The sequence below is a fragment of the Grampus griseus genome (assembly GCF_964374135.1).
Source record: "Grampus griseus genome assembly, chromosome: 9".
In the NCBI taxonomy this organism is placed as follows: domain Eukaryota; kingdom Metazoa; phylum Chordata; class Mammalia; order Artiodactyla; family Delphinidae; genus Grampus; species Grampus griseus.
The window spans coordinates 17304233-17375730 of record NC_139003.1 but is presented as its reverse complement, the minus strand read 5'-3'; the positions used below and the strand labels follow the sequence as shown (position 1 = coordinate 17375730).

Genomic DNA, 71498 nt, shown 5'->3' with positions numbered 1-71498 from the left:
CTAACCACTCCTTTGAACTGTCAGTGGTATTTAAAAGTAGTCTTGGATTGGTTTTAATAATAGTTTACATGCCCTTAAATTCCTGGGCTTTCCTTTTTTTAAAAAAACAGGTCATTTGAGATTCATATAAGATGGCTATAAGTAGAACATTGTTTTTTATCAACTCTATTAGATACCCAAGCTCCAGTGGTTCCATACTGGCGCCTACCTGGTTTGGGCATTATTGTCTACCTGCTGAAACAGAGCGCTAATGATTTCTTCAGCTATTATGACAGTCATCGACGGAGTGTCAACAAGCTACAGAACGTGGAGCAACTTCCCCCAGATGAGATAAAAGAGGTATAAATCTTATAATGAGCGGTAGATACTTTTATTTTTTTAAGAGTTATTTTATTATTTATTTTATTTATTTTTGGCTGCGTCGGGTCTTAGTTGCGGCACTCGGGCTCTTTGTTGTGGTGTGCGGGCCTCTCTCATTGTGGCGTGCAGGCCTTCTCTCTCTAGTTGTGGCTCGTGGGCTCCAGAGCGCCTGGGCTCTGCAGTTTGCGGCATGCAGGCTCCCCAGTTGAGGCGCACGAGCTCAGCAGTTTTGGCGTGCGGGCTCAGCTGCCCCGCGGCGTGTGGGATCCTGGTTTCCTGACCAGGGATGGAACCTGCGCCCCCTGCATTGTAAGGCAGATTCTTTACCACTGGACCACCAGGGAGGTCCCAAGCGATGGAGACTTTTGAGAAGCCATTGTTTTTACTGATAAGGACCAGGGGTCTGATGTCAGACTTGTAGGTAAAGATGATGCGTGCAGTGAGATGAAAGGAATTACAATGACTCAGAGCTCTGTGTGGCTTGAAGAAGAGCTCCTCACCTAAGCAGCACACCTCATGAGCATAGAAACTCTTGACTGAGTGACAGGAAGTTGTACCTGTTCAAGAAAACCACCTGCTATTCAGTAGAAATTTCGGTAGCTGGCCTTTGCATAAAGAGTTTGGTAATTTATACTCTAAAAATCTGTGCTGAGAAACTTAGGTGCAGATGCTTTTTCAGTTAGAAGTGACTCCTTAGGCAAGATGTCTCTGTTCCTTCAGCATTTTCAGTATCTGTTAAGTGAATTTTTCAGACAAATGAGATGGCGTATCAGACTTGACTGCCTTTTCTCAATGATCCAGAATCATACCCTGGCACTTATTGTAACTAAAGATGCTGAGTTACTGGGCCTGCTCTTTCTTTCCATGTGGCACAGCTGAGCTATAAGGCTTCCCTTGGCCAGTGCTGAAGCTTCGTGTCTTTTGTGGCAGCCTGCATGTTGAGCCATTTTGCCATTCCTGGTTCACACCAGGTTTTCTGAAAAACACCATGTCACTCTTAAGAGTAGTCAGAGCCTACTCTCTTTTACCATTCTTATAATTCTAGGGGACATTTATTGAGAGTTTATGATGTGCCAAGCCATGAGCTACATATTCTACCTGAATACCTTAGGCAGATATTGTTGTGTCTCCCATTTCTCAGATGAGGAAGCTGAGGCACTGAAAGACAGACTAACTTATCCAAAGCCACACAGCTAGCAAGTACAGGTTGAGGCAGGTGTTATTGACTGGGTTCAGGTAACCCCTGAAATTGTGTGGTTTACACCCGGCAGTCCTTCCCCATCGTGCACAGCTTATGGGTGATGCTAGTACACACAGGAGGGGCTGCAGCATCACGGTAAAGCATGTGGCACTCCACCAGTCCCACTGTAGAACACCTGCTGCCAAACCCAGTGTCTGCACGTTAAATTGACCCACTGTGCTTGCAAGTATGCCAGATGGAGAAGGGATCAGGGGAGGTTCTGGTTGATGATCATATATTTATTATGCTCTGCAAGTCTAATTCACATTTTCTTCAGAAGATACCTGACAGCTGTTATAGAAATTCTCCACACGGCATTGTGACACTTACTGCTTGGAAATCCCACTGTTTTGTTTTGTTTTAATTTGACAAGAAATTCAGGATTGGTTGGCCCCTCAGCAGATTGGAAATGTCTGTTTCAGGGACTGGACTTTCAGAAAGCAGCAGATGAACGTTCATTTGTGAATTCAACTGCTTCTTTGGCTCTCGTTTTTTAAAATTACTAGCTTCCTAATTAGATAATTAACTCTTGTCTGCAAGGATGTTTAAATTTATTTGAATGTTTTTCACAGTACGTATCACAAGTGACTACTTATAGTGTATAGATTTTCATTAAATTTTTGTTACAATATATGTCATTCTTAATACTGTGTTTGTTTTTTTTCTTAGTTGTGTCAGTCTGTGATGCCTGCTGGTGTTGATAAAATCTCCACTACCCAGAAATATGTTCTAGCAAGACGCCGTTTGGTGAAGCTGATCAACAATCGAGCTAAACTGCTTTCCCTTTGTTCTTGTATCCTTAATGAGATCATAGTGGGGCTTGAAGGGTGACCTTTAAGAGAATTTTCAAATGTGGGAACTGTGTACTTATTTTCACATTACTTGGGTATCAAAATCACATGGAAAGGGACATAATTACTGTTAGTTTTTTTCTAGTTAAATGTGTGATATATTTCTAAATTGAAAATATTTTTCTTACCTTTTAGAGTAACTAGTAATCCTCATAATATACACAGACACTTTCTGTCCGGACAGGAGACAAGGACACTGAAGGCTACGCTGGCCCAGCATCCCACAGTTTCCACCTCCTTCCTCTCAGCACATCTTGCTGCTTTCTGGAGAGACCTTACGTCCAGTTTATTAGACTGAGGCTGTGGTACATCACTGAATGGTGCAGTCTCTTCTTTTCCCTCCTGCTCAGAAACTGTTTTGCAAAATCATGTGATGAGATTGTTTTCCTTTAATCTGAGCTCTCCTCTATAGTTATCACAGAGACCTGCCTGTTTATTCTCTGGCGCCATCTGGAGTACTACTTGTTACATTGCACACCCACGGATTCTCAAGACTCCTTATTTGCCTCCAGGACCTTATTTAAAAGCAGAAGGCTACAAGGTAAACTTTATTCTGAAAATTAGTGAACCATAAATGCCTATAGATTTTAGCACCTTAAAAAACTAGTTACATTTAATCTGCTTTTTACTGTGCAGGTTACTGAACAGTAACAGGGTGGACTAGGTAATCAAGAGCTACTTAGTTACTAGGCATAGCTAGCTATGTTTTGTATTTTCCCTTCTGTCCATGGGAAATTGGACAGAGCATTGTAGAGGCTGCCTTCAGCTGCTTCTCAGCTTCTTGCAGTTAATGGCTGACCCAGGTCCAGAGTCCTCTGGTCACAAATAATTTTCCAGAAGAATGGAAATGGGTCAGCCTAGGCCATGATTCTTGTTGCTCGAGGGCCCTTCTGTGACTGATGAGCGTGTATTGGATCCCTTAGGTGGCAAGAAACAGAAGGAAAGCTTGAGAACCCTGGCCTAGAACAGTGAAATGCTTCCTAGGGGCTTCCATTTACTGAAAGCTGAAATAGATTTCTCAGTCTAGACCCATGCTTTTCACGGTGCTGTGGTTCATTGTCATCGGGTTCTTCCATTGTGTAGTAGACACACACCTGCAGAGCTGGTTTGACTGTGTCTTTATCTCTAGATTCCTTCGCTTCGGAAAGCAATCTGGATTTTAGAAGTGGGCTGACTATAGTGAGCCAACATGATATAGACCAGGTAACGTTCTATTCTCATACTCTTTTTTTTTTTTGAAAGTAAAAAGGGAAAGCCTGGTATATTAGTAAGATAATAGTTTTCAAGTTTACATCCAAAGACCTGGTTTGAATTCTAGCATAGCCACCTATTAGGTACGTGACTCAGAACAATTTACTTAGCTTCTGAGCCTCCATTTCCTCAGCTCAGAAATGGGAATGATAATTCAACCTCTAAGCATTTTGTCAGAATTAAATGAGGTTTCATGTGTAAGACTCGTAGGGTAGTGCCTAGAACATAGTAAGAGTTCAGTAAGGGTAAGCATCATGATCTGGAAACTCCGTATATCAATAGTTATTGCTATTTAAAGCAAATTTTAAGTTTTACGCATTTATACAACAAGGGAAAGAAGGAAAAACATTAGTATCATACCAGTAAATTCTAGGGTGGAAAATGTGAATGTTGAGTTAATTTGGCACATGGGAAAGGACCACATGACAAAAATTCAAAGGTATTTAAAATAGGAAGACATAGAATAAAAGAAATATTTGAGACTACTTAATAATGAAATGTCACCTGCGTTACCTGTAGCTTCAGGCCGGTGCCATCAGTGCTTTTGGAGAATCACTACAAAAGAAACTTCTGGACATTGAAGGATTGTATTCAAAAGTTCGATCTCGCTATAGTTTCATACAAGCTCTTGTCAGACGTATCCGAGGCTTGCTGAGGATATCACGGAACTGAGAGCCCGTGCTTATGCTCTTCTGAGGAAGAGGGGAATTGGGGAAAACTGTCTCCTTTTTATAGTTTCTTTCTAAATTATGACCAAAAGATATTTTGCTATTTCTTTCTTTATATATGGACTTCTTTTCTGTAAACTTCTTTGCCTGGTTTCGTCCTCACTAGTAAAAAATAAATAAATAAATACTTTTTAAAAAAAACAAATATGTGGTCAGTCTCTTGAAATTTTATCTAGAATATGGTCAATATTATCAGGAATTCAACAAATAATCCTTCCACAGTGATGGTTTTCCCCCAGGGGTATTATTCGGAATGCTAAATTAAAGCCATGGTCTGAAAATTCTAATTTTTTCTCTCTTTGTAGCTACATTACACTTTTTTTTTTTGCGGTACGCGGGCCTCTCACTGTTGTGGCCTCTCCCGTCGCGGAGCACAGGCTCCGGACGCGCAGGCTCAGTGGCCATGGCTCACGGGACCAGCCGCTCCGCGGCATGTGGGATCCTCCCGGACCGGGGCACGAACCCGTGTCCCCTGCATCGGCAGACGGACTCTCAACCACTGCGTCACCAGGGAAGCCCTACATTACACTTTTTATGATAATGCTCTTTAAAGTCAAGCCATCTCTTTACTAAAATTATTTTTTCTTTTCTGCATGTAAATGATAAAATAATCACTTGCATTTGTTCCTTAAAATATTTGTGGAACTTTTCAAATAAATCATCTGCCTGTATTTCTCATATAGTTAATAGGATGGCTGCAGTTAGAGAAAAAGAATTTACCCAATAAAAAAGAATAAGAATAATAAATAAATAATAAATAAATAAATAAAAAATAATTTACCCAATTTGCCCGATAGTATTTATGTGCATGTGACTACCTCATCTGAAAGTCCGTTTTCCTGTTTCCAGCCAAAAATTATTTCAGCCTGATATATAGAAGAGACTGCTGAGAGGGGAAAGAGTCTTGACTCTAAGGTAGTGGCAGAAAATTAACACTTAGTTCTATGGTGTTATGGGGTTTTTACCCTTAATCTTATAATAAAATTTCCATGGCCTTTTAAGCATTTATAAAAGGCTTTGTCATTGTTATTGTATTTTGAAATTAATCTACTGCCTACCGCTTATAAATATCAAGCCTTAGCTGGAAAGCATCCTGTTAATAAATAGCATTCTTAGAGGGATGTGAATGAATAATTAACTGGTCCAAGATATAGTAATACTGGCTGTTGCTCCACTGGTGAGGCATATGGTAAACTTTATCATGTGGAACACAGGCATGAACGCAGAAATAATCAAAAAGAGCCTGGGGCACAGATTCAAAGCATCTTATAAACCTCTGAAGTGTGAAGCCTTCTGCAGGACAGAGATATTAGCTAATTTGGAATTAGTTAAGATTTGGGATTTACTAAGCTTCTTTATTTTGTTTTCCCATCATTTCTTCCAAAATTACAGCAGACTGGGGGTCAAAAGTTAGGGCAGTGGAGAAGTGTGTGGGAGGGAGAAGAAGGAACGATTGCAGCTGCACGTATGCTACTTTTAAAAGACTGACCAGAAATGCTGTTTGTGTAATAAATACAATGGGGAGAGGCTAGCACTCAAGGCACGCGCCGCCTGACTCGGCACTGTTTCCTGAGGCGTGGAGAGAGGCTGTTGGATGCAGCATGTGCTCTTCAGCAAAGCAAAGGAGATTGAAAGAGATTTTAGATGGCTTGTTTAAAAATGTTTTAGCATTTAAAGGTAGATTCATCTATTCCTCAACAATAATAAATATAGGATCTTAATATGTTGTTTTTACTGAGTTAATTAGTTTGGTGGAATCAGAAAATCAAAAAGAGGTGAGTACCTTCTTCCTAGTTATTAGTGTTTTAGTTTTGATAAATTAGTGATGTTTAAATATAGCTGTCTGAGCTTTAGCTGAGCTATTTATAAAAGCAGTCATACACAATCTAGTCTTTACTAAGTATTTGTCTCTTGTTTTCACAACTTATTTTGACAAACTTTGAATCTTCATAAAAGTTGAAAGAAAAGTAATGAACCCATATACCTTTCACCTAGCTTCATCAGTTATCAATATTTTGCACATTTGCTTTATCTCTTTTTTTAATATGTATATATACGGGTTTGCTTCCTTAACTATTTAAAAGTAGGTCATAGACATCATGACACTTTATCACTAAATATTTCAGCAGGTAAGAACAAGGATATTTCCTTCCTAACCACAATACAATTATCACACTTAAAGATGTTTACCTTTTTAAATTTTTTTGGCTGTATCTCACAGCTTGTGGGATCTTAGTTCCCTGACCGGGGATTGAACCTGGGCCTTTGGCAGTGAGAGCGAGGGGTCCTAACCACTGGACCACCAGGGAATTCCCAACAATATTTTCTAATGTTTAGTCCATATTCACATTGTCTCAGTTGCCCCGAAAATGTACTTTTAGAACTTTTTTTTAAACCCAGGATTTAATTATCACACGTTACATTTAATTATCTCTTTAGCTTCCTTCATTCTGAAACAGTTCCTCTGTCTTTTGGGGGAGGAGAGGGTCTTTTACAACATTGACTTTTTTTAGCTGTTTTGAAAAGGGTATTTGGTTTTTCTTTATTAGGTTCAGGTTAAACATTTTTGGCAAGAATACTGCAATTATTCAGGTGATATGCCTCGGCGTGTCATATCAGGAGGTACGTATCAGTTTGTCCCATTACATTGTTTGACCATTTGGTTATGGTAGTATTTGACAAACCATCTCTATTGTAAAGGTTCTCTGTTTCCCATTGCAATGAGTAATCTGTGGCTTGATACGCTGAGACCATGAATATCTTGTTTCTAAAAAATCTTTCAACCATAGCTTTTATCATTCATTCCAATTAAATATTTTTATTAAATTGCATACTGTTTCAATCATACAAATAATATAGTCAAGGTAATGAACGCCCATCTGGGTGTTCTGTTCACTCTATCATTTCATACAGCTAATTTTATCAAATCTTAAAATTAATTATATTTGCTGTAGATCTTTCTAAAGAAAGAAATATGGGAAATGTAAATTGGTGCAGCCACTATGGAAAACAGTGTGGAATTTCCTTAAAAAACTAAAAATAGAACTATCATATGATCCAGCAGTTCCACTCCTGGGTATATATCCAGAAAAACTGAAAACACTAATTCAAAAAGGTACGTGCACCCCAATGGTCATAGAAACACCATTTACAATAGCCAAGACATGGATGCAACCCAAGTGCCCATTAACAGACAATTGGATTAAGAAGATGTGGTATATATACAATGGAATATTAACCATAGAAAAGAATGAAATACTGCCACTTGCAGCCACATAGGTGGACCTAGAGAATATTATGCTTAGTGAAATGTCAGACAATGAAAGACAAATATTATATGCTATCATTTATACGTGGAATCTAAAAAATAATACAAATGAATGTATATGTGAGACAGACTCAGATACAGAAGACAAACCTGTGATTACCAAAGGGGAGAGAGAGGGGGAGGGACAAATTAGGGGTATGGGATTAACAGATATTGTACAAACTATATAAAATAGATAAGCAACAAGGATATATGGTTTAGCACAGAAAATCATACCCGTTATCTTATAATGACCTATAATGGAATGTAATCTGCAAAACAACTGAATCACATCACTATGCTGTACACCTGAAACTAAGACAGTATTGTAAGTTAGCTATACTTCAATTAAAAATATATATACAGTTGAGGTTCCTGTGAATTCTCTGATCCCATTCCCCTCCCTCCTTCTCGGAGATAAACATTATCAAGCATTTGTTGTTCTTTCCCATTTATGCTTTATACTTCCACTACATATGTGTATTCATAGGCATTACAAAGTATTGTTTTGCAGGTTGTTAATTTATATATGTGTATCATCAGGTTATTTTTTTTTCTTTTCTTTGGCTGCACTGCATGTGGTGCGGGATCTTAGTTCCCTGACCAGGGATGGAACCCGTGCCCCCTGCATTGGAAGGTGGAGTCTTGACAACTGGACCGTCTGTGTCATCGTAGTATGTCATCATATTATGAAGCAATTTGCATGTTGGTTTTTTTGTTTGTTTTGTTTAGCATTGTGTTTTTGATAATCCCTCATGCTCATTTATTATACTTATGGAATTATAGTATTGCATTTTACGAATACCCTAATTTATTCATTCTACTATTGGTGAGCTGGTAGACATTTAAGTTCCCAATATTTTGCTATTACCATCAGTGCTGCAATAATGATTATCATACATATAAGAGGGCTTCTCTGGATTATGCAACTAGAAATGGAAATCCTGAGTTGGAGATTAAATGCTTCAATTGCACTAGACATTGCAATATTTTTCTTAGGGATCGTACCAATTTTCTCCTACCCATAGGGAGAGCTCCTGTTCGTCCACACCATTGATAACACTTCCAGTTGTCATACTTTTTTTAAGAGCAATTTTTTTTTTTTTTTTTTTTTTTTTTTTTTTTTTTTTTTTTGGCGGTACGCGTGCCTCTCACTGTTGTGGCCTCTCCCGTTGCGGAGCGCAGGCTCAGCGGCCATGGCTCACGGGCCCAGCCGCTCTGTGGCATGTGGGATCTTCCCGGACCGGGGCACGATCCCGTGTCCCCTGCATCGGCAGGCGGACTCTCAACCACCGCGCCACCAGGGAAGCCCCAAGAGCAATTTTTGTTTTACAACAAAATTAAGAGGAAGATACAGAGATTTCCCAAATACTCCCTATAGCTACACCTGCATAGTCTCCCCTGTTACCAACATCACTCACCAGGTACATTTTTACCAAGGATGTTCCTACATCCTACACTGACACATCATAATCAGCTGAAGTCCATGGTTTTTATCTTAGGGTTCACTCTTGGTGTTGAACATTCTATGGGTTTGGACAAATGTATAATGACATATGTCCTTCATTGTAACATCGTACATCGTATTTTCACTGCTGTAAAAATCCTCCGCGATTTGCCTGTGCCTAATCATTTCTCCACCCGCCCTGGCAACCAACGACCTTTTTATTGTCTCCATAATGTCATATAGTTACCTTTTGCAGAATGTCATATAGTTGGAATCATATAGTAAGTAGCCTTTTCAGATTAGCTTTTTTCACTTAGTAATGTGCATTTAAGCTTCCTCCATGTCTTTTCGTGGCTTGATAGCTCTTTTTTTTTTCTTTTAAGCACTGAATAGTATTCCGTTATCTGGATATACCAGTTTACTTATGCATTCACCTACTGAAGGACATCCTGGTTGTTTCCAAGTTTTGGCAGTTATGATCCAAGCTGCTGTAAACATCCATGTGCAGGTTTTTGTGTGGACATAAGTTTTCAACTCCTTTGGGTAAATACCAAGGAGCACGATTGCTGGATCATATGGTAAGAGTATGTTTAGTTTTGTAAGAAACCACTAAATTGTTCCAAAGTGGCTGTACCATTTTGCATTCCCACCAACAGTGTATGAGAGTTCCTGTTGTTCCACATCCTCTCCAGCATTTGGTGCTGCTATCAGTGATCTGGATTTTGGCCATTCTAATTGATGTGTAGTGGTATCTCATTGTTGTTTTAATTTGCATTTCCCTGATGACATATGATGTGAAGCATCTTTTCATATGTTTATTTGCCATCTGTATATCTTCTTCAGTGAGGTGTCTGTAAAGGTCTTTGGTTCATTTTAAAATCAGATTGTTTGTTTTCTTATTGTTGAGTTTTAAAGTTCTTTGTGTATTTTGGATAACAGTCCTGTATCAGATTCATCTTTTGCAAATGTTTTCTCCCAGTTGATGGCTTGTCTTCTATCTCTGTTGATAATGTCTTTTGCAGAGCAGAAGTTTTAAATTTTATTAAAATCTAGCTTATCATTTATTTCGTTCATGGATTGTGTGTTTGGTGTTGTATTGAAAAAGGCACCACTATACCTAAGATTATCTAGGTTTTCTCCTATGTTATCTTCTAGGAGTTTTATAGTTTTGTGTTATATATTTAGGTCTATGATCCATTTTGATTAATTTTGGTGAAGGGTCTGTGTCTAGATTCATTTTTTGCATGTGGATGTCCATGATCTAATTTTACTTTACTTACTTTTTTCCCATGTGGATAATCAGTTTTCTTTTTATGATTCATTGAATAGCCCGTGCTTTCTCACCGATCGGTAATATTGCCTCTGTCATATGCCTCAGATATGTAGGAGTTCTTTATATAAAGGAACTAGTCCCTTGTCATAGGTGCAAATGATGTTTTTCTTTCTTTCTTTCTTCTTTTGCTATTTGCCATACTAACACTTTGCTTTTTTCCACTTATACTGAAGATCCTTCTATATCAACACATATAAAGCCTCTCCCTTTCTTTCTGTCTCTCTCACAAACACACATATACACACAGTATTTCAATGTATGTATATAGCATGATTTACTCACTTATTAACATTTCTTTTTTTTTTTTTTTTTTGCCACGATGAATGTTTTTGAATATACACAAGTTCATGCGATTGCTGAGATAAAGGATATGCTCATTTACACTTCTGATAGTTTTGGCCAAATTGTCCTCCACAGAAGTTTTTAACAATTTGTTTCCGGACTTCCCTGGTACTTCAGTGGTTAAGAATCCGCCTACAATGAAGGGGACACGGGTTTGAGCCCTGGTCCTGGAAGATCCCACATGCTGCGGGACAGCTAAGCCCGTGCACCACAACTGCTGAGCCTGTGCTCTGGAGCCTGCAAGCCACAACTACTGAAGCCCACGCACCTAGAACCCGTGCTGTGCAACAAGAGAAACCACCACAATGAGAAGCCCACACACCGCAACGAAGAGTAGCCCCCGCTTGCCGCAACTAGAGAAAGCTCACGCGCAGCAACAAAGACCCAACGCAGCCAAAAAAAAAACCCACCAACAACAAAAATTTGTATCCCTATTAGTACTGTATGGCTATGCCTGTTTCCCTACTTTTTCCAATACAGTGTATAATCAAGCTTTTTGATTTTTGCTAATCAGGAGGAAAATGACACCTCATTATGGTAGTAATTTACATTTCTCTTAGTGTGAATGTCACTGAGTATCTTTCCGTATGTTTGAGCCATTTGTATTTCCTTTTCTATGAGCTGTTCATATCCTTTGACCACATTTTATTGGATTGTTGGTCTCAATGAATTGTGGGAGCTCTTTACATAAAGAAAATTAGGCCTTGTCACTTATTTTACAAATAATGTTTTTCTTTCTTTCTCTTTCTCTCTTCCTTTCTGCCATACAGAAAATTTTTTATTTGTATGTAGTTGATTTTATCAGTCTTTTCTTTTATGGCTTCTGGGTTTTGTACCATGTGGGTCATGTGAAAAACCTTCAAATTTGGAAATTATAAAAGAATTTCTCCCTTTTTAGTGATATTAATATTTTTTTTGTTTTGCTTTGTTTTGTTTAGGTTGTTATTTATCTGTAACTTATGTGTAAAGTGTGAAGTAGGAACCCAACATTATTCTTTCCAGGTGGAAAAATAACAGTGAACCTCATTAGATCAATATCATTTGTTGAATGATCCACGTTATACGTTTGATGCTCAGAATGGAACTGAAAAAAGCAGACTGATCAAGAATTAAAATTTTGAAATGCAGGTATCACAGAATGGCAATGGATATGAAATTTGAGGCTAATGGTCCTTGACTGAAGTTCTGATCTCTTGGGGGTTTAGACCAGATAGAAAAGGGTGAAGCCAGGAGGAAGCTCATAGCTTGTGAGACTATGGAACAGCTGAGAGACTGGACATCTGGCTAAGGTCAAAGAGTTGATAGGATAGAAGGTAGGATTTTGGAATGTAATACTTCACAGGTGGAGCAGGTCCAGGAGGTGACAAAGTGTGGGTTATGAACATGATGGTGGATTGCTGAAGTGGTGTGAGGATCAAAGTCATTAGAGGTAAGGATTCTTTGAACATACAAATGTTCATGGCCTTTGAAGTCACCCATGATGATGATAGCTTGGGACTGAATGGAAGGCTGTTAGATGCCAAACCTTCAGTGAATGGGGGGACTGCCTAAGGAAGTCAATAAGTTAAGGCACTGTGAAGGGGTAGAGGGAAGACATGAATTTTAAAGGAGGTTTTTAAAATATGAGAACATTTAAGTAATAACCTGAAAGTAGTCAAAGAATCCTGCCTTTTCCATGCCTCGTGGTTATTTGGGGTTATGGAGAGAGAGCCTTTGAAAAGGCCTTAGGGGAAAAGCCAGACTTCATTTAAGGCTTTATCTGTAAGAAGGAGACAAGGTTTTATACAAGGAATTTCAATAAATATTGTGTTCACTTTCTGGGCACTAGGAATGGAGTTGTGAACCAAATAAAGTCCTCACCCTCATGTAGCTTATAGTCTGGTGTCTTGTAACTCAAAGCATGGTTCACAGACCACTAGTAGCAGCATCTCTTAGGAGCTTAGTAGAAATACCGACTCTCAGGACCCAACTCACATATGTTGAATTAGAATCTGCAGTTTAACAAGATCCCCAGGTTATCTGAATGCACATTAATTTTGAGAAGCCCTGGTCAAGACTTGACTGACTCAAGGTTTAACCTAGACATATTGGAAAGTAGAGTGTGTTACAGCCATCTACCAGCATCTCCTTCCTCTTGGCAGCCACTTCAGTTCAAAGAGACCCTGTCTGTTCTAGTTACAATTGATTGGAAAGCAACTGACACCAATCATCATTCCTTTCCCAGGTATTTGAAAATAGTAATGAAAGAGTGATCCAGTCTTTCTATTGGATGGACCATTTAATGAGTAAATTTAAGTAACAGTGGCCATATTCTGGAAAGCAGAAAAAAAACGTAAAGCAAAGAGAGAGAACAATGAGACAGATGTATGGAGAAGGGCAGAAATGGAGAGAAAATGCTGCTTAATTCCTAATAGCTTTCCTATTCCTCCTTGTCGTCTACTGTATAATACACTCTCATTTGGTTTAAGCTAATATGATTTTGTTTTTACTATTTGAAACCAGAGTTCTACTTAATATAGCAGATAAGGGTGAATTCAAAAGGCTGAGAGCAAAGAGAAGACGGTGGTCTTACTTTGTAAGTGTGTGTGTTGATGGAGGTTGTAGAGGGATTCGAAGACCAGGAGTAGGAGGTGGCATCTCTGTGTGCAGAGAGGCCAGGAAGAGGTCTTCCAGAGCTCACTGTCCACACCTGACACATGACAAGCATTTATGGATCCCTTACCTTGTCTCATTTGATCCCCCTACAATTCAGCAAGGGAGCTGGTGCTAGCCCCATTTACACTGAAGAAAAGAAAACTTCAGGGAGGTTAAGTAACTCGTTTCTGGCTGCCCCAGGAAGTGCACGGCAGTCATGAATCGAACCCAGCTGTGCCAGACTCCAAAGGCCTCCATCTTACTACTTAACCTCTATCACAGATCCTCAACGCAGGTTACACAGCTTTTGAAAAATACAACTCTGCGTGGGGCCCCAGTGGAGTATATCGCAAAAGCTCCACAGGTGATTCGCTTTGCACGTGGGGATGGGAACCACCGCCTCCTGTGATCCTTCTAGGTCAGGGAGTTCTAAGACTGGCTGTGCATCATAAGTGTGGCGATGCCGGTTAATAATATAGATTCCTGGGCCCCGACCCAGCTTTACAGAAACGGGATTTGAGGACTGGGCCCTGGAATCTGAATGTTCAAAGCTAATGCAAGCCCGGCTTGGGGCTTGGGACTTGCTCCTAGCCGGCCCCGCACGCTCGCGCCGGGCGGTCAGTTCAGGAGGTGATCCCGAGGAGCTCCGCCAGGGGACGCCAGAAGCCGCTTCCGGCTGATGCGAGGCGGAGGGTGCCAAAGGGGCGGGGCGGGGCGTGAACCGGAAGTCGGCCGCGGGCTCCGCCTGTCGCGCCGGAGGAGGCACTCTCGGACGGCCCACGGAGCTGTAGCTGACCTACGAGTCTTCCTTGCCGACATTATGCTCCAGTTCCTGGTGAGTGGAGCTGCCGAGGAGCGAGCTGGGAGCCCTGGGCGTGGGTCCGTCGGGTCCCACTGCCCCCCGCGCCTGCTAGTTGCCTGGCGGGGTGGGCTGCGGGGTTTTGTTTCTGCCTCACCCAAATCCTTTGGCCGGCATTTTTCTGCCTCCCTTCAAGTCCCTAAAACTTCTGAGGGGTCAGAGCGTGCGTTTTCAAAGCTCTTCTGTGACGTGCCCGCGTGCTTTGTGTATTCCTCGAGTTAAGGCTCCCGGGGTCCTTAATGACTTTTTCTGCACTGCCACCCCCTGACGTAGACACATATCCCGTCGACTTAGAGCCCTGCTGGTTGGCGTCTTTGAAAACGTAGGAGGGCCAGGAATAAACTCTAAAGGAGTAAACCGCCAGAATTAGAGGCCTGGGGAGCGCTCATCAGACCTTTTATAGCTTCCAGACGGAGGATGGCTGGTTGCTGGCCTGAGTCAGGCCCTGGTGTACAAATAATTTTTCCAAAATGCTCACTCTAGGGTAAAACGACTGTTACCATGAGTAAACAAATTATTTTTCATGGGTCTTTCAGTTAAAAGCGGGTTTTCTGGCAAAGCCCCATGTGTTTCAAAGATTGCCTGGTTGAAGGTTTCAGGAGGACTTGCCAGACTTCCAGGTGAAAGTCTTTCTTCCAGGTTTTCGTGCCTTCAAAACTGGATGTTTAAATTCTGATTCTGATAAGAGGCAGGTATTGTAATACCTTCCAGGTGGCCGATGGAAATTGAGTGCTCTTGGGATGAGATACTTTCCCAAATGTTAACGTTCTTTATGAAAGAGATTAAAGAAGAAAAAGTGCCCCTCTGTCCTTTTTGAGATGGTAATTAATTTTTCAATCTCTAGGCCGGAAAGAGAGTATCCTTGACATAAACTGCCTAAACAAGACATGGCTACACCTCTGCTTCTGGAAGTTTCTCCAGTGTCCTAACTGGGTATTAGCTTAGGAGTCAATAGAAATAATTACTGCCATATGGTTGTAGGAAACACTCAGGTTAAAAACAGTGTCAGCCCCAAAGTGTGAGATGATGTAATTGAGTCTCCTGTACAGCCGTAGCTCATTGATAACTGGGAGGAAGCACATGGATTCATTTACACTTAACTTTCTAGGTACCTTTGCAGAGTGACTTTATTTGGTTTTGAAATAAACTATTGCTGTGTATGAATATGGATGTGACTGATGTGCAAATTCAGAATTCTCAGCATTTAAGGAGAGATGCCGAAGCCATTCATTAAATTCCTAGTTCAGAAGTAACACGGATGTTCTCCCACCTCCTCATTGCATTTGTTGAAAGAAGTAATAGCATAACTTTACCTTGATTCTAACTCTGTCAAATGATTCACCAGCTCATTTGAACTTGGGCAAATCTTTCTCCTTGCTCTCAGCCATTTCATCTATAAAACAATGGGGTTGATGTAGATGATCCCTGAGATCTCCTCGAGCTTTTAACCTGTGACCAGCCATCATGTCCTAGTGCTTAAGAGGTCAGATTCCAGAATCAGACTCCTGCCTTTGAATTATCATTTTTAAGCAGTGGGAACTTGGGCAAGTTATTTAAATTCTTTATGCTTCAGTTTCCACATCTGAAAATGGGAGCCTACTTCATGGTTTTATTGTGATGATTAAAAATGAGTTAATACATTAAAGTACTTGAAACAATGACAGTAAGGACTCAGATATTGTTCATTTCTCCTTGGATTAAAATATTTGCCCATCATCCCTATATCGAAACTTGCTCCTGTGGTCCTGCTGCGTCTTTCCCCTTGCTTGTACTGCAGTAGCTTCCTTAATTGCAGCATGGTTTAGCCAGTTTGGTGTAAGGAAACTTTTGAAGCTTTTAAAGGGAAACCTGATATGATGGGCACTGCTCGTGGCTTGTGTACACTGCCTGTTGTACTGTTACTGGGGTAATGTATTGCTTTTCTTATCTCTCAGAGCAGCAGCACCTGGTACTCTTAATCACCGCTTTAATCCCTCCTCCCTCGGCTTTTGGATACTGCATCTCAGTGCTTTCCAATATTCTTACACATTGTAACACACATGGACATTTTTTTAAAAATAAATTTATAATTTTATTTTTGGCTGTGTTGGGTCTTTGTTGCTGCGCGTGGGCTTTCTGTAGTTGCAGCGAGCGGGGTCTGCTCTTTGTTGTGGTGCACGGGCTTCTCATTGCAGTGGCTTCTCTTGTTGCGGAGCATGGGCTCTAGGCACGCGGACTTCAGTAGTTGTGGCACGTGGGCTCAGTAGATATGGCACATGGGCTCAGTAGTTGTGGCTCGCAGGCTTTAGAGCACAGGCTCAGTAGCTGTGGTGCACGGGCTTAGTTGCTCCGCGGCATGTGGGATCTTCCCAGACCAAGGCTCGAACCCGTGTCCCCTGTATTGGCAGGCAGATTCTCAACCACTGCACCACCAGGGAATCCCTGGAGGTCCCAAATCTTACTGTTTTTTTTTTTTTTAATAGTTTTGAGATACAGTTAGTTCACACATCATACAATTCACCCATTTAAGGATTTAGTGGATTTAGTAGGATTTAGTGTTTTTTCAATATGTTCACAGAGTTGTGCAAGCATCACCACTATCTAATTTTTATATCTAATATTTTATTGCCCCCCACAAAGAAACTCCATACCATTAGCATTCATTTCTCATTCCTCTCACACCTAACCCTGGACAACCACTAATTTATTTTGTGTTTCTCTGGATTTGCCTATTCTGGACATTTCCTTTAAGTTAAATCATACAATACGTGGTCTTTTCTGACTGCCTCTCACTTGGCATAATGTTTTCAAGGTTTATCCATGTTGTAGCATGAATCAGGACTTCATTCCTTTTTATGGTTGATTATTATTACATTGTGTGAATATGCCACATTTTGTTAATTCATTCACCAGTTGATGGACATTTGGGTTGTTTCCACCTTTTGGCTATTATGAATAATCTTGCTATGAATATTCATGTAGTTTTTGTGTAGGTACATGTTTCAGTTTTCTTGGTTATATACCCTAAAGTGGAATTGCTGCGTCAGATGGTAATTCTGTGCACAGCTTTTTGAGGATTTGCAAGACTTTTCCAAAGTGGCTACATCATTTTACATTCCCACCAGCAATGTATGAAGGTTCTCCATATCCTTGCCAACGCTTATACATCTTTTGGATTTAAGTCGCCCTAGTGGGTGCGATGAGACCTCATTGTGGTTTTGATCTGCATTTCCTTAATGACTAATGACTAATGATGATTTCATGTGTTTGTTGGCCGTTTATTTGTATATCTTCTTTGGAGAAGTCTCTGTTCAAATCCTTTGCTTGTTTTAAAATTGGGTTGTCTTTTTATCATTCACTCATAAGAATTCCTTATGTATTCTGGGTACAAGTCCCTTATCAGATATATGATTTGCACATATTTATTTCATTCTGTGGGTTCTCTTCACTTTCTTGTTGGTATTCTTTTTTTTTTCTTTGTGGTACGCGGGCCTCTCACTGTTGTGGCCTCTCCCGTTGCAGAGCACAGGCTCCGGACGCACAGGCTGAGCGGCCATGGCTCACGGGCCCAGCCGCTCCACAGCATGTGGGATCTTCCCAGACCGGGGCACGAACCCGTGTCCCCTGCATCGGCAGGCGGACTCCCAACCACTGCGCCACCAGGGAAGCCCTCTTGTTGGTATTCTTTGAAACACAAATGTTTTAAATTTTGATAAAATCAAATTTATCTATTTTTTCTTTTGTTACTTGTGCTTTTGGTGTCATATCTAAGAAACCATCGCCTACCCCAAGATCATGAAGATTTACTCGTATGTTTTCTCCTAAGAGATTTACAGTTTTAAGTCTTACATTTAGGTCTTTGATCCATTTTGAGTTAAGTTTTGTTTATGATGTAAAGTAGGGGTCCAACTTAATTCTTTTGCATGTGGATATCCAGTTGTCCCAGCATTCTTTCCCCATTGGATGTCTTAGCACCCTTGTTGAAAATCACATGACCATAAATGTAAGGGTTTATTCCTGGACGCTTTATTCTATTCCATTGATCTTCATTGATTTTAAAGAAGAAAAACAATTCATTCGTGTTTGCTTGCTCTCCCGTGTGCCTTCTCTAATCTGTATTTTTTCAGCCTTTTTTGGGAACAGCTGTCAGGTGAGTGCTTGCAAAGCAGGGCTTTCATCACGTTGCTGCTGGTAAAGAGCAGTCAGTGGCTCCCCACCGTTTTGTAAATGAACTAAACTCCATTGCTTGTTTTTTGAAGTCCGTCAGCTAGCCCTATCCAGCTCTCTGTACTAGTAGTTTCTCTCCAGATTTTAGTTCAAATCCACTTTTCTAATTGGGCCTGTTTCTTTTATTCAGGTCATTACATTGTCATTCCTATCTTGTACCTTGATTCTCCACAGTCACGTCCCTTTCCAGTTTAAATTTTAACACTTCCTCAGCATCTTTAGAGCCTTTAATAACAAGTTGAGGTACACCGATCTCTTTCAGGTATGAGTTCTTAAAAGAATCACTTCTGTATCACTCATTTTGTTACTTAATTCATGACTCAGTTCTGGTTTTTCATGCATCTATTACATTCAAGATCCTGTGCTGGGTGCTGCTTTCTGTTGTTATATAACTATTTTACTTATATGTAGCTTTTCTTTCTATACATCATATAAATTCTTTAAGATAGAGACCATTTTATAATCTTTTCACACGGCTGGATATGAAATTGATTTTCAGGGTATAAGGGACTGTAATCCTTCAATCAAAACCTTTGGAGGCCAGATGTATTTGGGAGGATTTTTTTCAGATTTCTTCTCACCTGTTTGTCCTTTACATTACTTCGCTCATGTCACTCCTCAGTCCCCAAACTTCTGGTGTTTTACCATTTATTGTCCCCAATATGTTTGTGAGAAGAAGCTACGTATTCCTAAAGTTTCAAAATGATGGCAGAGAGGACATAATAGTGATGTATTTAGTGTTGAGCTTGGGAAGAAGGCATTTCCCTTCCTTCTGCACTATCTTGTCTGCAGGGAGTACTATGGGGGGACCCTGTGATGTGGAGGAAGACCATGGTGATAGCGTCCAGCCATCTGGATGGACCACTGAGGAGGCTTCCAGGTCTTGGCCTGCAGAGAGGTTTCAGACTCATTCGAGACGTTTTATACTCTGGCTCCAGTCTAACTTCTCAGACTAATGAGTCTCTGTTCCTCAGATTTAGATTTTATTTTTTGAGATCCTTTATTTATTCAGATTAAAATTTTTTACCTGTCTAAACTTGTCTATAGAGTATCCCATGAACAACATATAAATGCTTTTCTGGTGTCATGCATTTTCCTCACATTTCTCTCTTGTTTATGTAATTTTACAATATCCCATTGGTAGACCTAGCAATATTCTGAAACTGGAATTGGATATGACTTGTCTAGAGACCCATGGTTTTTGTTTTGTGTTTTAAAATAACTGCTATTTTATTCATGTGCCCTGATGCCTCGTGAAATTGCCAAAATGAAGACACATTAGATATGCCATATTTATTTTGAGACACACGTGGTAAGAACCAAGAATCCTAGAATGTTGGAGCTAGAAGGAGCATTGTTGGTATAATGTTTCAGAAATCAGGAAACTCAGATCAGCAAAGCGCCAAGGAGGTTAAGTGTCATGCCTAAAGGTACACAGCTAGACAGTGGTAGAACCAGAACTCTAATTTATTTTTCTTGAAATTTTTCAACCCTCTGTTCTTTCTGTTTGGTGTTAGAGCTAACATTCTTAGATGATTTTTTTCCCCTCTTCTTCTTCTTTTTTTTTTTTTTGCGGTACGTGGGCCTCTCACTGCTGTGGCCTCTCCCGTTGCGGAGCACAGGCTCCGGACACGCAGGCTCAGTGGCCACGGCTCATGGGCCCAGCCGCTCCACGGCATGTGGGATCTTCCTGGACCGGGGCATGAACCCGTGTCCCCTGCATTGGCAGGCGGACTCTCAACCACTGCGCCACCAGGGAAGCCCTTCCCCTCTTCTTTTAAGCAAATTTAATACTCTTTCTGGATTTGGAAAACCTCTGACTGCCTGGTTTCAACCCATAGGAGTGAAAAAAATCATTTTGCTTCTTGGTGCACATTGGTAAAAATATTCACAAGATATGTTTGATTAATCAAATGATCAGAAGATGGTCTATGGTTAGACTTGATAGCCTCTTTTATGCTTCTTAACTTACAACAAACCTATTTAAATTATGCTTTTGGTGTTTAAAGCTTAGTAAGCTTAAAACTTATTAAGGATCCAGCTGTGTTCTGAAGTTCTCCAACTTGTTCTCTGTTCTCCAACTTGAAGACGATTCGACCACACCACATATGACCATTAGTGTTAAGTGCTGCGCTTTGTTTTTCTCTGTTAACCTCTGCTGTGTATTGAATAGGAGTGACACTGATTAAAGAAAATGATAAAAAAAATCAGATGCCAGTTCACATTTATAACATTAGAAGTTAGGTGTTCAGTTGGAGATTTTTGATTATTGGGGGAAAAAACCCAGGAAATTATAGATCATCATTAAAACTCCAATCTTAAGGAACTTTGAAACTCTTTTGGTGTGAAGGGAGTGCTTTAAATTTTCATGAAACAGATTTTGTTCAGGAAGAGTCACCCAGTGGGATAAACAGTTCTCTAAAAATCGTGCCTGTCTCTCTTGTCACTGACTAAGAGATGGTTAGGGGACCTGTGTTCTCTGCAGGTCTTAAGTGCCCTGCCCATTAGACTCCATCCAGGGCAGAGTGCTAAACCATGTGCTGTCTCAGTTGCATGTCAGCTTCCTGCTTTATCTCACTGTATATTTTAGTGTTTGAGTGTGAATCTAATTTAGGTTGTCCTGTGCTCCTGTTATGAATGGCCATGTCCTAGGCCTCAGGTGCCTCTTGAAATATGAAGAGATTGAACTGTGAAGGTCCCTTCATTTTCTAAGATCCTACGATTTAGCCGAATGCTTTTTAAAATTGAATACTTTTTACTTGATGTAGCAAGAAATAAAAAATCTCAAAACCAAAAAAATAAAAATAAATAAACTGGCTTTTAACAACAAAAATCGGAATTTTGGCTTGAGTTTCTAGAACTTACAGCCAAATATTTATAAGGTCGATGTGTTCAGTGCTACCGTATATTCTTTCGTATACTCTTTAACCTTTTGGGAGGATATTTCTGTGTTTATTTTATAGAAGAAAGATGTGAATTTCATGCTATGCATGGCCCTAGCCTGGACATCGGGGTCTTATAACTGTCCTGCGCTCCTTAGGAGAATATTATCCATGTAGTCTGGTGTGGTATTGGATGGCACAGAGCTCCGTCTCCAGTGTGACTCTTCCTGTTCTATCCTTACAGCTTGGATTTACTCTTGGCAACGTGGTGGGAATGTATCTGGCTCAGAACTATGACGTAAGTGACCATATTCACGTCTTCCTTCATTTCACGTAACTAATACATAGTGACTTGTGTTTGCTGAAGTAAGGTATGCCTTCCAGCAAACAAGGTCCATAGGTCTGAGGAAAAAGTCCTGAATTTTGTAGAAAGACTTTCCATTGTTTGAAAAAGTAACAGAACTCACAGAAGCACCTGTCACCATAGGAGTGCAAAAATCCCATCAGTTTAGGTGGTCTCATGGTGATCCTGAGCTGGGTTTGTTAGCATAGAGTAACACTGTTAGATTCTTACAGTTCTATGGAAAATCAAGTGATACTTAAATTGGATAATCTTTTCAGCACCCTACCCAGTAGTAGAGATGACTGGGTAATTTGGAGGTGGATTCATATAGTGCAACACATTTAAGGAGAACAGCGTTTTGTGAAGTAGGGAGTTGTATTAGCTTCACTTTACAGATGGGGAAGTTGAAAATCAGGTGACACAAATGCCCATGAATGGGGATCCTAAAAGGTAATGCTTATTTTAAAGAGATAAGGAAGGGAAACATGATATTAACTTTTGATTTGTTTTATAGTGAAGCTTTTAGTGTGATAAAGGGAATTCCCTTTGTCAACCTTCACTTGAGTCATGTGGTTTTCTAGGCAGGTGCTTGTTAATTTATGTCACATTTATTGTTTATATGTACAACTTTTACTTGGCACTGGATTGAGGGGCTAAGTGGGTATATAAAAGTAGAAGTCAGGTTCTGGCTTTTGGGGAGGGAGCCTACTTTAACTTACATCTTTTGGTATCCTTCTTAGGCAGTTATGAGGCTAAGAAAGACCACTGTTGAGCAGGTTTCTTTTAGAGGAAAAGTAAAAAATCCATTTATCTTTAGAGGAAGAGAAATGAAAAAATATTGATTAGGTAGATGCGAAATGATAATAATCTCTTTTCTCTTTAAAGATACCAAACCTGGCTAAAAAACTTGAAGAAATTAAAAAGGACGTGGATGCCAAGAAGAAACCCCCTAGTTCATGAGGCCAACTCCAGCACTGCCTCCTGGATAAACTGATTCTACTGTTCTTGAGGGCCTCCTTTACCATCTGAACCAAAAGCTTTTGTTTTCATCTCCAGCCTCAGCAGTTTTCTTCTTTGCTAGACCCTGCATTGCCTTACAGCACAAATGGGGCCACAAGTTAAGAACAGCCCTTACTTTTCCAACATCCTCACTTCTTCCCTTCCTCCTTCCAGCCACTTGGGAGGTCCTGAGAATGGAATTGTGGTGCTAGATTAGTAAACGTAACCTTTAATTAGTAGTCTCTCCCTTATTCTTTGGGATTTCTACTACCGTTTTCAAAAGAAAAATTGATGAGTTTTGTATAGCTGATGAGATATAAATAATGCTGATTTCACAGTCTAGAAATTATATTGGGTGTTTAAACCTTTGGTACTAAATTATGTTGTTTCAAAATAGTAATTAAAATGAAAATCTAGAAGACAGTTTCTGGTGAGTTATCCACTAATTTTATGTTGTTGTCAGGAAGCTCCATAGTTGCTAATTTAACCAATAAATCAATTTGCTATTCATTAACCAAGAAACTCTGTTTTGAGAACCCTGTCAGGAACTGGGGAATTGAAAAGTATTTAAAGTAATGGCCTTTGTCCTCAGTAGAATTCATAGTCTAGTATGCATGTTTTTTCCTAACGATGCATTTGATCGGGCTCTGTTTTCTCATAAGAATCATACTTATTTTATGGGATTACAGGCACATTTGACATTACATGGTAGATAAATGAGAAGTTGTCTATAAAGGAAATTTTATGCCTTTTTACATTAAAAAAATGTATTTAAATTATAACTTTATAGTGATTCTCATAAGAAGACTTTTTGTGTTTTTCTTTCTGCAACCATAAATTACTCTTGTAATTTTTCAAGTGTATAATCAGTCCATAATTTTTTTTAATTGATAAAAAAGTTTAAATACCTGACTTTTCCCCTGGGTCAGTACAAAGTGATCTGCATTGTCCCTCAGCTCCTAGTTCCTCTCCCTGGAGTCAGGCACTCGCTAGTTCCCTGTATCCTTTTGCGAAAGATTTTGTGCCTGAACAAACACATGTACATGGGGGTTTTTATACAAATGATAACAAACTGTATACAGTGTTTTCCCCAGTGGAGGTCATTCCATATCAGTAGGTAAGGAACAAAGAAACTCTTTCCTTTTTTTGGCTACATAAGGTTCTACTGAATGAATATACCATAATTTTATTTAATCTGCTCCTGAGGAACATTTAGGTTGTTTCCTATCTGTTGCTATTACAGTGATAACCTTGAACCTAATGTTATTATACATATCTGTGCAGGGGGATAGCTCCAAGCTAAAGTCCTGGAAGTGTATTTTGCACTAAATATAAATAAAGGCCCATTTCACTGGGTGTTTGGTTCCAGAGGGCTTGTTGGGCAGCTTCACTGATGATGCCATTTCTGAAGACATTTTAGCAGAATTAGTAAACTGGAAGAATGGTTTAGAGACTGTTATTTTCAGACAGTGATGCCACTGATACTAAATGTGATTATAAAATAAAGTGATTCTGCTTCTCTTTGGAAACATGGATCTTTCATACATGGAGATAAGTTTTGTCCCTGCAGGTTGTACTGGTGCGTGAGACAGGTTAGGATCATATTATGGTTGGCTTCTCCCTTGCAGTGTGATCAGGGGCAAGCAGCTTATTTTTCTGAAACTGTTGTGTTCTCTGTAAGATGTGGATACAATACCTACCTCATAGGGCTTCCATGAGAAACAGTAGAAATAATGTATGTGATGTGTAGCACAGTGCTTTGCAAATTGTCCAATAAATAGTAGATATTAGTCCAAACATGTTGCTTTTGGTCAGAATACTTTTGTTTTTCTGCACTCACCTTTGGAGCCAGTTTATGAACTGTGCAAAACTTGTCATTATTCTATGGTCACTCTCTTTGTTGATGAAAATCTGTAGTATGCACCTTGATCATACCACCTGGCTTACAAGGTTTGATCTTGAACGACCAAATCCTCGAAGGCTAGAGGTTTACCATCCTTGAGGGTATTCAAAATGCCACAAGCTTGGGAAACTGTTTCCAAAGAGGGATCCCTTGTTATCAACCATGGAGCATTGTGTGCGTGTGTTCTCCCAGAGTGGCTTCTTTGAGGGTCACTTGGACATTGGAAAATTAGGTCTCTATAATTATATATTGTAAACAAAGCTCGTTTGGACTTGGAGCTTCCCTCAGGAGTGACACTTACCTCGATGACAGGATCATTTCTGCCAGTGGGAGCCACCCAGCAAATCACCTTCACCGTGTAAACTGCTACACAGTGAACGCAGGCTGACTTCCTGGTCACCATTCAGAGCCCCTCTCCTAGTTTTAGGTTCTTGCAGGAGTGAAAGGAGCTCGGAGTTCTCAGGCAGGTTTATCTTCACTGAGATATATTGTTGGAGGAACCCAGAACCATCATGGCTTTTAAGCGGTGTGGTTATTGTGATTGTGGCACTGAAAGGTACATTTCCTGGGTGTTTTGCAGAGGCCCTTGCCTTACAAAGCAATGGAGGGATGGGAAGAACCATTGCAAGACATGCCTTCTTTTCTTTTAAAAAAAGTTTGAAAACAACTGCTGATGTGACTTAAGGAAACTTTTTGCTACACCTGACTTAAGAGGGTTACATAAAATTCTACTGAAGGTTACTCACGTGTGAAAAATAAGACTTCAGGGTTTATGTTGGGAACCTAAAAAATACATTGAACTGGAAAGCTTATTCTTAAACTGTAACCCTCCCAAACAAAAAAAAAAGCCAAAGGGAGAGAAAAAAACAAAAGAACCTTACTTAAAATTGTTAAAAGGCACTGTATTTTATGAGTTGAAGTTACCAGTTGATGTCTTTAGATGTCTCATCTGATTTAGTGTTTTATACAGTTAAGCAGTTTTGATTTAAAGGGACAATTTTATTTCCTTCTTTCTAACTCATAGTGAACTTTAAAAAAAAAATTAATTTATGGCTGCATTGGGTCTTCATTGCTGCGCGGGCTTTTTCTAGTTGTGGTGAGCAGGGGCTACCGTTCGTTGCGGTGCGTGGGCTTCTCATTGCAGTGGCTACTCTTGTTGAGCACGTGGGCGCGTGGGCTTCAGTAGTTGTGGCACGCGGGCTCAGTAGTTGTGGCTCATGGGCTCAGTAGTTGTGGCACACGGGCTTAGTTGCTCCATGGCATGTGAAATCTTCCCGGACTAGGGCTCGAACCTGTGTCCCCTGCATTGGCAGGTGGATTCTTAACCACTGCGCCACCAGGGAAGCCCCCTCTTTCTAAATCATTTACTCAATTTTCATTTGTGTGACTCTAGAGAAAAGTTGGGATGTGTGGGTTTTCCAGTCGTCTGTACTTAACGGGTTCATGGAGCATATAACATGCATCATGTTTTCACTTCCACTGGGCAATTCACTCCCTAGGTACTATGCTGATGTTTGTTTTTCTGCGGAGCTCTCTCACATTTTAAATGCTTTTTCTGTTACTCCTCCTGAAGGAACACTATATACCGTACTGGAGCATATGAGGCTTTTCTTCAGCTTCCCGGCTCAGACTTTGCACATACCATTTCCATGCCTTACACAGATGAATGAGTTCTTCTTTCCCTACTGACTGTTAGGGCCTTGCCTTATGGAAAGGAACAGGGCGATGAAGGGGAAGTATAGTGAGACCTTGCCTGATCTTAATAGGGAGTCTGTGAGACTTGGATTTTCCAGTGTTCAGTTTATACCTTTCCTAAATCTGGGTGCAGTGTAGTCAAGTACTGAAGACCTAGCGGATGGCATGTTTTGAGGCACTGGGAGAGAAACAACCCAACGGTGAAGATTCGTGGAAAGTGCATGGGGCAGGGTGGGACATTGCAAAATCTGAGTTCTGCGCCTGCTTAGGAAAAGTGCAGTGACATTGCCTGGTTCTTAGCTGTACAGCTGTACAGGATTGGGCCAAGCAGAAGGTGCCCTGTAAAAAGTGCGGGCAGCGTGCTCGGCATTCATTCTGTGAGCACAGCCCCAGGATGGCTCCCTGTGCCCTCGGGTGCTGTCAGTTCCCTTTCTCTTTTAATGGTTTGGATATCTCAGTAGTGCGTGAGGGTGATTCTAGTGTTCAGATGTATTTTTCAAACAGGGTCCTAAAGCCACCTGCTTTATTTGGGCTCAGCTAAATAAACAGGGATCTATTTTGACAATGGAGGAAAAACTAGCTATTTTTTACTTCCTAAGATGGCATGTGAGTCTTTTTCATGTAAATACTAACATAAAAGATAGTATACCCTGTACTTCATGGGTGACTTAAAGGAATTTGAGAGACAACTTTAAGCAGATTTGATGTATAATCGAGAATAAGATGCAACTGTGCTTATTGTTTCTCAGTTTCATCATCTATAAAATGAGCTGGTATAAGATGATCACTTATAGCTTTTCTGCCCATGTAGAGTTGTGATATGAGAAGATAAAATCAAATTTAATATATTTGCAAGAGACAAGACTAGTAAGTACAGCTATTATTGTAGTTCCTGTCCAACAGCAGAGTGATTTTAGAAGACAAAGAATTGTTAGTCATAGCTGACCATTTGTTAGTCATATCTGGAACGAGCAATCTTCTTTGGCCTGAATCTGTGGTCTGGGGAGAACACAGTGCTGTTCAGGCTACTGACCAGACCAAAGTAAACACCCTTTCTGAGCTGGCTGCTTAGCTGACTGGCGGACCTGGCAGCAGCTGCAGGGGGGCTCCACTGCTTTCCCTTTCGGAGTGAGTCAGGGTCTCAAATAGCTGAACAGGGGCCAATCATTCTAAGTCAACTTAATTCTAAGTCAACTTTTCTTTCTCTTTTTACTTATTTATACTCCCAGAATCATCTTATCTGTGCCTTTGTCTTATTGTCTGACTTAAAGGCTTGGTGTCTAAGTTCTGTAATAGGTCAGACATTCGAGGATTTGGCTACCCTGACGTTAGGAGTGACATTCTGACTCTTCTGAACTTTTTTTTTTTTTTTTGCGGTACGCAGGCCTCTCACTGTTGTGGCCTCTCCCGTTGCGGAGCACAGGCTCCGGACGCGCAGGCTCAGCGGCCATGGCTCACGGGCCCAGCTGCTCCGCGGCATGCAGGATCTTCCCGGACCGGTGCACGAACCCGTGTCCCCTGCATCGGCAGGCGGACTCTCAACCACTGCGCCACCAGGGAAGCCCCCCCGCTCCCCGAACATTTTAAAGCCACGTGACTGTAGTGATCTGGCTTCGTCAAACCAGACGTAGTGTACCTAATACTGGTATTTCATATGGGCTCATTCACTTTTATAAGTGGCCAGATAATTTGGCTTAAGCTAATTGGCAGAAGCAGTAATATTCCTGATTAAACCTGGTGCAAGTTTGGCACAAAAGAATTTTGTAACTCACAGATACTTGGTAAACTAAGGGAGTAACTTATTGGTTAATTATTATGGGAAAACTGCACGTGTTATCAATAGTAACTTAAAATCAGTTCAAGAAGTGCAGCAACTATGGGGTCCTCCTTTTCCCATAAGGTGTATTTAGCAAGTAACTGATGGTAGAAATCAGAAATGTGTAATGCCTGAAGACTGGAGGGCCTGGGAGCTTCATCCAGTCCTATAGCAAGGACCTCTGTCTTGGGGGAAAGGGTGTATAGTACAGGAGGAAGGAGGAGGCCTGGATTTCCAAAGTGATTTTTCTCAAAGGAAACGTTTATTGAGCAGGTACAGTTTACTATATTGTATAAGTTGTTGGGGACTTTAGGAGACGTAAGACATCTCCCCTCCCCTCAAGAGGCTCATTAACTTGTAGAAAGTGACTGATGTGTTTGGACCTTTCTGTGCTTGTCTTCTCAGGGACGAACTACTCATTACCTCCAGAAGAAAGTCCGTCAAATATCATTAATAGTGCGATGGTCTTAATCACAGTTTCGGCCTCCTTATAAGACAAGTATGAACGTTTTTTCTCCCTCCCGACACTTAACCAGCACGGTGGTATTGATGGTTAGTGATGTGTGAAGAGAGAGACACTAATCTCAATGTGTCTTCTTTCTCTACTTCCTTTTCCTTTGACAGAGAGAACAGCACCAGCCTCTTCCTGAAGGGGACTACTTCTTTACAGGAATTTGGTGCCAAGGTATAGAGAAGCCACTGAAGAGAGACACTTAAAAAGGAATCAGAGTAGTGATAAAAGAGTACTGATTGCCACAAAGAGGACTTACTAAGAACTGCCTTTTTGTGGAGAGAACTTACGATAGAAACACTTGAGAGAAATGAGGCAACATTAGGTCTCAAGTTCTAGGTGAGATTTTCCCCCAAAGAGAAGTCACTGGTGTCACTCTCTGTGCATAGGTAGGATGATTTGGATTTCTCCTTCTACTCCTAAAAGGGATCAAGAAATTAAGAATAACATCAAACCCAGTGAGGCTAGTCAGTTTGTGAGGATTAGCCTCTGAGGGGCAACAAAGACAGGCTTTTGTTTCTTCCTGTCTTCAGAAAGAGCTGATTGGAGAGACTAGATACAAGGAAGTGAGAACGGTTTTAGGTTTCCTTGAGCTGTGGTGCTAAGGAAGGAGGGCAGAGCAGAAGACACTAACATCCGAGCCTGTGCATTTGGTCGTTGAAGGCTCCCTGCAATTCACTCGAGGTGGTAGCTGGCGGAATCTTCTGCTGGGGGTTTTGCACTCCTGGTGGTTTGCTTGGCCTGTTGGTCAGATTCTGCCGGGTGCTGGCAGCTCCTTTGGTTGGGCCATTTGCCCACTTCTGTTAGGCCTGATCAGTGATGTTACTGACCTTAGCCCAGGCGGGAAAAGTGTCCAGGTGGAAGAGGCTAATTCCCCATGTATTGATGGCCACCATCACTATCACCAGGCCAATGACATTGACCCCCAGACCAGCCTTCACCTGCAGGAGACAAAGCAGCAGGACACACAGACTAGTCACCGTGAGCAGGCAGCAGCACAGATCCCCAGATGCTCCCCACCTGTGTCCCCTGCCTGAGCCTCACCCCCGATGTGATCACAGCCCACCTGCTTGGCCCCGATTTGTTCCAGTCACTGCCTGGGGTGCCCTAGTGGTGCCTTGTAGGGGGCACAGGACTGTTGAGGACAGGAGAGCAGGGAGGACTTGGGGCTGGGAGACGGCCATTAGAACCTTCTCTGTGTTTGTAGCACTCTCGCTATTACATGGAGGCCTAGAAGCCATGTACTTGGAACACCAGATCTTGGGATGTTAAGTTACACTAAAAAAAGGGTTCTGTAGCTACATCATAGGGAATGTGTTCATCAAGATTAAACAGAGCTTGTAAAGCAGGAACCTCTCAGAGCCTTTAATGTGCTGACACATACGACTCACAGGAGAGCCTGTATTCTATGACTGTTACCTTTTTTCCCCCAAGGAACAGCTCATGGAAGTAGTGTACCTTAGGTTCACCTGGGGCAACAGGTCAGCTGCCTTCCCACCAGCCCTTCCACAGGAAGGTGACACAGGCACCCTGGCTGGCATGGGGCCTTTGCTGCTTTCTCCTGAGGGAATGTCACCTCCACAGCTCTGACCCCTTCCATTTCTGTCCTGGCATTGACACTGCCAGGTGGAAGGGGGACGTGAGGGATGGCAGAGCCAGGGCCATTTGGAAAAGTGTACAGTAAGGATGGCTGGCATCCTACCAGGTGATGACCAAGTATACAGCGTGTCACCACAAGTCCACTAGCTGGGACTGAGTTGGGAAAGTTGCAAGGGAAAAATGAATGCCAGGGAATTGTTCTAAGCCAATGACTAGATGTGCCTTTCTGCCTTCTGGCTCAAGGCCTGGACTTAATCACCCTGGCCTCCTGGGCCTTTTGGCCTGGAGAACTAACCATGTTTTCCTAGCAGATGAGAGGAGGCAGGTTCTAAAGGAGCTAAATTAAGGCCGTTTTAGAGCTGAAAGGGACCACACAGAGCATCTAGTTTGAACCTCCTCACTTAGCAGGTGAGGAAACTGAAGTCTTGAGTCGGTACCCAGGCTGGGAATAGAACCCAGGACCGGCTCACTGCTCATCATCCAGTGCCTTTAAAAATGACTCTTTCTTCTTAGAGGAAAACATAGGCAGAACACTCTATGACATAAATTACAGCAAGATCGTTTTAGACCCACCTCCTAGAGAAATGGAAATAAAAACAAACATAAACAGATGGGACCTACTGAAACTTAAAAGCTTTTGCAGAGCAAAGGAAACCATAAACAAGACCAAAAGACAACCCTCAGAATGGGAGAAAATATTTGCAAACGAAGCAACTGACAAAGGATTAATCTCCAAAATATACAAGCAGCTCTTGCAGCTCAATATCAAAAAAACAAACAACCCAATCCAAAAATGGGCAGAAGACCTAAATAGACATTTCCCCAAAGAAGATATACAGATTGCCAACAAACACATGAAAGGATGCTCAACATCACTAATCGTTAGAGAAATGCAAATCAAAACTACAATGAGGTAACACCTCACACCAGTCAGAATGGCCATCATCAAAAAGTCTACAAACCATAGATGCTGGAGAGGGTGTGGAGAAAAGGGAACCCTCTTGCACTGTTAGTGGGAAGGTAAATTGATACAGCTATGGGGAACAGTATGGAGGTTCCTTAAAAAACTAAAAATAGAACTATATGACCCAGCAATCCCACTACTGGGCATATACCCTGAGAAAACCGTAATTCAAAAAGAGACATGTACCACAATGTTCACTGAAGCTCTATTTACAATAGCCAAGACATGGAAGCAACCTAAGTGTCCATCAACAGATGAATGGATAAAGAAGATGTGGCACATATATACAATGGAATATTACTCAGCCATAAAAAGAAACGAAATTGAGTTATTTGTAGTGAGGTGGATGGACCTAGAGTCTGTCATACAGAGTGAAGTAAGTCAGAAAGAGAAAAACAAATACTGTATGCTAACGCATATATATGGAATCTAAAAAAAAAAAATGGTTCTGAAGAACCTAGGTGCAGGACAGGAATAAAGATGCAGACGGTAGAGAATGGGCTTGAGGACATGGGGAGGGGGAAGGGTAAGCTGAGACGAAGTAAGAGAGAGGCATGGACATATATACACTACCAAACGTAAAATAGATAGCTAGTGGGAAGCAGCCGCATAGCACAGGGAGATCAGCTGGGTGCTCTGTGACCACCTAGAGGGGTGGGATAGGGAGGGTGGGAGGGAGGGAGACGCAAGAGGGAAGAGATATGGGAACATATGTATATATATAACTGATTCACTTTGTTATAAAGCAGAAACTAACACACCATTGTAAAGCAATTATACTCCAATAAAGATGTTAAAAAAACACAAAAGACTGTCTCTGATCACTTGATTCCAGGGTAGAAGGCAGGGGTGATCAGGGGAAGCACATGGCAGAGGGAGCGGGCCGGGGAGAAGCGGCGGGGGTGGTCTTCGTGGGGACAGGGGAGTTGGGGCAGAGCTCAGTAGGGGCAGACAGGGTTGTGTAGTAAGATCTGAGGGGGACAGAAGGGTGGCTGTGACCTCTCTTCCCTGAAGTAATACAGATGACTCAGCTGAGCAGTTTGAAAGTAGAAAGGATCTGAATATCTGCTCCCAGCCTGAAGCTCTTCCTTTTCTCCATTTGATATTTACAGGGCTGCTGAGATCAAGTTTGGATTTGAGTGAAAAGTAAATAGGCCCTCAGCAAGGGTGAAGCGGCCGGGTTTCAGTCAGCCTGGCCCAGTCATCTGTATTAGTTTCTTCCTCCTTTCCCAGCCCCGTCAGCCCTGGGTATTAAAAAGCATAGCAGTGAGCATAGGTTGAGGGGTGGAGAGAGGATGTGCTGCACACTAAAATCAGCGGCAAAATGTACCCTCAGAGCTGTCTTTCGTGAGCCTCGCTGAAAACTAAGAAATGAGCTGTGAGTGCTTCATTTTGTAGTTGCTGCTTCGGGGGTTCCTTGCTTGGGGGAGAGAGTTGAATAGAAGGATCCTGTTCTTATCACCCTAGGTTCATGCAATGTCTCAGACTTAACCTTCTGTGAATAAACCAGCAACTCTGAGTGAATATCCCCACAGTCCAATGAAGAAACTGAGGCAAAGACTAGAACAAGCTCTTACCTTCTGGAACTGGGTCACATCCTGTGTCTGTCCCAGCTTTTTCTGTCCACATTCCCACTTTCTCCCAGATTAGGATTTTGGGAAGAGCACATTTTTGCTATTCTTGGTGCGCACGGACCATACAGAAACCTTTTACCAGGACCATTCTTTCTGCCACAGCAGACTGAGCTATGACAGGTCAAGGGCACCGCTTACAAAATAATAAACTTGAGGAGAAGGCCGTGCGGCCAGTCAGCCCTGTCCTCATGGCAGGTGGGCCTGGCAGGAAGAGGACACCCACGACTCACCATATCTTTAATCTGGCAGTGCCCATAGCTGAAGACGATGGCGTTAGGGGGGTTTCCCACTGGCAGCATCACTGCAAAGGAGATGCACATGGTGACTGGGATCAGGGTGTAGAGTGGATTTATGTGCAGCGTTTCGGACTAGGAGAAGAGAGAATTCACAGAAGCATTAGCCTTGAGATTAGACTTGCATTTCCTGTGCTAACTCTCATGCATGTGCTTTAAATGATGGCTCGGTGTTGGCTAACCTTGGCTGGACACCATGTGCTGGGGGCAGTTAAATCACACCCTCAAAAGCATGTAGTGCTGGGCTACTTGGATGGGTTCCTGCTGCTCACTCACTTCCCGTGGAAACATGGGCTCCAAGTGACTTCCCAGAAGGGATGTTTCATTTCTTGGTGCTGGTCTAAGGAAGTGGTTTTAAAATTTGATTCTTTAGCTGAGAAATTCTTCAAACACAGATCTCATGAATAAGCTGCTTTGACTGGAGTAGGCATCTCTCTCTCTCGGGGTGCAGAATTAAGGTTTTTTTTCCTAGGTAAGATAATTGCCTTACATGGGACTTGAGCCCGTGGTCTTACCCTCAATGTTGCCAAGTTTTAACTAAGTGCGTTCCCATGCTCGCACAGGCAGGGTGATGGAAGGGAGAAGTTGGAGGGAGTCCTCTGAGCAATGAGCAAAGAGTGGCTGGGAGGAGTTTGGGGTTAGAAAGAGCAGGAAGATATTATTTTGTTGGCAATGAGAAGGAGCCTTCATTTTACAGGTTCCACCTCACAGAATGGGACAGAGGCAGCATTTTGTTTGGTGCATTACCTTTGGGGCTGCTTAGCCAGGCTGAGATCTGGCAGTTGCTCCCTCCCCTATTCCATTAATAACAAATTGTTCTGAGACCGTGGAATGAGGCTGGCATTGCTCATAATTCTCAGAATCTCCTGGACAGAGAAGCTGGGTGGAGGCGCTGATGACAGAGCTGTGGTTTTGGTCTCTGCAGCCGAGAGTACTTCTGGGAGCATTTTGCCTCCATTTTCTGTAGCTATTTCTCCCGCCCTCCTGTTAGGTCTCATCTTAGGAGAGAAAGGTTGATGATGATTGTGGGGAATTAGAATCCTAGGGTTTTAAGGTTATCTTGTCCACTCTTGTTTCCATTCAGGGCTGCCCCTAAACTAAGCCTAGTCCTTTGGAAAAGGGTTTCTAGAACTCTTGCTGTTATTAATTATCTATTTACTTATCAGTTACTATTTGAAATAGACTTCATTTATCAAACTATGGCTTGAACACCAATCAGTGAAGGCTGTGGCAATGACCAGAAGAGAGAGTCCAGCCGTGGAACTGCCCCTGTCTGTTCCTGTGGTAGCCGGTCTGGATATCTGGGAACCCTGCTCTACTCACCAGGCTGCACAGGATGGGCAGGAAGATGGTGATGGTGGCCGGATTGCTCACAAACTCTGTGACAATGGACACCAGGATGCACGCCAGCAGGGTGACGGCCCACGGTGGGAGGCTACTCAGAGACAACATCTGGTGCCCAATCCACGTGGAAAGGCCGGAGCTCTGCAGGAGACAAGGTGATGCAGTGAGAAGAAAGCGGGAAAGGCCACTCCCAGTGGAATTCTTAGCCTCCAGAAGGTCAGGGATGGTGAGGGGCTGAAAGGGACCACCAGGAGCCATCTTATTTCCTTCCCTGTTTTCAGGCAGACTGGACCCACAGGCATTCCTGATTTTTTATGGTTAGATCACTATGTAGCCCAGCAAATTCTTTTTTTTTTTTAATGATTGTACACCATTCAGTCTAATTAGGGCCTCCTGGTCAGTAATTGTCACAGGGCACGGAGAGCCTCTAATTGCTGAGATCCTCCTTAGCCCTGATATGACTTGGCAGGGATTGGAGATCTTTGGGGTGATGAGCCCCTCAACTTCAAACTTGTTACTCTTTCTCCAGCCTCTGACAGTCTCATGCTGTGCATTCAATCAACAATGCCCTTTACACCGATTGCCAAGTGTAATCCTTAATCCTGCTTTTGAAATCTATTTCTCTTATTATATCACCCGTGAAATGGGAAAAATTATCAACATGTTTGGATAGTAACCTTTTCTCTGGTTTGGGGGGCCTTGAATGGGCAAGACTGAACATTAGAAGTTTTACATGAGTAATGAAGGAGAGAGGGATTACAGGTCTATCTCCACGTAGTGGGGAAGGTGCCACGTCACTGGCCTAGAAACAGTCATTCAGTCTCAACCTGTGTTAGGTTCAAATCTCATCGTGGCTGACATCAGGATCTACCATCTGCCCATGCTTTTTGGCAACACGATATAAAGGCATATTGCCACGCTTGAACATTTTCCATTAGCAACACCTGTACACATCTACTCAAATCAATGAATATTCCCATTTGGAATAATTCATTAGGTTGGAAGATGTCCATCTGCCAATGATGAGGGCTCTCCCCCTCCCCTAAAAATGAAGGGCACAAATGAGTTTATGTTCTTAAAAAACCCCAGGTTGCCATACGCATTCACCAGCTCTCCCCACCCTCCCTCCTCTCCCTTCTATGGTTGACAAGCTCCGACTTTTGCTGTTTACCCTCTAGATTGCAAATGCAATAAAGAAATGGGCAGTAGGGCAGATAGCAAGGTGAGACATTTTATGATTCCTCAAGCTGTAAGCCCTACTCATGTTCTGCTGTTAAAGACTGCCTTACTACACTGTCAGCAGGCCACCCTTTCTCCTCTTTTCCAAGTTCATCAAAACCTCCTTTGATCTCCACAGCACCCTGGCCACTTCATGACATGCTCATAGACGACTGATGACCAAAGGGCTTCAGAATTCTCTCATGTAGCCATTTTTACCTTGGACCACTTCCCTTTCTTTTTTCTCAACTGACCAAGAGCTATAAATCCAGTGTGTGGGGACTACCTCAATTAATGGTGGGTGCAGAGTCTCGAGGCCTACAGGAACTCTGTAATTGTTATCTCTTGTGACACATTAAATTTTGCTCTCTGGACAAAGAGAGGGGAGGGAGAGCAGTTAGCTGAGTGGAAACAGTATGTTTTATAAAGAAATGGATTTTTATTTATCATGTTTTCCACATAGTACTTGTAAGTAAAGTGAAATAACTTAGTGGCAATTTTCTTTTTCAGAACAACGAGTTGATACTATAATGAAATAAACTGGTAAATTAGACTGCAAAGTTAGGAAAAAAACCACAGCAAAGGAAACCTTAATTTTTTAAACCCTTGGTATGAAAACATTTTTTATTGGATTTTCCTCACTAATGTTAAGACTGAAATTATTTGAAATTCAGTAGGAATCACACATATTGTACCTGAATTATATTATTAAAGTAGTAGTCAGTAGGTTCTACAGTTATACCAACTATACATGAACAATTTTGGTTAAAAAAGAAAAAAAAAAGATCTTGCCAGGCTAGGCTCAGAGGCCAAAACTAACCACTGAAATTCAACAAAGATAAATATGATATTGTGAACTTGGAATCAAAAATATTGACAGCATATATACAGGATTGGTTGAAGGACTTGAAGCTTAATAGTAGCTAACAATGAAAAGAATGAAGCGTTTTAGTTGACTGCAGTTTCAATATAAATATTGACATGAATGACAATGAAGCCTTATAAAAGCTTCCATAAAAATACAGGATGGGGCTTGGGTAATTAACTATTCTACTCTGCACTAGACCGACCACCCCTGGACTGTGTTTGAGCAAAGGCAAAGTGGTCCTAAGGAGAAAGACCAGCATGGTAAGGGGTCACTACTATGAGGAATGGTTAAAGGAACTAGGGAGTTTTAGTTGGAAGAAAAAAATGATCTCAAGGGACCTGATTGTCTTTGTTGTTTTAATAATTATTACAGGAGAGGAGAGGGTTCCTGAGAAGAAAGCCAGAACAAAGAGTGGAAGACATCCAGAGGACCTGAACTGAAAGTAAAGAACAATATTCTTTGTTGGCTGTGCAGGGCTTGCCCTGTCACTGGAGGTGTCCTGGAGGGAAATCTCTATTTGGGTGGGAAGATGGGACTCAGTGTCGCTCCATGGCTCCTTCCAAGTGGAGGATTCTGTGACTTTGTTACTGATGCAGAAAGCATTTAGGCCCACAATGAATGGGCAGTGAAAAGTGAGCCAAATTTAGAATGGGTGGATGTAGATAGACGAGGTAGAGGAAGAAAACAGGGAGACCCCTAACCTGCTTGATTCTTAGGGCTGTTTATTTCAGGAAGGGCTAACAATCTAGGAAAATCAACTCTTTCCCACCAGCCCCCTTTAAAAGATCTCATCCCAAATCCTCCCAGTCAGGAAGTGGGGGGCATTTACATCTGCCTTAGCATACATTCTCCAAAGGGTCTCAATATATGCATATGGAGTCCATATGCATACGGACTCACAAGTTGCTGTGAGTCATTCTGGAGCATCTCTGGGCCCTTACACCTTACACCTATCACCACTGTCAAAACTCCAGAAGGACATGCCTGCAAAGTCCAGTACATCTTTTGCTTGTAGCAGTGTGGGCCCATAAGTGAGGTGTGAATGCCTGTGTGCCATGACTGTGGCACAGCTATCTGTAACTCTGTTCCCAGTAGTGCCAGCTTAGAAGGTGGGACAGGATGTCCATTCCTGGCTGAACTGCTTCCCTTCCCAGTGACTTGGGTGAACATTCACCTCTCAGCGCCTTTGAATCTTCCTTCTCGGCACCATAATGACTCATTAGGTCAAGCTGCTGGAAAAACATTGGACCCAATAAGAACAGATTCAAGGGTTACCTTGCTGCCAGAAGCCAGAGCATAGCCTCCTCCCACCAGAATGACAATCTCCCAGGGCATGGTCTTCTGGAAGTCCTTCCACGTGATCATGGGCTCCGTCCCCGGTGAGGGCTCCTGGTCTTCCCCTGGATCACAGGTAGACAGCGAGGCAGAGCCAGATGAACCCTAATGGGTGTGATTTGTGGAGACAGGGGCCTAATTGATGAACCAGAGGATACTCTGCTATTCTGGGAGGAGTTGGAAGGGCTTTGGTAAGGCTCCTCCCAAAATTCTGACTTCGACCATTATTTGACTAGAGCCAGCCCCAACTTCTTCTCTTGAACTCCTCTCACCATCGTTCTTTTTCCCGAAGCAAGGCTTCTTCGCTGGAATCAGGAAGAGGAGGAAGCCAAGGAAGACAGAGACTGTGGCATCGGTGCGGTAGCCCTTCCTGGCGAAGAGACAAGAAGAGCTGGGGAGAGGGTCAGGAAGCCCAGGGGTAACACAGTGTCTCAGGACAGCCTGTCTGAACACAGTGCCTCTCTTGACCTAGTCTAGAGGGGACGTCAACCTTCCTTCTTGCCAGTTGCTGCCATGCTGTCCGGTGGTGGATTTAATGGGCAATAGTTAATGTGTGGAGGCAGGGCCTGGTTAGGGTAGATGTCTTAGTGTGAATTTATGGACCTATTAAAAGGAGTGGTCAGGAGTTATTTAGATAAAGGAGACTAGAAAAGGATGAGTTCTCTTTCCTGGGAGGGTCACAAGCTGGCACTGAGAGCTTGTGGCCTGTGGCCCTGGCCCTCGGGAATATGTAGGGGTGGGACAGGCCTCGGCCACAAGGGCCATGGTCTTTACAGGTGGTGTTTTACTCTGCAGACATATTCCCCTTTAACTCTCATAACAATTGAGGTTCCAAGAGCTTAAGTAACAAGACCAAGGTCATGTGGATGGTAAGTGGCAGCTCTTGATCCCAAGCCTGGACTCAGACTCCAAAGACTATTTTCTTCCTGACTCCACACTGCAGCTTCCCTAAAAAAGGGGGACTTTCAAGGGAACAAAGTGCTTCCTGGGTTCACGACTATCCCAAAGAATCTGGGAGGGGACACCGGCGGGTACTGCCTGAAGGGTTTGGGTTAGTGGGTGGTTCTCAGAGACAGTATCCTTTACTTTTCAAAGAAGGAATCCCAACCAGGAACAAAGCCAGGCTCCCGGGTAAACCACAGCACCGTCATCAGGATGAAGAAAAATCCAGTCACCATTTCCGGGTAGCTATAAAAGAAAACAGACCCACTCCAGGAACTGGGAAGTTTCTGTTAGCTTTCAGACTTTGCTTTGGGATGCTCCTGTATGCAGAGCTCCAATAGTGGAGACCTAAAACGCAGCTACTGCTTAACCACTTGGACTTGGAATACAGCAGAGGGGAAGGGTGGCCCTTAGAGTCTGGGCCAGCTTGACTTTGGCATTAAGTAGCACCTCTAAATACCTAGATACGTAGTTGATGAAAATTCCCCCAGCTCAAGGGACCGCTGAGAACAAGCCTGCTTCTGCGCACACTTTACCTGCCACATTTTCTCCTGGGGAAGGAGAGAGGGTGAAGGGCTGATTCTTACGTAATGGCTCCCAGCTTTTCATATTCCTCTTGGATCCTCTTCTCTGATAACTCTTCCCTTTTGGTCTTCTTCTTCTTACTCAGAGAGCAGGTCTCTTTAAAACTGAGATGGGAGAATGAGCAAAAGAATAAAGGAAGCACACTTCTGAGGCCCAGAGGACAACAGGTCTTAAGCAAATCCTAAACTACTGGCTGGCTGGCTGTGATGGTGCTTCTCTCCACTCGCCCCACCTATCACGCGACTCTTGATCTGCCAAGTTACACAGCCTCTCATTAGCCTTCTCCCCAGCCTTTCGGGTATATCTCTGGTATATATATGTAAAGTCATGTCTCATGGACTTGTGCAAGTGTACTTATGTGAGGTTGTTTCTACACACTTGTATTTTTAATTTTTTTTGCCCAGTTGGGTTTTTTAATTAATCAATTAATTAATTAAATTTGGCTGCTCCATGCAGCATGTGGGATCCTAGTTCCCCAACCAGGGATGGAACCCGCACCTCCTGCATTGGAAGTGCAGAGTCTTAACCACTGGACCACCGGGGAAGTCTCTACACACTCGTCCTTTACATAAGTGAGAATCAATGTGATGCGGCATATGTGTATAGATGCTTATATATTTGTGTGTTGCACACACACATAGGTGTGTGTATGTGTATCTGTCTAGAGACAAGGCTTGTCTGGGGTGAAAGTGGGTGTTACTTTTCAATTAGCAGCACTGGAGGCACAGAAGTATACAGTTATCTTTGATTTGACAATTGTCTCTGAGTTATTAAAATAAAAAGTCAACTCAGAGAACATTCCCTGAGCAATGGGAATGTTGGGTCCCCGGACTCATAGCAAAACATCATATACATCTTCCCTTTATGTGTTCGGAGCTGATCAAGTTTGGAGTCAGCATCCGTAATGAGTAAAAGGCTGGCTAAGCAAATTAATATAGAAATAATATTGCACGAGGAATGTCTAATATTATTTTGAGGGATATGAGCATACTTCATACAGCTACTAAGTATAAATCAGTCATGTCTATAAAATTAAGCCTAAGGGAACTTCTACTTGGCATCATTTCTTTAGAAATTAGTTCAAATTACTCTGTATGGAACTACATTAAACACTCTGCGATTCAGACTCTTTATGAATCCAGCACTTCCCCGACCAGTTGGTTGAAATTAAGAACATTTCATTGCCGAGCTCATAGTGAAGTGCAGAGTCCACGTATGTTCAGAGTGTCTAGAAGATGTGATGCCCGACTCCTCATCTAGTCCACTGCATCCTCCGGGCACCCTCTGTGGTTACTTGGCAGCTCCCCGTTGGATGGCACCCTCCAGGGCTTGCGCCATGGCCCTGGATGGACAGGAGAGCCTTGCTGGCAGGGCCCTGGGACTCACTTGCAGCCCAGGAACAGCCAGTGCATCCAGAACCAGCTGACCACCAGCATGATGAGGGAGATGGGGAAGCTGAAGAGGAACCAGGTGCCGAAGTTGACCACTTCTGCTGCTGGATACTGGCTGGAGGGGAAAGAACCAGGTCAGTGATTAGAAAAGGGTGGATTTCCATTTGGTATTTCGGGGTAATACGCTAAATGGTCCTTAAGAAGACAGAGCAGAGCTCATGGTAGAGCTAATGATAAAAATATGGTAAAACATTATCGAGAACTCACTTGGCAGCTGCAGCTGCACTGAGCCCTGCCAAGAATTATGAAATAAGCTAAAAAAGCATCCAGGCAACCAAAATCGATACCACTGAAGTGTATATACTTTGCCCTCAGGAGAATCACTCTGGATCTGTTTGCTCTTAATTTATGTAAAGATTCTGATCTGGATTTCAAGACAACAGAATAGAGGAGGCAATCTGATGTACTTTCTTTGTAAAGTCACTGAAGGAATGTTTTTTTAAAAAATTTATTTATTTCATTTATTTTTGGCTGCGTTGGGTCTTCGTTGCTGCGCACAGGCTTTCTCTAGTTGCGGCGCGCGGGGGCTATACTTCGTTGCGGTGTGTGGGCTTCTCATTGCGGTGGCTTCTCTTGTTGTGGAGCACGGGCTCTAGGCGTATGGGCTTCAGTAGTTGTAGCACATGGGCTCAGTAGTTGTGGCTCAGGGGCTCTAGAGCGCAGGCTCAGTAGTTTTGGAGTACGGGCTTAGTTGCTCCGTGGCATGTGGGATCTTCCCGGCCCAGGGCTCAAACCCGTGTCCCCTGCATCAGCAGGCAGATTCTTCACCACTGCACCGCCAGGGAAGCCCCCAAGGAATGTGTTTTGACTGGGGGACACAAGGCATCAATTCTGGAGAACTTCGGTCTCTAGAGCCTCATGAAGGTTCTAGATGTGAACTTTGCCCACAGGAGAACCATGGCATGGAATCTCCAAATCTGTTATCAACAACCACTGCTTAGGGGGCCTCCTTGGTCTTAGGGGGCCAAGGAGGTTATCTGGTGGACTCCTTGTTCATCATTGGGCAGAGCTGTGGCCCCAGCCCAGGTGACCACCTGGTCATCTCAACCTCTGTATCAACATTTCCTCATCTTTCCCCTCATTTACGTCAAGGGCAACTCTGTTTCTCCAGCTGCTGAAGCCCCAAGCCTGACAATGAGACTTGGGCTTTCCCTCTCTCAGGCTCTTCCTAACCCTACCCAGGCCGGTCGAGTCTCCCTCTGAATGTTGCTCAGATCTGGCCATTTCTCCTCCCACTGCTGCCCAGGCCACCATCAGCTCTCTCCTGGGCATCTGTAGCCATGTCCTGGTTTGTCTTCCTGCTGCCTGCCTTTTCTGTTCCAAACCATTGTCCATTTTTAAAATCCAGAATGAGTTTTCAAAACTGTAAATATGATAACCTCACTCCCTGCCTAAAATTCTTCAAAGGCTTCTCACGGCCTTTCGGACGAAGTCCAAGTTCCTTAGTGGGCCCTGCGAGGCCCTCTGTGATCTGCGCATCCGCCTCCCTGGCCTCCTTTTGCCCTCTGTCATTTTCTTTTACGTGCTCTGCTCTCTTGCCTCTGAGCCTACTACACTGTTTTCTTTGTCTGGAAGATCTCCCTTCATCTAGTTAACTCCAGCTTGGCCTGCACGTCTCCACTTTCATCGTCGCCTCTTTGGGAAGTAATTTCCTCCCTCTAGACTGGGTGGGGTCCCTCAGCAGGGGTCCCCCGGCAGAATCCCACCCTTCTTGTCACATTTAACTGTAATGACTTGATCATCTTTTTTCCCTCTTAGTACAGAAACTGCTCTGGTTCGATTTTCTGTGGTATACTCAGCACCTGGTTCTGTCCCTGACACACAGTGGGTGGTTAGTAAATATTTGTTGACGGAGTGAATTACTTACTTATTGAAGTGTTCCAAGAAAATGAGGCTGGTGGAGGTGCCAATGATGGTGGTCAGGCCCCCAATGGTGGCGGCATAAGAGATGCTCAGAGAGAGGCACTTGCAGATCATTTGGTCATGCTGGGACTTGTACTTTCTTTTGAGTTCCTGGTTCCTGGGGCTGGGGGTCAGGACTGGTGGCTTTTCCTACCAAAGGAAAATCAGTGAATTTCTCCAACCCAGCTTGGGCTGTCTGGCACACAAAGCATGAAAAACAGGGGCACCATTGTGCAGTGGAAAGCTTGGGTGTCAGAAAAACAAATCCCAGTCCCAGTTCTACCTTTTACCAACTTGGGCAGCCCCATCTCAGCTGCAGTTTCTGTAAAATGGGGAAAATCCTATTTTCTCTGCCAGATTGTTTTGAAAAGTACATGGAATGCACTTGGAACACTTCCTGGCATTTAACAAATGATAAGCTATTATTATTTTTGTTATGGGTATTAACAGCACATTCTGTTTTTCACTTGAATTCCAGTAAAACTGGCTGCTCTCCACTTTGTGTCTAAATACCAAATAGAAGGTGGTTATTCTACGTGGAATTAAAATACAGTCCTGGTTGGGAGATGACTGAAAAATAAGCTTTGCATTATAGAAAGAGTCCAGCTTTCACTGGGCGGAGAGTCAAAGTGTGTGATTCTCTCCTCCCTTCTTTCTCACTTTTTCCCTTCTTGCCTATTGGCTTTCCCTTCCCACTTTCCCCTCCCCCTTGCATATAAACCTCAGCCTGGCCATGGTCCTTTCAGGCCCTGCGTGGTCCACGTGACGGCCTTTCAGGGTCAGTATATAAACCTCAGCCTGGCCACGGTCCTCTCAGGCCCTGTGTGGTCCATGTGACGGCCTTTCAGGGTCAGCAGTTGTTGACCTCTGGTCTCAACTGTGGACTAAAGAAGCAAGTGCCCCTCTGTCCTGCCAGGCCTGGCCCCAAATTGTGAAACTAGGAGTAGCCTGGTACAAATGTCAGCAGGCCAGGTCATAGGAAAACTAAGGGGAAGAGGCCACCCTACCACATTTCTCAAAGCCCATAACCACTGCCCCATCTGCCTAGGAGGGCCCGGAAAAGGCTGGATCCCGCCACATTTTCCTGAAAGATTCATTGATTGTAAGAGCTGGGGGAGACCTCAGAGATTCTCTGGTCCAGTAGTTTTCCACAGTCCTTTCTCCTAATGAAAATTTACATGGACCTCCAATAGAGAAAACAAATGTAGCATTTAATGGGCAAACATCTATTTTTTAACTGAAAGTACACACATAGGGTCAGGGAGACTTGGATTTGAATCGAGGTTCTCCTCTGAGGCTGAGGCCTTGGGTACATGATTTCATCTCTCTGCGTCTCTGTCAAAATGGAGTTCAAAGTTGCTACCTCTCTGAGCCAAGACTAGAGAGCAAACGCTCAGCCCAGTGCTCGGTATTTAATAAACAATGGCATTTATTTATGATGATACGGATGCTACATAATTGAGATGATTTTGATGAACACAAAAATTTGAAATCAAGGGCTATAAGTGATGGTTGCAATTTTACACCACCTTCGACGTCCATTGTACTTCTGCATTTTGTTTCAGTGATAAAGTACCAGGAAAATCAGGGAACAGAAAAGCAGTTGCCTTAAAATCTCAGGATACGCGAATAAAATATGTGCAGTGCCCCTGAAGCACCTTTGAGGAGTAGTTTGAACACCTCTGATCTAGACCAAGTCTCAGTTTTTATAGCTGAAGAAACTGGGGCTCAGACAGTGGAATGACTTGCCAAAGTCAACAGTGAGTGGGATGTCTTATCTCCGTGGCACACGCAGGCCAGACACACAGATGGATGAAGTGTGCCTGGCGACAGCCCGCTAGCCTGACACCCTCACAGCTTCACGAGCAGGGCCCCTTGGGAAGCTCAAGGCACTTCATGTAGGAAACAGGATGAGGAGGTGCAATTCCATTACCTGAGACGCGCGCTGCTTCTTGTCCTGGTGGTTTGCTGCTCTGGCGGAGCTGGTGATGGCGGGCACGCCATTCAGGTTCTGTCGGGACACAGACCGTCACACTACCACGAGGAGACTGTGGGGCCTGGAGAAGCCACCTGATCACCCTGGGGGCACCCACGCCTCCTCCCTGTGGGACTCGGAGACCAGAAGCAGGGCGAGCAGGTGGTAGAGAGCCACCCCTACTGTGCCTGCCTCCTTCTCGCAGGTTCCCCATTTGAAGAGGCTTTTGAAACTTGGAAAAACATGGCTCTGTCCTTATGGGAGAGCTTGGCTTTCTAGAACTTCATTAGCTAACGAAGAACACTTCATTTTTCTTTAACACAAAGAACATGAAAAAAGAAATCGCACACAACCAAGTCCACAGTTTGGACGGATCAAAGCCCATCCATTGGGACTGAGGTAAGAAGAGATGTAAACCCAGCCCTGGGCAAGGGGGTGAGGCCACGTAGAGTGTGCAGGCAAACTTGGCTTTCCCCTATAAACGTGTCCCCTTTTTATAGTAAGATTTTTGTAAACGAATCCCTCCTGAAAGGGATCCTGCGGCTGAATACGTGGCTCTTGAATATCTGGATGGCTGACTATTGGGTTTACGCGAGGAAAGGTTAACCTGTCCTTTGTGACGCTAAGCCCAGTACTCAGGACCGGGGCTCAGAACTGCCCAAAGCCTCACGCATCCAGGCTCAGGGGAGCACCTCTGTGCCCTCACATCAGAGAAGGCCGCTGGGCCCTCGACAAGCTGCCAGGCTTCTCTGGCCCTGAGTTATCTTGAGGGTCTCTCAGGTATCTCAAAGCACAGAAGAAACCCAGGGCCATACCTTGTTCTGCATCAGAGAACTGAAGTCTGCATTCGACGTGCTGGAAGAAAGCAAAGGAAGTGGGAAAAACAACAGTGGCCCAGACTTGATGAGATGGGAATTCTCCCCCATGGTGTTTGGTATTAGTGACCCTTCTAGACTCAGGTGTTCTAGGCTACACCTAGAAGAAGACGAGTCTCACCTTCCAGAGATGTGGTAAGGATTTGTGGGAACAGGGGCAGGGCGTTTCCTTTGGAGGGAAACCGAGACTCCTAATACTAGCTAACATGGAGTGCTTGTTAGGTGCTGATCACTCAAATATGGACTTTAATCCTCACGACAGATCTAAGGGGCGGGTAGCACCACCTGCATTTACAGAGTAGGAAACTAGGCAGAGAGAGGTTACTAACTTCCCGAGAGCACCGGGTGCTAAGTGGTGGTGCCAGAGAGGAACCTGTCTCTGTCTCTGCCTGGAGAGCCTGGGCCCCTGACCATGTTCTCACTGGCTCACTTTCTAGAAGGAGAAACATGAAATGCTTATCTAAGGCGACAGGAGCAGGGAGGGCCAGGGCCACACATGGTAAAAAGCATGTGAGAGCAAGAAGATGGGGGTGAATTTCTCATCAGCAGCTGCACCTCAGAGGGTGGCAGGCAACGCGTGTGCTGAGTCCCTCCCACTCTTACTGGTCCCCAGTCTTTGCCTTGAGGAGAGGAAGGTGGGGATTTAACTACCAGCATTACGGACTTACACTGAGCACTAAATGCATGTTTCTGGTCTGTCCTAGTTCTGAGGACAGTGGGTGCTATGAGCTCAGCCGCTGGGAAGGCCAGTGAGAGGGGCTGGACACACGTGCAGGAAGTGGGGTCCTGGGGTCGTCACCCACCTCCAGGCTCTATCAGGGAAGGATAAGGCGTTGACGGGGCTCAGGAAGCATTCACCGGAGAGAGTCGTTAGGCTGGGAGGAGTATTGTGATGTTTCCCCGCCTTCCTTCCCAAATTGGGTGAGGAGGCTGGCATGGAACCCCTCAGACAGCATGGGAGGTGCTGGCGTGAAAGAAGACCGCCATCCTCACACCGTGGCAGCCCTGGATCCCCCCTGCATGCTGCTGAGGAAGTCCGGGACAACTTGAGCTTTGGCTTTGGAGTTTGGGGACATGTATTTTCATCCAGAAAAGAACAAAGGCAAGAGGCCAGTGTGTGCTGCGCAAGAGGCCAGAGTGAGGAGAAAAGGCCCACTGTACTGGGAGCAGGCTGTGCCCTCAATGACCAGTGGTCTTCACTGGGGGTGGCAGGGAAGGTGGCTGGGCTACTGCCACCTTGAAAAGGCCCTGCCCGAGGGGCCAGAGGCGTCCCCAGAATAAAGAGGCTGGGGAGCAAGCCACCAGAGCACAGAACCGAGGGAGCCCAAGCGGTCACCCAAGAGCACCTCGTGCCATGAGGCCCGGGCTCTGCAGAGGTGGCCTCAAGGGGACACTCCGAAGACCCTGAAGGTAAGTGCCCGACGTGTAAAGGAGTCGGGGCCTGAATCTCAGGGCACTGACCACACTCTGGAATACCTCCAGCCAAGATCCTCTTTGCCCCTTTATCTTTCCTGCTCACTACAGCCTCTGCCCTGACCCTGGAGAATTCAGATGCAGACAGTTGGTGAGGGGAGAGGAAGGAGTGTGGGGGAAGAGTAAGAGAAAAGTCAGTTGTCTCACCTGCTCACTTCTACCTCTTATCCTGCAGGCCTGGGCTGAAGGGGGGTTGGGTGAGAGCATGAGAGGAGGCGGGGAGAAGCTTCCGATGAGGGATTGAAATTTTGCTATGAGTCTGGACTAGACTGCCGAGTATCTAAAAACGAGATCATTCTAATATCTGAAAGGAACTAGAAGAGCTGTAGGATTTGCCTGAGATACGGTCGGGGCTGGGGAGGAAAGTCCAGTGTATTATGATTGGAGCCAGTGACGGGAGGAAGATAAGCTGGTGGCACCCTTCTGCCTCTGTCCCTTCACATCGTGCTGGTCTCACTCAGTGTGAGTTCTCCATTTTTCAATGAAAAGAGCAAATCGCAAAACTGAGCTCTAGTACAAATCCAACTTTCCAAATGTCCTATTCATCCCAGTATTCCTTGAAGACCACATTTTGATATTAGATCTCCAAAAGAAATCAGCTGTTAATGGATCTACCCCACATGGGTGTTTGAGGCGATATTTCTCCTTTTCTAAAAGCTGCTTTTTTCATCAGCACATGGCTGTCTCACCAACTGTCCTCGAATCCCCTACCTGCCACCTAGTTTTTCTTTGCCATATCTAATAAGACCGAATCTAGTAAGACCACATCTAATATCTAAAAAATACTTTGTGATTCTCTAAGAATCTCCAGTGACGTCTAAACTGTGAGCCTTTTTTCATTAATAGATTAAATATATTATTCTCCCAAGAGGGACATCAATTTAGCTGAAATGCTACTTGGTAGATGTACAGATAGTCCACATACTCCCTCAGAGTCAGTGTAGTCTTTTCCGCTCTTCCCTCAGCCCTGCGATACCCGGTGGTTAAGGGAGGTGCCCTCAGGATCTTGGCAAGTGGCTCCCTGGTATGGAGAGGAGAGCGGGATGGGGGGAGGTGGTGGTGTGGCAAGATGTGAGCTTGGCCCATGCAGCTGAAAGAGGCCCTGTCGGGGAGGAGGGAGGTCATACTCACTCTTCATTGATAAAGATGAGTTCCAGGGAAGGTTGGCTGTTGTTTACATCGAGATCTACGGTAGCAAAGGAAAGCAGGAAGTGAGATGTGGAGTGTGGACCTGACCCTGAAGGGCAGGGGCTCTGGGCTGGGGCTGGATAAGGAAACAAGGGCATCAGGGCTCCTGCTGGGCCTGGTGCCTGACGACTCCCCTTCCCTCCGCTCGGAAGGCATAGTGGGACTCAGCGACACAGACAGGCCTGGGGTCTTGTCGTGATCCTTGAGCGTTTGGGGGAAAGGAGCAGCGGTGGCTGCTTTAAGTAGGGCAGGAAGGAAGAGCTGGGAATGGGGGACACAGGGAAGCTTCAGGTTACAGGGCTGGTACGGGGTAAGGGGCCAGGAAGGGGAAGAGGCGAGACGAGAGGCGGGACGCAGGTGAGGGTCAGCGGGGGCAGGCGCAGAGCTGGGCAGTGTCACTCGGGCGGAGGAGCAAAGGGGAGATGAACTCTAGCAAACTGTACTGATGGGCTCGGCCTCTTCGGCGCTGGAGCTGCCGGCCGCAAGCTGCTCCTCCTCGGCCCTGACCAGCTCCTGCAGCACGGCCTCCACGATGGGCATGACCATGGCGGTGGTGGACGTGTTGGAGAGCCACATGGACAGCAGCGTGGTGCAGCACATGAAGCAGAGCAGCAGCCTGGAAGGCAGGGAGGCGCAGGGGGAGCATCACAGCATGCCCCCCTCCCCGGGGGCAACTTGCGACCTTGCAGGGCTCCCGCGGGGCCTCCTACAAGCCTGCCGGTGCTGGCATTTATCCAGAAAATGGGGTTTTATGTCATCCATTCAGCTTTGTACTCCCAGGGCTTGGTACAGAGTAAACATTAAATAAAGATGTGTTGAATGAATGCATCACACTTCGTGGGCTAGTGGCCTTAGCCCCCCAAAAAAAAAAAAAGAAAAAGAAAAAGAAAAGCCCTTGCTTAAGCAAAGAATAGCTTTGGTGGTAGGGTCACAGGGCATGGACTTCCTGATTGCTCTCGTCCGTGGACATTAGCTTGGTGATGATGTGTGTTTTTTGTGTATAAAGGAATTCTTTTCTCGACCCTTGCAGCCAGCAGTCCTACGAGTACCATCCCATTCCTTGCTTTGCAGCCAAGTCACTGCAGTTATTAGCGACCAAATAGAGACTAATGGACAGAGCTTACGGTTCCGCCCACTACTTGTCCCACTACTGACCGTTGAAAGCATAGCCCCCAACGGCTCAGCAGTGTCCCATTGCACTGTGTGCACTTTTTCAAGGCTGTGTCTATGAGTTGACACTTGGAGGAAAACACAAAGATAACTCTCAAGTTCTCCTTGACTTTGAAAACATGCACTGTGTGTTTGTACAGATATAGTTGTTATTTCCATAAGAGAAGCCAGCATAAAGACTACCCGTGTTGATCACCTTAGGTGGGATCATTGACTTTTCACAGTTTGGGGCCAGCACAGCTGTCCTGTGGATCATGACCGGGTAGGTGCCAGAGCCCTGATGGTGTCTCTGTTTAGGCTGATGGAGACATGAGTTTGTCTGCCCTGGACATGCACCGGCAAACAGAGGGCCCCGTGGTGGGTGGAAACTTGCTGGAGGGTGCGGTAAATAGAGACAAGTAGAAACGCAATGGGATAACAATTCTTGACGATAGTACCCAGGGGTTTCAAAGAGCCGCAGAGCCTCACTCAACATGATGTGGGGAAATGCCATTGTGTGTCTAGGAGGCCGAGTGTGGAGTACAACACCTCAGGTTATTACTGAGTGATTATGCCCTGAGTTAGGCTGTGGTTAAGTGGGAGACAGGAACATCTTTTTAAGTATAACATGCCTTCATCTAATGACTAGGGATGAAAACTAACACCATATTATTTATTTATGCTCTGTTGGACTCCCAGGAGAGTCAGGGCAGCTTACATAAAAAGTGTTGCAAGAAAGTTGTAAACTAGGAGGTGAGGACGATATTCCAAAGGGAAGATAAGGGCAGGGTTATCCAACAGAGCAGGAATGAGTTCACGCAAAACCGTCAATCCTGACCTTCCTACACATTCCTGAGCGGCCTTCTCGACAGCAGAGAGAAAAGAGGAAGCAGCTGAGGGCCTGAGTGCCCTGCAGATGCCGGGTCAGATGCCACATTTGACAGGTCTCTGGTCTAAACCAATGACGACAAGAACTCAGGGTGGATGGGAGGAAACCTCCATGCCTCCTTAAATGACAGAGGAAAAGACACCACTTCCTCATCCAGCCTATTCCCTGATACAAGGGAAAAAGGTTGGGAAACAATTTATGTTGGTCCCTCTTGTTTTACCAGATGAGCCCCTTAGATCTTGTAACCTGCTGCCCCGGCAGTCTAGGTTACTCAGGTTATTAGAGGACACCAAAGTCACCCACTCACGTCTCCATTCCATGGTCACAGGCCCTCTCACTGGAGGGGGAGATGGGAGCCTTGAGGCCCTGGTGTCCTCCCACCCCCACTGGTAGAAAGCCTCAAGTGGACGTCCCTCTGACCGTCCAGGGGACCCACTGGGAGCTGAGGGGATGCGCTCAGTGTGACTTACATGCCCGGCTTGGCTCCGGCCATCAGGACCATGCGCAGAGCGATGCGCTTGTGCAGGTTCCACTTCTCCACAGCCGCCGCCACGCAGATGACGCCCACCAGCAGCAGCGTGGTGTTCTTGAAGTACTCGGCCGCCACCTGCAGAGGCCAGCTCGGGTCACCCCTACCCGACCCGGGGCCTGGCCCCCGCCCGACTAAACTCAAGCTCAACCAGAGGCTAGCAAGCAAAAAGCAGGGAGATGAGAGTTATTAAAATAGCCAGTTGTTGTATATTACATATATATATAATTTTAAATTTAAAAAATTTTATGTACACGTACATACATACATACTACCTTGGGCAGGCACTGTGCTAAGCACTTTACAAAGATTTCATTTACTCCTGCCAGCAACTCTGTCGGGTAGATATTCTTCTCCATTCTAATTGTGATATGAATACGATTTCAAAGAATAAACATATTTACAGTTTTACCTTAATTCTTAAAAATTATGAAAATAACCCTGGGTTTGTCAACTAATCTCATTTTCTTTAGCTTTTTAGAAAATTATGTTCATTTTTTTATTGGAAAGTTCATACATGTTCATTATGGAAAACTTTAAAATATAGAAAAATTAAAGATAAAATTACCCTTAATCCTACTACTGTTAGCACTGTGGTATATTTTCTTCAATTTTTTAATGTCTATATAGATACATAATTGGATTTATACAGTATGTACTGGTTTATATCCTGCTTCTTTTTTTCATTTGACATTGTACCCTGATCATTTTCTTATGAGACTTAAATTTATTGAAAAAATTCATGCTAATGACAGCATGAAGTACCATAGAATTTACTTAGCCGTTTTCCTTTTGTTGAATATTTAAGTTGATTTCTTTTTTTCTTTCTTTGCTGCAAATGGAGCAAAGAATAATTTTCAGCTTAAATCGTTAACCTTATATAAATGTGATTATTTCCTTAGGACAGAGTTCTTGAAGGTGTCTTTATAACCTTCCTTAAACCTTTAAAAAAAACTTTATATTTGAATAACTCTTTAACTCCAGATAATTCCAGAGTTCCAAAGGGTTCCAAAATGATAATAGTGCAAGAAATAGCCATCCACTGTGTGTATGGATTTTTTTTTCCCTGAACCGCTTGAGGGTAAGTCATATACATTGTGGTCCTTTATCCCTAAATACTTCAGTGTTTATTTCCTAAGATTAGGCGTTTTCTCTCACACAACCATAGCATCAGTTACCAGCTGCTTCTTCTTGCTTTTTAATGACGAGGTAATTGAGACCTAGTCCTGCTCAAACATGTTTCCTATGTTTGGGCTCCAGGACCAACTCTTCGTTGATTCCCTCTCTTGGAACATTCTCTCCTTATCTCCACTTTGATGAGACTTCAAAGCCCAGTTCAGGCCTGGTGGCGTCCAGAAAACCTTCCTTGTGACTCTAACCTCTGACTCCAGAACATTCCTTGTGGGTACTATTAACTCTACACATCACAGAGCACATAGGGCAGTGCTAGAACTGTTGCTTCATGCTTGTACTGTTTATTTTTTTATGTGTATCTCTCTTGTTTCTGTATCTCTTAGCACCTAATAGGATAATACGGAAAAGTCGATGCTCAATAAATACTTGTCACATACAAGAGAGTTGTTCCCAACAATGCAACCATGATATAAATTGGGAGGAAAAGATATAGAAAAGTTTAACTCCTAACTTAGAAATCCTCTTAAAGTGAGAAAACAAGAAACTTTTTAACTGCAAGAAAAATAAAAACTGAACAGGGAAGGAAATACAAATATAGTAAAATCTGCAGTGTTGGAAGTAGACAGAATTTATGTAATCATACTGTTAAACTTTGATTATTGAATTATATGCCTGTACTGGGAAGGTAGAGGGAGGAGAATTGGGTGATGTAAGAGTACAAAATCCTCACCTGCTATAATCAGAAGTCAACTGATAATGTCTAAAAGTGATAACTCAAGAATTAATATAAGAATATCATATAGGACCGTGGAGCTTAATACCAGAAGAAGCAGTTAACAAAGTTAAGTTATTGACTCTGGGTCAGGGGAGGTGGGATTTGGTGGAGGGAGGGGTGGGGAAGGAGTCTGCTGTTTTTTTCATTGTGACCTTTTCAGTATTATTTGAGTTTTAAACTCTGCATGGAACACTTTGGTAAGATAAGAGCCCCCAAAAAGGTAACCTGCTCCATTTCTCCCTTCTCACTTTTTCCCCACAGAGACTTCCTTGTGTCTGGTTGATGAGTTCTGTGCAACAGAAGGATCATCTCTCCTCTCTGAGACCGTTTCCTGGGGTAAGAGGCCTCTGCTTCTGGTTAATCTAGTCTAGTCCTCGACCCCAGTCCTCATGGACACTGTCACTAATGCTCCCGGAGGGCAGAGAAGCTGTGCTGGGCTTGTGACTCTGGGGCAGAGTCCGCACTGGGAGGGACAGGAAGGCCTCGGGCCCTGACGGTGGGTGGAGGTGCTGCCCCCTAGTGGGAGGTGGAAGCACTGCTGGGATGGGAGGGCTGGCTGAACTGGGGGCCTAGGACCTTCCTCACTGCCCACTCATGTTCCTAGGCAGCTGAGAGGCAGCTTTGTGGTGGAATTGGTGTTTTAATTTCATCTGTCTACCAAGGAGAGGAACCCACAGAAGACCTGAGACACCATTGTCCTCCTGGGTGATGGTCCCCCACTGGCCCCATGACTCATGGCTCTCCGTGAAGCTTTTAAAGACTCCGTGTTACCAGGGTTACTTTCCCAGGGGACTGACTGACAACATTTTAGTTTTCTGCCTCTTTGGCACATATCCTGATAGACCCCAGTTGGTGATGGCCTTTTAGGGGGATCAGAGCCTGCACAAGAGGTGGGGCTACTTTCTCAGGGTTCCTCTCAAGGGCAAGGAGAAAGGAACCAACATGTGGTAGAGTGCCTTTTACATGCCAGAAATGTATTTTGCATTCACTTTCTCACTTAAGGTGAGGAAACAGACTCAGAGACGTTAAGGAACTTTTCCAGGGTCACAGTGTGAGGTGTGGAGTTGGGATATCAATCCAGGTCCATCTGAATCTAAAGCTACTATTCGACATGCCACTCAGGGTGGCCAAGTAGAAACCACTCATCTAATTCAACTCCAGGAGAAATTCTGGGTACCCCAGACAGCACGGGCCGGCCCACATTCCTCATCTTTATTCATAATCACAGTCCTGACACTGGCCCCAAATACCTGGGCCCGGTCCAGTGAAAGCCCCAGGCCCAGGTTTAGTAGGATATTGGCCCTGTGATGTTTTCTTATTTGGTGTTTGGTGTGCACAGGTCTGTTCACGTGTCCTTCCTGCCCCCTTGTAAGCAATGCCGAGTGTTTGGTGAGGTAGCCTGGGTGTAGTTTGTGACTCGGCTGTATGCTGGGCAAGTTATTCAACCTCTCTGGGCTTCATTTCTCTCATCTAAAAAAATATATGAGGATTATATGAGTCCCAATCTTCTGTAAAGCTGTCGTGAAGATTAAATGACACATGCAAACCAGCTAGCGTGGCCCGCCACGTTGACAGCCAGGGTTCCTGGTGGCTCTCCTGTTACAATGTGGTCCACACAGAGGCTGACCTGGTCTGAGGCCGTTAGCATACAGAGAGGGCCCAGGCACAATCAATAAAATCTTGTCCAATGGTGTTGGTTAGTTTTCTAGCCCACTGATTTTTTTTTTTCTTTACAATAAAACCTTGGTTATTTACAGCCCCTCTGGGAGTTCCAGGATTCTTGAGGATTATTTTAATCGTTTTCTAAAATGTGTTGCGTCCTCACACTTGCCGTGAGCATTCCTTTCCCCACTATCTAATTTCCAAGACTAATATTCTGTGAGTTGGGAAACTAGATAATGAAAATTGTTAGAACTATTTGCAAAGAGAAATTAGATTCTAAAACAAGTGCTCCTCCCATGGCTAGACTGCATGGATTTTGTGACATTTGTGTTGGCAGTGTTACCGCCTTTACTGCTTTTCTGCTCTGTGGTTTTTCTCGGTGTGCCCAAACCCCAAGTTTGGAGAGCAGAGATGTTTCTGGACTGTGTTTAAGAAGAGATGGGCTCAAGGAGGCCGCTCTGAAAAGGTGGAGCAGAGGACAGCAAGAAAGAACTCAACCTGGGTTCAAATGCTTGCTCCCCACAGATGAGTTGTATGTTCTTGGACCAAATACTGAACCCCTGTTCCCCCATCATTTCAACCTTTTAAGTAGTAATACACAACACATTGAATCCGTATGGGCCTTAAGTAAGATGATGCAAGACAGGCCTGGCACATAGGAAGTGCTCAGTAATGGTCCATTATTATTGTTAAAGAAGTGAAAAGATGAAACGCTTCAAGATGAGATCGAGGGTTAGGAATCAGGTATGCCAGCATGACCACGTGGGGGAATAAGAGAAAGAAATGAAGTAAGAAGGAGCAAGGTGGACCTAAAAGACAAAGATTCCCCCAAACTTTCTTAAGTGAAGGGTGAGTACATCTCAAGAGTTTTCTAACCCAGCCTGCGTTGAGAGGCACAAGGACAGAAGTGTTGACCAATGTAGTCTTTTAACGAACTAGTTCATTGTTAGTAAATTGCAGGTGACATCTGTTAGTGATGAGCTTTTAAAAACATCACTCTCTTTGGTCACGGAATTATTTGTTGCTCTCTGGATATGTCAGGTTTTAATTTTTTTACAAAGTTTTTTTTTTTTTTAAATGGGAAGGTGAGGGGAGTTGTGGCTTTAATCCTAGAAGTTTGAGGAGAGTGGAAATCTGGATGCTGATCTCAGTTCAGTGCTTTTCTCACTAAGAACAGGGCCATCGTCAGGGAGGAAGACAGATGGACCAATGAATCATTCGTGCAGATAAGCTGGGTGCTGTGATGGGCACTCTGTCACTCAGGTAGGTCTAACATCCTCACAACTCCCCACGAGGTGGGTATGCCTATTATTCTCATTTTCCAGATGAGTAAAATGGAAGTTTAGAGAGGTTACACATGTAAAGAAAAGAATGTTGCCCGCCATTCCAGTTCTATAAGGATCAAGCCATTAGCCACTGCAGTCGTGCACCCTGAGGGGAATTCAGGATGGAGAAAAACAGGAAGCATTCTGTACTTTGGGTACTGGCCCTAAATAGTTAAGATGCATATCTAAGGGATCATTTCAATGACCCCAGATTCTTACTTCTTCCCATAGATAGAAAAGCACTAAAATCATTAACTTGAGATGTCTGTTGTGATTAGCAGTAGTCTTTGGATGTGTGACTACATGTTTTTCCAGAAAAAAAAATTCATATATTTCCTGGCTCCTGCCTTACCTCTTAGGAGCAGTACCTCAGTTACCTAAGAGGGTGTCTCCCAGGCCATAGTCCTCAGTAAGTTCCCCCAATAAAACTCAACTTGCAACTTTTATTTCAGTCAACGCACAACTTGCTCAAGACTGGTCAGTGAGAAAACTGGATTCAAACTCAGTTCGACCCTACTCCCAACTTGGATCCTGACCCTCTCCACATGGCCAGTGTCCTTGCATATAGTGGTGGCAGCCAGAGACTGGCAGAATGCGTGGATCTGAACGTGTCCTGACGTAGGCACTGGTGGCATTGTACAGGCCCCGTCAGAAATGCAGCCGGTCAGCACGCTGCTGCTGGCTGGACACACCTAGGCTCTCCTTGCAAGTTGCTGTGGCCGCGCCTCTTCACGCGGCAGGAATGTGGCATTCCCTCAGGAGGCCAGTGGTGGTCTCTGGAAACGGACCTATTCTGAGGCTCTTTTGGTTCATCTGAACAATTTTGCTGCGACCCCAGGATGGGATGCCTGGGATGGCCCCCCTCCGGGCTGAGCTAAACCCCCAGCAGAGCTGAAGCCCCTCACTACACCATTCCAACCACCACCCTGGCGATGCAGCCAAGTCCGGCGTGGCTGCCTCTCCGCCCTTCCCTGGGGGCAGGAATGCTGTTTCTGCTGGTAAGTCTCTGGGGGCTCAGACACCCTCCTAACCACCTGTCTGTATTCCCTGAGGACAGAGGTTTTCAAACCACTCACTGCCTCTGAAACTTCAGCGGCAGCTGTGGGAACAGGGTGGCCGTGAAGCATTGGGAGGGAAGGGCCCGGGCAGCCAGGGCTCTGGGCCCCCATGCCTAATCAGAGTAGGACTTCCCCTTCCATCTGCTTCAAGTATTGATTTTCCTAAGATTTAGTTTAAAGGAAAGGTTTTGTTGCTTAAAAAACATTCTTTGTAAACCCTACCCTAGAGATGTCTAAAGCAGAGAGACCCAGATGGGTGCTGACCTGACCCGAAGTCAGCCCAGCTCCTGCAGAGCTTGGAAATGCTGACTCATAAGGTGTCCCCAGTTTCTTCAAGACTGAATGATCTGCCCCTGTAGCTCTTCCTATGGAAACATCAGCTTGGCCTCAAAAGGCTGCAAGATCTGTGGGTTCCTGGTATCGGGCCCACGTATGGCCTGGGTGTGTATGCATAAGACATCGTAAAGCTCAGCCCTGGGCTGTGTCTGGATGGCTGTAGGTGAGGGTGGGTAGCTGGGCACAGATGCTCAGCCTGTATCCTCACAGGCCTGTATGTGTGGCTGGGGGCGTGGAGGTAGGGGTGTCAGCCTCCATAGTGAGTAGAGGCCAGAAAGGCAGAGTGGAAGGTGATATACGAAATGACCCCAGGTTTACACACAGCAAGTCAGGGTCTAGGCACTGGTCAGGAATCCAGTGGGTCAGAAAGATCAAGAGCAAACAGGGAAGCAGATTTCATGACATCAGACTCAAGTATCACTTGGCTGTAGAGGCTGTTTTGTTTCTCCAGCTGGAGCTGCCTTGCTGCCTCTCTTGCCTTGGCAGGAGCTAGGATCTGAATTAGACTTGCTAGAAGCCTGCAGTGCAGGGCCACCGAGACAGCAGAAGGAGCGCGTCTGTATGCGCGTGCGCGTGTGGGTGCGTGTGTTGGGGGGTAGATAGAAAGCAGGTGTAATCTCTACCAGAAGTAGTTCCTGACCCTGGGCATCTCTGAGGCTCCTTACAAATTCCAGTGTTCAAACCATGCTCTTTAGTTCCCCAGAGAGCGGCTTGGTCCCCACATCTAAGCCATTCTCCTATAAACAGTGAATCTCAGCTCTCTTGATTGACACAGGTACTGTCCCCAGCTACGGCAACACAGCAGAAAGGCTTAGAGGACTTTCAAGGCCTCTATGATGACAGTAACGAGAGTCACAATGGAGGCAAAACAAAAAAACAGACCTAAAAACAAATCGGAAATACAGGACTGAGCTCTGTACACCAGCAGAGGGGAGCAGAAGCTGGATGCTTACAAGCCGATAGATTCCTAAAGTCAAGGGGCCCTTAGAGCCCAGCCCCTCTCCCGAGGCACAGAGTCTGCCTCTAGTATCCTTACGTGGTCATCTGGCTTGTGCTTCTGGGGACAGGAACACCAGGACCACGTGTGGCCCCCATTTCAGGGTCTTCACTCCCAGAGAGGGGATCTACCTTATGGTGCTTTGACTCTGGTTCTGGTTTGACCCTTTGAGCCTGGTATGTTGAGCTGTACAAGCCAGAAATCATGCCCCTCTTGAGGCTTTTCTTCATTCCTCATGTGACTTAGCTTCTAGATTTCAGACATCTTGGCTACCTACCTCTGAATGAGCTCCTTATCCAGAATTTCCTGCTCTGAACACATACGTTTATTAATTGAGCAGGTTTCAGTACATACTGGCTAGCAATTAAGGGTGAAAGTTCTGGGGTCAGGCAATTCGGGCTTCAAGTTCTGGCTCTACTACTTACGAGCTGTATCACCTTGAGTAAGTTACTTAACCTCTCTGAACTTCAGTTTCCTCCTCTGTAAAACAAAGATAAAAATAATAGCCACTTCACAGAGGATTAAAAGATACAGTGCACGTAAAGGACCTCCCACTGCGCCTGACATGTGGTAAAGGCTTGGCATTTTGGCGGCCACCCTGGACAGAGAGCTGACTCCCACTGCGTCTATACTCAGCTGAAAGCCAAAGATCTTTTTCACACACACTGCTAACATTTATCCTTATTAAGCTTCATTTTGCCTGGACTTCCCTTCCAGTCCACTGTCTCTTCCTGGCAGCATTGATTCTGTCACTGTCCATTAGCTAGTCCATCTAGCTTTGAGTCATCTGCAATCTGATGACATGCCTTTCTTATTTCCATTTGTGCTCTCTCTCCAGCGCAATGCCAACATGTTCCTCAGATTCTTTTGGTTCAGCTATTCAACCAGCACTCAAGTTACTCAACTGTGCTGTCATCCAGACCACATTTCTCTGACTGAGAAATTGTTATCCCTGGAAATATCGAAGGCTCCAAAGAAAAAGTTAATTTATGTTCAGCAACATTTGTTTAAAAGACCAGGGAAATTATAAAGCTTTGTGGAAAGACCTCAGTCAAAAAGTGGTCAATATAAAGTTTGGGCACTCGACAGGGTAAATTTCATTTATATAGAACATTCCCTCATGTGAAATTGTGTAAATTGGGGTCTGCAAGGCCAGAAAAAGAGGCATTACTGCATAGGGTCTTCTGTGTTATTCCATGTGGTTTATACTTTCTCTCTGCTAGAGTAGAAACTTCTCAAGGTCAGGAGCCATTTTGACCATTTTCTGTCTCTTTTCAGCATCTGAGTTCGGCTGATAGAAGACAGTCTCAGCTTTGCACACAGTGAACTCTTAATACCTGCAGACTGACAGTTCATCACTGTAAAACTTAACCATTTACATGCATACATCCAGCCCTAGGGGGAACCCAGAGCATTAGCTGTGAGATTCAAGAGTGCAGAAACGATATATTTAAAAAATTTCTTTTTTTGGCTGCACCACACAGCATGTGGGATCTTAGTTCCCAGACCAGGAATTGAACCCGTGCCCCCTGCATTCGGAGCAGAGTCTTAACCACTGGACCGCCAGGGAAGTCCCAGAAATTATATATTTTTTTCATTTTTGTCACCTGCAAGGTATCTGTAACATCCCATATTGTATTGCACATGGTAGGTACAGCACTCAAAATATTTTTCTGAATGTTGACTGAATAATCTGAGGGACAAAAGCCACAGATCCAGGGTCCCACTGATCCTATTCACATGCCTTCCTTCCTATGGAGAGTACACTACTGACACACTGTCAAGAAACATTGCAATCAAGAAACGTGAACTAAGGGCTAGTGCAAGAATGGCCCATATGCATAAGACATCGTAAATCCTAGAGGGCGTGAAATGTGGATGGAGAGAGGGCGTGTCCACAGCAAGTTTATATCTGATGTATCTCATGTACCGTTTAAAGGACAAAGGTATCAGGGGGCTCCAAGGGAAGTGAACAACTCTTTTAGCTGAGGTTTTTGGAAAGGCTTCAACCAACAGGGTAATTGGGTAGGATCTTAAAAGCTGAAGGAATTGGAGAGAACTTTCCAAAGTGGAAGAGTGGCCTGAGTCCCGGCAAGGGGCTGGGCAAGCACAAGGTGGGTTTGGGAAGTGACGAGTGGATGATTTGTCTGGAGTAGGGGGCGTCTGCAGACCCCCGGCCTAGCTTTTCCCAGGGAGCCATGGCACATGCTGGTGTAGGGGAGAAGTCGGTGGCTGTGGAATAGATATTTTCTCTGTCTGCAAAGTCAACTGGCTCACAAAGGGCTATAACCCATGTCCTCTACCTGATTGGCATGTCCTTTAATCTGAGTTTAAAAGGCTAGCTAAACAGATTATATTTGGCCTAAACTGCTCTCCGGAGCTCGGCTGTTAAATATCACCAGCCAAAGCCACTTCATCAGACGGATGGGGTAGGGTTTTTCACCTCAAACGATAAAATTGGCCCCTGGCTTCTCCAGCGTTTTCCACCTCCAGCCCCAGCAATAGCAACACCCAATCTCTCCCTGCAAAGTCTTCTTTTTCTCCTTACAAAGTCCTGTTGCCTTTGAAAACAACTGCCTCCCTAGACTCCTTATAGGTTGAGCCTTCCTGGCTGTGCAGATGGGCAGGCCCTAGGATGAACTGTTGCCTAGCAACATCCCTAGTGTGTGGAGGGGCTGATTGGCCCACCTGTCTATAAGATTCCGCTGCAGGAGGCCCTTGGGGAAATAGAGACATCATCTACTTTAAGACTAAGGCATACTGTTGGCTTTTGGGCTGCCTGTAGTGAAATACAAAGATATTAGTCTTTTAAGGAATAGTTAGCTCACTTTAAAAATGTTACTTAAGTTTCAATTCTTTCTATAACTTCACTTCTTCCTCTGCTCTCTACTTTCACCTCCCGACTCATTGGCTTTTGCTTTCACAATTTTAAAGAGAAATCTGCAAGACAAGTTCATTTATGTTTCTCTTAAGAAAAGTAATATTACACTACCAAACGTAAAATAGATAGCTAGTAGGAAGCAGCCACATAGCACAGGGCGATCAGCTCGGTGCTTTGTGACCACCTAGAGGGGTGGGATAGGGAGGGTGGGAGGGAGGGAGACGCAAGAAGGGAAGAGATATGGGAACATATGTATATGTATAACTGATTCACTTTGTTATAAAGCAGAAACTAACACACTATTGTAAAGCAATTATACTCCAATAAAGATGTTAAAAAAAAAAAAAGAGGGCTTCCCTGGTGGTGCAGTGGTTGGGAGTCCACCTGCCGATGCAGGGGACAAGGGTTCGTGCCCCGGTCCAGGAAGATCCCACATGCCGCGGAGTGGCTGGGCCCGTGAGCCATGGCCGCTGAGCCTGCGCGTCCGGAGCCTGTGCTCCGCAACAGGAAAGGCCACAACAGTGAGAGGCCCGCATATCACAAAAAAAAAAAAAAAAGAAAAGTAATATTGGTGCTTGTTCTTTTAGGCATGCACACAGACCCAGACTACCTGTTCTCTTTCCACAGAGGAAGGGGGATAATTGAAGTGACTGCCTAGTGCTTCAGGTCCCAGGCTAGCTTTTATGTGGGTCCCCAGGATACTGGTGTTGGACCCATCTCCAGGAATCAAAGCACTGCTGAGGGTTTTGGGGATGCTATCCTTTTTGGAGAGTCTGAGGCTATTATGATTACTAAATGCCAACAAAGGAACTAATGTACCAACAGCCTCCAAACCAAACTGCCCCAAACCAAAACAAGCAAACAAAAACCAGCCATTTGAGTCCATGTAGTAGAAGGACAACTTGTTAACTTGTAGTCAAGTACAGCAATTAGGGGATGGCCTAATTTTTATCTCTGGACTTTAAAAAAAATTCTGTTATCCATGGTTAAGGCATCCCATGGACCCAGGTTCATTATTCCTTCCTCACATCACACAGGTGAAGAGATGTACAGTTCTTAGTATTAACTCACCATGAAGCTACAATAATACATTATGGAGTGTTTTTCTTATGGTACAGTAAGCAAGTGCATAGACTTTGAAATCTGACAGGTATGAGTTTGAATCCAATTCTGCTATTTCCTACTTTGTGATCTTGGGTAAGTTTCTTAACTCTGTGAAACTCTTTCCTCATCCGTAGAATGGAAATATTAATATCTACCTCGTAGACATCTCGGGAGTATTAACTAATACAGCACTTCTGGTGTAGTGCCTGATTCTTAGTAGGAATTCAAACATTAGTTCCCTTTCCTCTTTCTTCTGTGCCTCTGTCCTTAACTAACCTCTACCATTCAATCTCCTTCAGAAACCCTAAGCGGAGACCAGGTGCTATAAGGAGATAATCCAAATGGAACCAGGTGTTAATGAATGAAGACCGTCCTTCATCTTGCTCCAGGTTTCTGGCTGTGATTTTCTTCTCTCCTATTTGTGGTGGGCTTAACTGTTTGCACTGGCACCACCCTGGGCTTCCTGTTGACAATTTCTGTTAGAATTTTAAGAATGCCACAGAGAGAGGGAGAGAGTGAACAGAGGACAGATTCTAGGTAGACAGCAGTCAGGGAAAGAATATGCAGTAATCTTGAGTTGGGGAAGAAGGGACAGAAATGTTTTTTAGAGAAAGTGAAGACATTGTCAGGACTCAGGGAAATGCGGTAAGTCTCTCTGTCGGCAAAGCATTTATTGAGCACCTACTCCATACGGGCTCAGCTTCGTCACCAGATTCCAAGGACCTGGGAGGCCTGATTCCTGCCTTTGAGTGCTTAGAGTTTAATGGACAATCAGAAGAACAGAGAAAGAATCACAGCAGTCTGGCTGAATGTGCCAATCATACAGTTCCCAAAGGGTTTCAGGCTGAAGGAACAATTGGATGTAATTAACCAAAAGGCTTCCTGAAAGAGGCAGTTTGACAGAGATGAAGGTCATGGGTTGAAGGAAAGGAGCTCAGGGTCCAGGACAGCAGGTGCAAAGGCTTAGTGCTAATGGGTTGTCCCAGAGGGTGAAAGAAGCCCCCTCCTCAACTGCTCTGTGAGTCTCCCTTCGCCTTGAGCCCTCTTTCACTGGCCCAGCAGGGACCGAGCAGGGGGCTGCTAATGGTCTAACCTCGCTGGATCGCAGGACTCCAAAGAACGGGTAGAGGAAGGCAGGCACCAGGGCTGCAGCTCCAAGAGGCACCGCCTCGGACACCCAGTACACAGCAGTCACGATCAACACGTAAGCACACGCAGCCTCCTGGAAGGGGAGGAAAGTGGGTGGTTAGTCACAGGGACAGCCACTGCCACCAAGGATCCAAAAGAGACCCAGGGCAGAGGCAGGAGGCACACGGACTCAAACGTGGGCACTGGAACACAGCTCTGGGAGGTGCAAAGGTGGACTTGGCAGAGAAGTTTGGTGGATACGTGTCATCGTATTTTGGTGGGTGAAGTTATGGCTGCTCCTTGGGGCGACTGATGCCTTGCACGTGGTTTGCACTGGTTTGCAGCAGGGTGGCCACCGGGACTGTTATGCTATCACAGCTCGGTTGGTTCCTGAAACTGAGCAGGGTAGGGACTGAAATTAACTGCAGTGTCCAGATCATGTACATAAAGGTAGAGTTCACAGTTTTAACTTGGTCTAGGCAGGATATTTTGGTGTCAGATTGATCAGATACTAGAGGTTCTTGGGGTAGCTGAAGGTGGGGATTAATTTGTGTAATTGATTCACATGTGAGTTCTGAAACTGGCCGGTTTGGGGCTGGATCACTCCCTGCTGGGTTGGTGGGGAGAGCTGTCCTGAGCATTGTCAAATGTTTAGCAGCATCCCTGGCCTCTACCCACTAGACGTCTGTAGCACCTCCCCAACTGTGACAACCAAAACTGTCTCTAGACATTGCCAAATGTCCGTTGGCGGCGGGGGGGAATCATCCCTTGTTGAGAACCAGTGCCCTAACCAGTGTCTGGGACACTCCACTGCCTGATGTACATGGAAACTTCCTTCTGACAAAGAGAGTAAGAGTGCTGTCTATCAGGGAAGGCCTGGAAATTTACCAGGGTTTTCCCCAGCCCACTCCCTTTGCTGGTTGTACAACCGTGGGGTGCACAGAATAAATAAGTACAACATTCTTATAAAAAATCAGTCCTCCTTAACCTTAGCTCCAGTAATCCTGGTTGCCCCAAATGGTGCTGATTAATGGTGGTGAGAAAGGTCACTGGCTTACTCTTGGGAGAGGTCACTGTCCAAGGGTTTTAGCAATGGACTCCGGAGGGCCAGTGAATAGAAGATCCAAGCTGGCTGTGGACTCCTCCGTTTATACCTAGTTCTAAACCCACTGCGCTCAGGTCTGACCTGCCCTGAGGCTGGCTGGTGATCAAGGAACCTGACAAATCTTGTTCTGTTTATCTCTCCCTTGGGTTCAGAACAAGCCTCCTCAAACTCTTACACAAAAGTTACAAAAGGTCGCCACGATCAGTGAGGGGCGTCAGGAGTGATTAACCCAGCCTGGCTGGATGGAACCTTGTTCCCTCCTGATACGCATGGATTATGGGGTTGGGGGTTGAGAAATGGGAACTGGGCGCAACAGTTGTTGACTGTAGCTCCCACTGAGATTTCCTCTGGGGCCAAAAGATCAGAGAGAAGTTAAAGCTTTTGGAAGTGCTGATAAGACAACAGAACCAATACTGGGGGGGAAAAGAGCTCTATTTGAAAAAGAATGCAGTTTAGAGAAATGCTCCCTTTACTGCAGAAATAAAAATACCTAAGGAGTTCAAAGCCCTTCAGCCCACTTGAGCTCACTTATTCCCATCTCCTTCCTGGGAAAGAGACAGAATGGCAAGTGTTGTTTCTAGTTGAAGCAAAGGAGATAGAATGTCTTTCCCTCACTGAGAAGCCCTTATTCCTTACAAAGAACCTTCAGTCTTTCTTGGCTTGGTCATTACAGGTCCAGGAGCGAAGGAAGGAGAGAAAAGGGAGAGAGAGAGAGCAAGAGCTATTTCTTTCTACCATGCATCATTTTGGTTTGAATTAGGAGAATTTGGGTAAGCCAAGGTAAACTTTTTGATTGTAACTATTGTTAGGAATTAGAATAAGTTACTGGAGGAAGTCACCAAGCCACCTTCATCCAGCAGTATTAAGAACAGGATAAACTACCATCATTTTAATCTGAACTTTCCTTAGAGCTTTCTGACTTTCATTAGAAAAATGGCCAAGAGACCACCTTCAGATGGCCTTTCCATCTACTTCGCACTCAGTACACCCGTGGAATTTACATAAACTTCCTTTTGCCCCTTCTCAGCTGTCTCGGAATTCAGTAGGGAAGCTTATATTCAGATAACCCAGAATCCTCTGTGAAGTTTGTTTACAGGCTCCCGTGTCCCTGCATCTGGCCGTGGTCTGGCAGGTAGCTCAATCAAGGTTGGTGAACTGAACTGGGCTCCTCTGCTGGCTAACAGGTCTCTCTTATCTACTGGAGAAAATATTCTGGAAACCCGCAGCCTCTTATCGCTGCTGCCGGTCAGCAGGAATGTAGGGATTGGCGCGTACTGGGGCAGTGCCTTTAAGGGATAGTGTTGTCAGTTCTTTTTTGCTCCTGTTGACAAATAAAGGAGCGCGTTCAAAAGTGGCATTTCCCCACAGCGGGTGCTCCCTGACCCTGCTACTAACTGACGTTTGCATCTGCTTCTTTCCCTACAGTCTGACCACCCCGATGAAATACCATTCAGGCTCCACTGGAAGGAGCTTGAGGTCACGTCATTTGGTGTCATAAATGACTGGAAGGGCTTTTGAAAATTTAGCTTGGGAGTTGGGTGTAACTTTTATCCCACCGGGATGCTGTAGCTGGGCTTCGTTGCAGATGCCCCCCGCTTGACCTTCCTCTTCTGTGTATGGGAAATCAAGTCTGGGCCCCTGGCTTTAGAGAGCTGGGCAGGAAAAAAGGGGAGGTCATACTAATCCTTCCTAAAATGCAGCTGCAGCCTGTCACTTTGAAGAAGCATCAGAACTGCAGGCCAGGAGCTCTTGCCCAGATCACTTCTCTCAGTGCCAGCCCAGAGCAAACAAGGCTATTTAGGGGTCTTAAGGATTAAAGATCAGAATCTAAGTGTGATGCGAGGGGGCCGAATAGATGAGAGCCAGTCCCCGTGGTGGTTTGTGCCCACTGTGACCTCAAGGTGCTTCTGCGTCATTGCAGAGGAAGGAGAAGCAGCGTCTTACTGACACTGTGACACACGGAGGAATCACCTTTGCAGGGCACACTGGGGTGAGTGGTGAGCAGGCTGCATCTGGGTCTGAGGGCTTTGGCCACCCAGGCTCCATCTAGCTGTCCCGAGGGCTACCCATGAGCACAGACGGGGAAGCTCTGAGGTAGCGTATTTCTCTTTTCTTAAGGCACTGGTTCTCAACTGGAGCCAAGTGTGCCCCCCAGGGAATATTTGGGAATATCTGGAAGCATTTTTGGCTGTCACAATTGCAGGGGGTGCCTGTGTGCTGCTGGCACCTGATGGGTAGAGACCAGGGACGCTGCTAACCACGCTACAATGCACAGCACAGCACGGCCCTCCCCTCACGACAGAGAACCCTCTCCCCCCGCCCCCAAATGTAACTAGTGTGGCTGTTGAGAAACCCCGCCCTAAGGTGAAACTCAGATGGACAGAAGGCGCTAGGTCAAGGAAGGGCAAGGTCTCTTGCTCTCAGTGAGTCCATCTTTAAAAACCTATTCAAGAATTTTGATAGACTCCAACAGAGCAGAGGCTTACCTTTCCTCCCTTGTCTCTCCTCTTTTTTTTTTTTCCACAACATCCCTCTTCTGTCACATGTATAGATTTTTTTTGTCTACTTCAATCATTTGTTATTTTGTTTTCTTCTTCATGTGGATACTTCTCACGAGTCATTGGTAACTGAGAAGCTCCAAGACAGGCTCCCAGAATTAAATGGCTGCACTACCCCCCGGAGTCATGGTCACCAGAGATGGGGCTGACTCAGGGGACACGGTGGGGGGGGGGGGGTGTGTGCCTGATGCCGCTAATGAGAAGAGCAGGTGCCACTTGGTTGGCATTCCCTTAACCCATCTGACACCGAGTAAAACAAAACAAAACAAAAACATGAAAAGGAAAGAAAATCAGGCTACTGGGACAAAGCCAGAAATGGACAAGTGTATACGCCGGGAAAACGTTCACACCGATCACTGTCTGCTAATCCCAGCCGGTCTTCATCAGCAGCTCCCTGGTGCTCTGAGCTTTTATTCTACTAAAGACTTAAACCAGTTTGTTTTTAAGAAACCATTCTAATCCCCTTTAACTGTGTCATTTAATCTTGGTTACGAAGTTACTCTGGGAGCTGAGTGGAAGACACCCTTCCCCTCCCACAAACAAGATTAACCTTTCTTAGCTTATTTTTCCTAAAGTCTCAAGGGTAGTGCCAGCTAGGGGAAGGGGTAAAGCCACTGGGAGGAAGGGGGGGGGGGCAGGGAGAAAAGGAGCCGGAGGAAGGCAAGGAAGGCAAATGACGGTCTCAGAAGCAGAGCCCAGGCTCTTCTGCTCACACAAACCTGGACAAAAAATTGGGCCACAGTCTAGAGTTGGGGGCTCTTATTCTGTTTTATCGAGTCATTTGCTGTCTCTCCGTCAAGAGCACAGAGAAGAAAACACAGAGGATACAAATAATCAAAGGGCCACATGCATGGGACCAGGGCAGGCTGCCAAGCTGCGCTTTCAACTTAAAGTTCAGAAGGAACTTGAGGGATTAAGAGTTTCAAATCCTGGTTATCAGAGCCCACCGTGGTCACCCACAGACCCTGGCTAGATGCACAGGAGCCCGGCCGGGGACCCCACCGCAGTGCACCTCAGGCCGGGGTCCACAGTCCCCTCCCTCCCCCATCTGGGAGGTCTTCCTGCATGTCCAGTTGCTCTCCCATATGGACGGTCACATGTTGACTCCTGGCAAATACCAGCTCTCCAGAGCGCCCTTCTCTTTATCGGGTGTCCGCCTGGCCCCTGCCCCCGAGCAGGCTGGCCCACTGCTCTGTGCCACACAGATCAGCCACTCCAGCCATCGGCCCTTCGTCTTATCTCAGTCCTGGCCAGGGGCCGTGGGGCCGGGGGACTGGGAATGGGGTGAAGGGGTGAAAATGGCAGTTTTTAGGCAGAAAGTATGTTAGCCTCCTGCAGGAAAGCATTTCCATTTCTTTACACCAACAGAAGAATGCTGAGGCGCTGCACGAGCACCCCACTCCCTCCACCGACCTCCCCTCTGACCTCCCACCTGACCCCCTGGCCCCAGGAGGGGACCGGCTGGTACTCACGCTGCTGGGGTGAAGCATGGGCAGAGGCAGCAGCAGGAGCGGCACGAAGATGACGAGCAGCAGCTTCCTGGCTCGGTGGAGGCCCTTCAGCAAACCCATCCTGGACCTCCTCCCTTCGGAGCCCGCGCCCGCCAAGTGCCTGTGCTGCTGGCGACGCTCGCCTCCCTCCAGAAACACTCCTTCAACCTTTCTCGGCTTCCAAGAGTCCTCTCTCGTCTTAAGAGCAGAATAGGAGGGCAGGTAGAGCCTCTGTTTGCAACAAAGGCCGGCCTCCTCGCCTTCGGTTTTAGGTGGGATTGGTGAGCATGGTTTTATGCCCAGCAAAAAGGAAGCGGGAAAGGATGATAAACGGGGGCATAATGGCTCTCTCTTTGCTTGATCAGTAATGGAGTAACTTCATTCCAAAGCTCAGCAAAAGCCCCCTTAATCAATCAAGATTACACCTCTGCTGCAGCTGTCTGGCTGCCGTCTATTGTGCCCTCCAACATTTCTCCTCTCTCTGATGGCCTGTTTTGGGCAGTACCACTTTCGCTCTCTACCTGTGCTGGCTGTACCCCCTTTCCTTAAAAAACCTAGTCCCCCCGCGTCCCTTAAAACAAACCCCCGAGTTTGTCAGCAGACCATGGAGACTTCAAATAGGGCTGGTCTCTCCTCCCAGGACCTGGCACTTTAACTCTGTTCAAATTGCTCTCCTTCTAATTGGTTTCCCATTATAATTTGCCTTGAGCCTGGGCCTCCAAAGCAGAAAAAAAAAGTCCCCAAGACATTCCTTTTTGTCACGGGACAAACTCTTGCTGGAGGCCCACCTTAACTTTCCTTCACCTATGGGACGCAGGACAGAGGCAGTAGCCACGCCCATTCCTCACAGCCAGTCAGCACGTTGGAAAGAATGAGTCAGTATCTCTTCCAAAGGCAGTTCAGGATTGGTCCCAGCAGGGGCCTGCTGATTCTGCAGAACCTAAGCAATGTGCAAAGCTTATTTTTGTTTCTCAAACATCCTAGGGGCTGGAGTGATGACCATCACCGTAAACAGAATCCCACTTCCTCAAGCACTGCTTTAACGTTGCAAAGCATAGGACCCTGAGTTTTCTCTGGGAGGGCCACTTGCTGACCTAGGCCTTAGGAAGATGAAAATGTCTGGTGGCAGGGAGAAAATGAAATATTAATCCTGGAGAACTTTACCCCAGAGTATAGAATATTAAGTCTTTTAGATTTCCCTGGTGGCAAAGGTTGTTTGCTTCAGCACCCGGGTGAATACAAAGCATCTGAGTCAACAGAGGATGTCAGCCTGTCGGAAAGACCACAGACCCTTTCAGGGAGAATGGGAAGGGTACTGCCTCTCTGGAAAAATCTAGATGCCAGTCTCATTTCAGAGGCCCTTGGCGCCCAGACATCTGTGGTCTTTCTGGCTGGAGTAGGTGTTCCAATGTCCCTCTCTGAGGCTTTTTACCAAAAAAGAAGCAGGAGGCTTCCTTTGGCTGGTGTGCAGGGAGGAGGTGGGAGGGCAGGAAAAAAATTGATGGGTGCAGGAATAGGGCCTTTGCAGCCCTTGGACGCTGGAATTTCTGCTGCTTACAGTTCAGGAGAAGCATTCTCTTTTCTCTGAAAAGTCATGTGGATATGGGGCAAGGAAGAAAGAAAAAGAGAGAGAGAGAGAGAAAGAGAGAGAGAGAGAGAGAGAGAGAAAGAGAGAGAGAGAGAAAGAGAGAGCGAGAGAGAGAGCGAGAGAGCAGAGAGAGAGAGAGAGAGAGAAAGAAAGAGAGAGAGAGAAAGAGAGAGAGAGAGAAAGAAAGAGAGAGAGAGAGAGAGAAGGAGAGAGAGAGAAAGAGAGAGCGAAAGAGAGAGAGAGAAAGAGAGAGAGAGAGAGAGAGAGAGAAGCCCCCAAACTTTTATATTTGGTGGTCCTTGGCAGCATTGTCTTCATCTGAGAGATGCTGAGCAGAGTCAAGTGTTATGAAATTCACGTTCGCTTGAATTCACAGAACGCAAGGAATGGCATTCTAGGGTCTGCAGCTATGCCAGTTGGAAATAATCCCCAGGCTAAAGGCAAAGTGACTCCAAAAAGGTGACTCTAGAAAACCAGTTCTTCTTGACCTCTAAAGCAGGAGTAACTGTGGACGACCCAGTTTGAAATTTTCTTGCCATTGTAGGATGCGCTACAATGACTTTAAGTGCATTTTAAATCTTTAAGTGCATTTTAAAGACTGGCTACTGTATTTACTACATTCAGGCCTCGTTTTGTGATGGTTTGGAAACTCGGAGTGGGCAAAAACACATGTGTGATGTTTTGGTGGCAAATATTAAAGAGTCAGGGTACAAGTAAACAGCTGTGGAAGTCAACATTCTCTGTTAAACCCATGAGCCACTTCAAATTCCTTGGTGAGATAGTATGAGATAATAAAGATTCCATTAAGCCTGGAAACTCGATCATGACATTTTTATTACACCATAAGTGAATATTTGTTAAATAAAATTATGTGAGTGACATAGTAAGACCAGTAGTTCTCCTTCAGGACTCTATCCACTTTTTAGATAAAGAAAACATTTTCCTAAGGAAATTTTATACATTGCTTAAGAAATGTAAGACAGATTCCACCTATATGAGGTATCAAAAGTAGTCAAACACTTAGAAACAGAAAGTCGAATGGTAGTTGCCAGGGGCTGGGGGGAGAGGGAAAAGCGGAGTTGTGGTTTCATAGGTATCGTTTTTGCAAGATGAAAAAGTTCTGGAGCTCTGTCACACAACAGTGTACATGTAATTAACATTACTGTACCGTACGCTTAGAAATGGTTCGGATGGTAACTTTCATATGATGTGTTTTTTAACCACAATAAAAAAATGAAAGATATTAAAATGGGTTAGGAAAGTCAGGGGCACCATGTAAAGTCATTTAACAAGCATTTAATTTTAGGCCAGTGCTCTGGCCTTTACCACTTATGTGATTTACCACTTACGTGATTCTCCTTTATGAAGGTTTCAGCATATAGATGTTTTTCAATGTCTCTTGAGTGACACCAGAGGTAGCCATGAGAATGCCGACTA

At 44.6% G+C, this 71498-nt stretch overlaps 3 protein-coding genes across 4 annotated transcripts in view; 2 read left to right on the top strand and 1 right to left on the bottom strand.

Moving 5' to 3' along the window:
• Window positions 1–4557, top strand: part of NUP205 (nucleoporin 205) — a gene marked incomplete at its 5' end in the record, with an annotated part of 80416 nt that extends 75859 nt beyond the window's left edge. The window contains 5 exons of the mRNA XM_082661435.1: window positions 173–339; window positions 2270–2393; window positions 2864–2992; window positions 3581–3654; window positions 4222–4557. Of these exons, the coding sequence (XP_082517561.1) occupies window positions 173–339; window positions 2270–2393; window positions 2864–2992; window positions 3581–3654; window positions 4222–4374 (647 nt within the window). The 3' untranslated portion in view covers window positions 4375–4557. The remainder of the gene's footprint in view (window positions 1–172; window positions 340–2269; window positions 2394–2863; window positions 2993–3580; window positions 3655–4221) is intronic.
• Window positions 4558–14172: 9615 nt separating this feature from the next.
• On the top strand, window positions 14173–24587 carry STMP1 (short transmembrane mitochondrial protein 1; the record flags this gene model as incomplete). Its single annotated transcript, XM_082661409.1, is given in 4 exon segments — window positions 14173–14328; window positions 21685–21738; window positions 22669–22740; window positions 22742–24587. Coding segments are annotated over 4 exon segments (318 nt in total). The 3' UTR covers window positions 22778–24587.
• A 4739-nt stretch (window positions 24588–29326) lies between these two features.
• SLC13A4 (solute carrier family 13 member 4) lies at window positions 29327–68554 on the bottom strand (the record flags this gene model as incomplete). Of its 2 annotated transcripts, none has more annotated exons than XM_082662024.1 (16): window positions 29327–29648; window positions 33135–33272; window positions 34521–34682; window positions 37903–38027; window positions 38235–38332; window positions 39049–39150; window positions 39492–39593; window positions 40876–40995; window positions 42808–42992; window positions 44776–44853; window positions 45633–45786; window positions 48297–48351; window positions 48797–48969; window positions 50862–50998; window positions 63286–63414; window positions 68456–68554. In XM_082662024.1, 16 exons carry the CDS (start codon window positions 68552–68554, stop codon window positions 29511–29513), a joined length of 1995 nt encoding a protein of 664 aa, XP_082518150.1. In that variant the 3' UTR covers window positions 29327–29510. The 2 variants fall into 2 exon arrangements, with proteins under 2 accessions (XP_082518150.1, XP_082518151.1); XM_082662025.1 differs by having other exon boundaries at window positions 45633–45672.
• Between the last annotated feature and the right edge of the window lie 2944 nt (window positions 68555–71498).